The sequence below is a fragment of the Thamnophis elegans genome, chromosome 2 (genome assembly GCF_009769535.1).
Source record: "Thamnophis elegans isolate rThaEle1 chromosome 2, rThaEle1.pri, whole genome shotgun sequence".
NCBI lineage: Eukaryota > Metazoa > Chordata > Lepidosauria > Squamata > Colubridae > Thamnophis > Thamnophis elegans.
In genome coordinates, this window is record NC_045542.1 from 145,473,860 (window position 1) to 145,545,122 (window position 71,263).

At 43.5% G+C, this 71,263-nt stretch overlaps 3 protein-coding genes across 6 annotated transcripts; 2 read left to right on the forward strand and 1 right to left on the reverse strand.

Annotated features, from left to right (window-relative positions):
* Positions 1–9,411: 9,411 nt before the first annotated feature.
* LOC116502845 (zinc finger protein 189-like) lies at positions 9,412–28,903 on the forward strand. Its single transcript, XM_032208800.1, has 5 exons — positions 9,412–9,620; positions 13,440–13,503; positions 16,328–16,409; positions 21,430–21,624; positions 24,717–28,903. The coding sequence occupies exons 2-5, from the start codon at positions 13,480–13,482 to the stop codon at positions 27,566–27,568; spliced, it is 3,153 nt and encodes a 1,050-aa protein (XP_032064691.1). The 5' UTR covers positions 9,412–9,620; positions 13,440–13,479; the 3' UTR covers positions 27,569–28,903.
* An 11,799-nt stretch (positions 28,904–40,702) lies between these two features.
* LOC116502838 (zinc finger protein 160-like) lies at positions 40,703–48,385 on the forward strand. Its single transcript, XM_032208794.1, has 3 exons — positions 40,703–41,126; positions 42,846–43,049; positions 43,844–48,385. Exons 1-3 carry the CDS (start codon positions 40,976–40,978, stop codon positions 47,350–47,352), a joined length of 3,864 nt encoding a protein of 1,287 aa, XP_032064685.1. The 5' UTR covers positions 40,703–40,975; the 3' UTR covers positions 47,353–48,385.
* A 9,616-nt stretch (positions 48,386–58,001) lies between these two features.
* LOC116504379 (zinc finger protein 2-like) lies at positions 58,002–69,588 on the reverse strand. 4 transcript variants are annotated; one of them, XM_032211364.1, is made up of 2 exons: positions 69,367–69,588; positions 58,002–60,548 (listed from the first exon to the last, which is right to left on the reverse strand). In XM_032211364.1, the coding sequence occupies exon 2, from the start codon at positions 60,532–60,534 to the stop codon at positions 58,948–58,950; it is 1,587 nt and encodes a 528-aa protein (XP_032067255.1). In that variant the 5' UTR covers positions 60,535–60,548; positions 69,367–69,588; the 3' UTR covers positions 58,002–58,947. The 4 variants fall into 4 exon arrangements, with proteins under 4 accessions (XP_032067255.1, XP_032067254.1, XP_032067253.1 ...); XM_032211363.1 differs by having other exon boundaries at positions 58,002–60,545; positions 69,340–69,588; XM_032211362.1 differs by having other exon boundaries at positions 69,340–69,588.
* Between the last annotated feature and the right edge of the window lie 1,675 nt (positions 69,589–71,263).

Genomic DNA, 71,263 nt, shown 5'->3' on the forward strand with positions numbered 1-71,263 from the left:
TGCTTTTTCAAGAGGCATCTGGACTTTCTGGCTTTTCTTTGAAGTCGTTTCGCTTCTTATGCGAGAAGCTTCTTCGGCTCTGACTGGATGGTGGGGAATGGAAGGTACCAGTCAGAGCTGAAGAAGCTTCTTGGATGAGAAGCGAAACGTCTTCAAAAGAAAAAAACGGAAAGTCCATTTGCCTCTTGAAAAAGCACCTTTGGGAGAACCATGACCTGGATGACTGAGAATCTCCACAGACAAGGGACTGCCTCCACGCAAAATCTTAAGTACTGCAGTGGGCTGATCTGTGTTGAAGCTGGGCCCTCTTTTGTGTAGACTCTAAACTCTGACCAATCCCAAGCACACATGAAGATCTGCTAACGAAATCCACTTACTTTCCCTGCAAGAATTCTGGGCCCAATAGCATTTATGAAACCATCAAAGAGGTTAGGGCTTGACTTTTTAAAAAAGAAAAGGCTTTTTGCCATTAGCAGATTCTGTAGGGAGCATGATAGGTTACAATGTTGTAATAACTAAATGAATAAATAAACTAATAAAGGTAGACCCTTAAAGCGTCCTTAAGGCTCGAGCCCAGACACATGCAGATAAAAAAGTCAACAATTAGCCCTGTTCACTCCAGGTGGCTTGAGGGAGGCGCAGGTAGAGTAGAGGGCTGACAGCAACCACAACAGCTTATGGGTTCTCTATTCCTGCCTTAGATCAAGAAGCCCACCATAATTTACATTTCATGGAGCAAACTCTAGTTAAAGTTGTCCCTAGCGCCAAACTATTTACTATTGTGCTAAGACGAATTTCATACCGAATAAACAAATGATATAGGTAGATTAAGCTCAAGAGGGCAATAACATCTCTTAAGAACACCTACACGAAAATAGGTAAAGGTAAAGGTTCCCCTCACCCATATATGCTAGTCATTCCTGACTCTAGGGGGCGATGCTCATCTCCGTTTCAAAGCCCAAGAGTCAGCGCTGTCCAAAGACGTCTCCGTGCTCATGTGGCCGGCATGACTAAACACTGAAGGCGCACAAAACGCTGTTACCTTCCTACCAAAGGTGGTTCCTATTTTTCTACTTGCATTTTTTTCGAACTGCTTGGTTGGCAGAAGCTGGGACAAGTAACGGGAGCTCACTCCATTACACGGCGCTAGGGATTCGAACCGCCAAACTGCCGACCTTTCTGATGGACAAGCTCAGCATCTTAGACCCTGCGCCACCAAATCCCGTACAAGAAAATAGTAAGATCCTTATCCAAAGATGCCTCTTCAGATCTGGAGGCAATATTTGCAGCAAGTTCAAAATTCCTTAATCTTGCCTCCTGCTTCCTCCTCCTCCCCCCAACACCACTTCTGAATGTAAGGATTGAACAACAGAGAGTTTCCCCTTCTTAGGCTTGGTCTGGACCTGCTGATGACCCAGGAAGTTTATCTCCTAATATCCTGGTCAAAGGACAGAGAGAGAGAGAGCAGTAATAATAGCCAGAGCCCCCTGGTGGTCACAACTCCCCCTTTGTCCAAGTCTACACATCCTTCTTAACCCTTATAAAGACTCTCCCCTAATTTGAGTAGGGATGCCTTAACCCCAGGGTTGTCCAAACTTGGGAACTTTAAGACTTGTGGACTTCAACTCCCAGAATTCCCCAGCCAGGGTTGAAGTCCACAAGTCTTAAAGTTCCCAAGTTTGGACTTAACCCCAACATAATGCTGGTCCCTGCTTGAGTTTTCAGTGCTGCTGCCAGAAGGAGAAAAATGTCTCTTGACCACGTGTTCTTTGACAATGTCAGAATTTGTGGCAGAAAAGTGGCAGAAAATCTAGGTCTAGGCAGGCTTATTTAAGTCAAAACAAGGCCTTCCCCCCCTCCCATTCCAATTCCTGCATGTTGCACCTTTCCCTGCTTTCACACAATTGAACAAACTGCTTGTGGGCAAAGAGAGCCAGTTTAGCGGTTAAGACATAGGCTACAAACCAGGAGACCATGAATTCAAGCCTGCTGGGTGATTTGGGGCAGGTCACCCCCTTTCAGCCCAACTCACCTCACAGGGTTGTTGTTGTGGGGACAATAAGAGGAAGAAGATCCGTGGGATATGTTCACTTTGTCAAGTTATTTGTAAAAATAATAAAGGCTCAAAGAAACAGTGCAATTTGCACTTGGCCTTCTAAAATTGGCTTCACAGAATAAGTTGGAAGGGACCTTGGAGGTCTTCTAACCCAACCCCCTGCTCAGACAGGAGACCCGATGATGGCTAACGTTTTCATCACTGCATGCCAAAAGTGTGCATGAGCGTGCACACACCCCCATAATGCAATGCATGCACAACCATCACCCTTGCTTACCCCTCCCTACCATGCAGGCACCCCCCACTTGCACACACGCCCCCCCCTGTGCTCCCCCAGTATGCACATGCTTCTCCTGCATTCATCCCACGCCCTTCACACGTGTGGCCGAGCCCCGAACACCAGCTGGCATGCGTGCATTCACGGTGGAGTTGAACTGGGGTGATTGCTGCCCGTGCCCACAGAGAGGGCTCTGCGTGCCACCTATGGCACACATGCCATAGGTTCCCCATCAGGTCCTTATAGCATTTCTGACAAATGATTATCCAAATGTCCAATCTCTTCTTCAAAATCTCCAGTGTTGGAGCACCCACAACTTGTTTGAGTTATTAATTGTTCTGTCAGGAAATTTCTTCTTAGTTCTTAGTTGGTTTACTCCTTGATTCATTTCCATCCATCACTTATTGTCCTGCCTTCAAAAGTTTTGTACAATAAAACTTTTATTACCCGCAGGTGCCTTAGAGAATAGTTTGACTTCCTCTTCTTTGTGGCAGGCCCTCAAATATTGGAAGACTGCTATCATGTCTCCCATGGTCATTCTTTTCCTTGAACTAGACATACCCAGTTCCTGCAGCCATTCTTCATATGTTTTAGCCTCCAGTCCCCTAATCATCTTTGTTGCTCTTCTCTGCACCCTTTCTAGAGTCTCCACATCTTTTTCATATTATGATGACCAAAACTGGACGCAATATTCCAAGTGTTAACCAAAGCATTATAAAGTGGTAGTAACACTTCGTGCGATCTTGATTCTACCCCTCTGTTAATGCAGCCTAGGACTGTGTTGGCTTGCACTGTGCCTGTTCCTTCCTGTCTCCAGCAGCATAGAGAGCTGAGGTGGCGCAGTGGTTAAATGCAGCACTGCAGGCTACTTCAGCTGACTGCAGTTTGGCTGTTCAAATCTCACCAGCTCAGGGTTGACTCAGCCTTCCATCCTTCCGAGGTGGGTAAAATGAGGACCCGGATTGTTGTTGGGGGCAATATGCTGACTCTGTAAACCACTTAGAGAGGGCTGAAAGCCCTATGAAGCGGTATATAAGTCTAACTGCTATTGCTACTGCTATTGCTATCCTTACAGCCTGAATGGGCCACACCAGATTTCTGCAGCCATAGCCTTATGGTTATTATAGTCAACAGCAGAATGTGACTGTAAGAAAATATAAACCAAATCCAACACACACGGACCCAAACCCCCTGTAATTACATCTATGGATTTCTCCTTGTGCCATATTTTTCTTTCCGTGTGGTTTTGGGTATGGTAAATTTTTATTTTATATTATTTTACGTTTCTTGGAAATTGATTAATAAAATCTATCTTGGGTGGGGGGAAGGGGCTCACCTCATGGGCATTTGGAGCACAGGAACTGTCTTACTGTAGTTTGTACCCACCAGAGGAACTGAACCCTTCCCCCACCCCACCCCCCAAGTCAGTTGGGCTATCCCAGATAGTGGCGAATAATAACCATTGAACAGGCCTGTTTAGCATGTGAAGAGCTTCTGTTGTAAAATGCATCTCTCTCCTAAAATCTACTTATGGAGCCCCGAGGAGGTTAGCTGGAGGCCACAAACTTCTCTTCCAAGAAGGAGTGGGGTTGTTGAAATTTTGTCAGTTTCCTGACTGAGAGCCAGTTTTTGCTTTTGTCAAACTTTACCTTCTGCCTTGTTTGTGCTGTTTGTGATGGGATGAATCTACAGATTAATTTACAGTACATGTTTGGCAAAAGAAATCCATTTGGTATTTTTAAAGCTGTGTTTTCTATCTTGCTAAGCTTCAGAAAGTCACTGAATATGTTTCACCCAAGATTAATCCTTTTCATAAAGACTGGCCCTTAGACATTTTTCAAGGTAGGGTGATGGTAGGAACCATTTCAGAGAATATGACAGCAATTCTGAAAGGAGACCAAAGATCCGTATGAATGCTGATTTTGACAAATTCTGGCTTTTCCAGGTTCCTTGGAACTGCAAAATTTTAAGGAACGCACAGGATAGTAGATGATAGAAGTTTAGAAGAACATGAGGAAGGAAATCTACTGATCTAAGAGTTTTGGTTTTAATACCATGTTTCCCTGAAAATAAGAGAGGGTCTTATTTTCTTTGGACCTCCAAAATAAGCGCTTGGCCTTAGTTTTGGGGAGGTCATTATTTTTGAGGTGAAGGAGGCAGTGAAGGTAGTCCACCTCATGGCTGCTGCTGTGTTGCAATATTTTCAGGGAGGGGTTATTTTTGGGAGGGCTTATTTTAGCACATGCACTCAAAAGCCCAATTCGGCTTATTATCCAGGGAGGTCTTATTTTCAGGGAAACAGGGAATACAGATGGCTCAATGGGAAAAGTATGTGGTAAAGAGAGTTGAAATTTACATTATATTATTATCACAATTTTTTAAAATAAAACGATGGGTCAGTGCTACATGACGCCAGAGAATTTATCTAAAATGTATAAAGTCATGGCAATTGTTGAAAATGTCAACAAAATAAAAGGGCATTTTATCATGCCTAGTGGATATCTAAAAAACAGTGGCTGCGTTTATTCATGGCATTACTCAAATATGATTGTATGTGGCAATTCAGCCACTGCCTTAGCATGCCATGGGAACTAGGCTGAACTATCCTATCCAGTCATTCTGGATATTTGTTTGAGAACACAATTGTGTTTTGGAAATATGGGTTTGAAATCTTAGCACTCCGTGTGAATCTAGAACAGCAGCTGCCTCTCATGCATTCAGTGTGTACAATAGCACTTTGTTTCTCTTTGAATAGGAAGTCCATTGGCACATTTTGTAAAAGATCTTGTGGTAACTATTTCACTTACATCAACCCCACATGGATAAAAGTTCCTTTTAAAACTTTGGATCAGTTTCTCCTTCAGCCTTTTCGGAAAAGTAATTTCATGAGATCTGCCTTCTTCCTTGTTGTTTTTGTCAAGTGTTGAGCAGGCAACTCAATCAGAATTCTTATTTCAACTCTCCTGCTCAATGTCAGTTCAAATGTCTTGCAAGAGTTATTCCTCACTTCCCTGCATTTGGGAGTGGCAGAGAAGGGGAGGCAGAGAAAAAGACCTCTTACCAAAAGAATGGCTTCCTTATCAACTCCTGTGTCTTCGCTTTTCAATTCCAAAAAAGCTTTAATCTTCATGAAAACAATAAAGTAACAATTACTGAATTATTATTCTCTCCAGAGAATATTGAATGAAAATATTCAAAAATGGGTGTTAAACACACACAAACTCTCTCTCTCTCTCTCTCTCTCACACACACACACACACACACACACACACACCACACTACACCACACCACACAGCAGCTATATACTGAACACGCAAGCCCAACCTCTGGGAAATGATTTTGTGAAAGATCTGTAACGTATTCCCCAAATTTTGAAAGCGCCCTGTCCATAAAAGGCTGTCTTCCCTGAGTTTGTCCACTTTTTTCACCTCTTCATTATAACAGAATAACAGGGTTGGAAGGGACCTTGGCAGTCTTCTAGAACATCTTCAAGTTGCCAAGGTTGGGAAACCCTGTTCTAGACCAATCTACTGCTCAAGCAGGAAACCCTATACCCGCGATGGGGAACCGAGAAACTGCTCTTCTGATTTCTGGTGCTGCCTCGTGTGCAAAGACCAGCTGCTCTTCCGGGTTCTGACACACACATGCATGTTCTGGTTTCGGCATTCAGTGCCAAAAGGTTTGCCAACACTGCCCTATACCATTTCAGACAACATGGTTGTCCAACGTCTTCTTAAAAACCTCCTGTGCTGGAGCAGCCACATCTGGAGGCACGTTGTTCCACTGATTAATGGTTCTAACTATCTGGAAATTTCTCCTTAGTTCTAGGTTGGTTCTCTCTCCTTCATTGATTTCCATCCATCCATAAGCTGTGTTGGTGGCTTGCACAAGCTCTCCTAAATTCAGCTTTTCTTGGAGGCCGATTGTTCAGCCGCTTCTCAAAAGGAATTCAGAATGTGATGCGACAAAGTGTTACTTGCTGTAACATAGGATAATAAATCTAACATAAATGAAGACAAAGGACTTGTGTGCTTGTGAAGGTAAAAAAAAATACCGTACTTAGATATGCTTTCAATATATAATATCAGGGTTGCCAAAATCTAGAGGACTTTTTTTTTTTGAGGTTTTGCCTTTGAGTCAGTTTTGACTCCTCACTGGGCATGTCCCTGCAGTTTTCTTGGCTAGATGCAGAAGTGATTTGCCCTTGCTATCTTCTTCAGATTGGCCCAAGGTCATCCAGCTGGCTTCGGGCTTAAGGGAGGACTAGAACCCCCAATGCAATAAAACAAAACAGAAAAACTGGAATGCATTGTTTTTTTTTTCTACTAAGGAGTCACTCAGCCCATGTTTCTGGGAAATAGTTTATTTAAGTTCACCTCTTGGTAATATCAAAGGCGCCTGCATGTAGTTTTCTTGCCAACATTATGGAAGTGATTAATTACTGAATGGCTGCCTTCCAGGGTATTACTCACCTTCCAGGTGTAGCCTACAGTCCTGGTTTTTATTGGTGGTTGTCCCATTCAAATGATATTGAATTATTTAAAACAAATCAATAAAGCAAATATAGGCTGTCCTCGATTAATGATCACACACTCAACAACCATTCAACAGGATTGAACCAGCGGCACTTACGGTAAGTCCTCAAAGAGGCTGCCATTCCAGAAGCACCACTGTCCCATGATTTGCTTATCTTACCTGCCAGCTTCCCAAAAGTACAGATAGTCCTCGTCTTACTTGCTAAGCCAGAAATTTGTTAAGTGAGTTTTGCCCCCATTTTACGATCTTTCTTGCCACAGTTGTTAAGTGAATCACTGCAGTTGTTAAACTAGGAACATGGTTATTAAGTGAATCTGGCTTCCCCATGGACTTTGCTTGTCAGAAGGTAGCAAAAGGGGATCCTATGACCCCGGGACACAGCAACCGTCATAAGCGGTTGCAGCTGCCAAGCGTCCGAATGTAAAGCATGTGACCACGGGGATGCTGCAAACGGTCATAAGTGTGAAAAATGATCATAAATCACTTTTTTCAGTGCCGTTGTAACTTGGAACGGTCACTAAGTGAACTATTGTAAGTTGAGGGCTACTTATAAAGCCTTTGGAAAGCCAGTTGGGAAGGTTGCAAATTATTCCTGTTGCTTTTTATTCCAGAGGTGCTCTCCTATAAAATATGAGATCCCAGGTATCTCACACTCCAGGCATAATGCACACAGCACATTCCAATGACTCTATTGAAAACATGCCCCATGGAAGGCTCAAATGTAGACTGCCTATTGCTAGCCATGGTGGCACAGTGGTTAGAGTGCAGTACTGCAGGCTACTGCTGCCGACTGCCTGTAATTTGGCAGTTGACTCAGCCTTCCATCCTTCCCTGGTGGGTAAAATGAGGACCCAGATTGTTGGGGGCAATTATGCTGACTCTGTAAACCGCTTAGAGAGGGCTGTAAAGCACTGTAAAGCGGTATATAAGTCTAAGTGCTATTGCAATGACAATTGCTAAAATTATTTTTCTTTCTTTCTCCCTGAATACATCTCAGTTCTCTTGGAAGTCAAAAATGCAGCAAAGGAGAATTGGCAAAAAGAAAAGGCAAAGTGACACATGTCCCAAAGGTGCTTTATGAAAAAGCAACTGGACTCTGTTTTGTTTGAAGATGTTTCACTTCCTATCCAAGAAGCTTCCTTAGTTCTGGCTGTCAAAACTGAGGAAGCTTCTTGGATGAGAAGCAATATGTCTTCAAGCAAAACAAAGAGAGTGCAGTTAACTTTTCAAAAAGCACCTTTGGGACAACCGTAACCTGGATGACTGAGAATTTCCATAGACGAAGTGACAGGTTATCTAACTTTTGAGTCCAGCAGACCAGTCTGTTTAGGGTTACACCTGAGAAGATCAACCGTAAAGGAAAGAGGAAAGAAATCCAAGCTACAACTAAGAATGAAACACCGATTGACGAGGAAGATGTACAACGTCATCCATGCATTCTCTCGAGTTGATAGTGGATAGTCCTTGACTTACAACAGTTCATTTAGTGACTGGTCAAAGTTACATGAACGTTTTTCACACTTATGACCATTGAAGCATCCCCATGGTCATGTATTCAAAATTCAGACGCTTGGCAACTGACTCATACTTATGACAGTGTGATCATTTTTTTGCGACCTTCTGACAAGCAAAGTCAATGGGAAAGCCAGATCCACTTAACAACTAGGTTACTAGCTTAACAACTGCAATGGTTCACTTAACAACTGTGGCAAGAAAAGTTGTAAAATGGGGGCAAGACTCACTTAACTAATGTTTTACTTAGTAATATGAACTTTGGGGCTCAAATGTGGTTGTATGTTAGCATACTACTTGTACAGGAGTATGACAACTCCCCATTTTGCAGTATAAAGTTAGCTTCCATCAGAGCTGCCCTCCCAAGTCCCAAGCTTAGATGTTGACAGGTTTGCACAAATCTGGGTCAGCCAGATATCCTTCTCTTTCTCTATCAAATCGATGCCCCTAAAACCAAGACAAGGCTGAGAGATAATTCAGCCTCTACTTTCTGCCCATCCTACCTCGCCGGGCCGTTGTGGGGGGTCCAAAGGACGCCAGAGATTCTTGGAAGGCAATATATATACGTGGCATAAATACAATTGCACCCATTCATACATGGATAAATGAGCTTTAATCCGTTCCAATGGAAGCCGCCCTTTATATCTCCATTAATTCTGGCACGCGATGCAATTCCTTTCATTTCACTATATACAAGTAGCTAGTCTTCCTTTCTTTCCTTTCCTTTCCCCCCTTTCCCTTCGTTTGCTTTCCCGCAATGTCTCTTCCCAGGCGAAGGGCCAGAGCCGGACCGCTTCGCCAGCCCTTCGCTTCGCCCCACGCCAAGTTCACCCGGCAGCCACGCCGCAGGTCGGCGCCCGCATGGGCGTGAAAGGCGTGCGAGAGAAGCGGGCGAGGGGCTCGCCTCGTTCCCGGCGTCGGCCAGCAGAGGTCTCTGCCTCTCCCCGGAGGAGGAGCCGCTTGCTAGCGGCTTTCTCCCTCCGCGCGTTGGGGGCTGCGCTTTTAACTTCAGATGCTTCCGACTCCATTGTGGTTTGCGATCCGGCTGCCGCCAGCGCCGCCGCCGCTCCTCCGAGCCGGATAGTCATTTCTCCCTTTTGCAAGGGATGCAAGAGCGGCCGTCTCGTCTTTGTCTTTCCCGGCTGCCCTGAGCTTTGGGCGGCTCGAGCGGGGGGCCCTAGAAGCCCCCGGGGACGGAGCCCGCGGCTGCCTCTCGGTTCATAAGCGGGAGCTTCCAGGTAAAAAAAAAATGAATGGGGCGATGCCGGGAGGGGGGCGCACGAGGAAGGCAGCGGGGGGAAGGACCGAGGGGGAAGTGGCGGCGGCGGCGGCTCCGCAGGATCGTCGAGGGGGCGGTGGGTTTTCCGAGAAAAAGCCTTTGCAAAAGCGGGCGGTGGGATCCATTTCAGCCTGAGCTGCCTAGTCCTCTTCGTTAGCCTCCCCCAAAGGCGGTGCAACTTTTCTTGGGGTCCAAAAATAGACGGCCTTAGAGAGGGTGGGGTTCAACCCAAGGATTCCTGCATGGGGGGTGGTGGTGGATATGCCTCACTCTACCGTCTGGCCCTGGGGTGGGGGTGCTGTGTGGAATGATTGTCCCGGGTATCAATTTAGGCATTTTTACCCCACCCCACCCCAAAAGGAAAATGGGATCGGTTCCTTTCCCTGTTCATTTTTTTTGTTGTTTTATTGCATTGGCTTCGATGGAGGCCTGGGCTCTCCGTTGGAAATCCTATCCCCCGCCTCCCCCGGCATTCAGATCTGTGCAGATGGGTTGTGGTTGCGGATTGGCGGGAGGGGGTGGTGGTGGTGAGGACGGGAATGCTTTGCACACGCTCAGAGGAACTCTCCGGGTTCCTGCCGAGCTCCCATTTGAATTTTAATAGCTTTCTTTGGGATTCAGAGGTGGGGGTGTTGGGGGAGGGGGGGACGTGCCCTTGATGGCTAAAGGGGTTTTTGATTGTTTAATTTTAGGAGTTGCTGTCTGCATCCGCCTACGTTTTTGGACAGTCCTGTTCAGCTCTGCTAATGGGAGTAGAGGAGAAAACAATAAATGAAAGGGGGAAGGGAGGAAAACGGGAGACCTGTAAATAGCCACACTTATCCCCCCCCCCCAAAAAAAAATCGTTATGCATGGCCAAGTCTGCTGATTGCTCAGACCATTTAAAAAAAATCTAACAATTGTGTGAAGCTTTGGAGTCCTTCAGGAGGACTCTTCCTCAGACTTGGGTGGGAATAAAACCATCAGTTTGCTTGCTGAAATCGCAAAGCCTCTATCTGGTTGCAGCCTTGAAAATAGGGGTGTTGGAGGAAATGATAAATATAATTGGATTAGGGCCCGTTTTAGTGCCATGCAGTTTGCCCCAAGGAATGCTGGGAGAGAGAGAATGAATGGCTGCTCCCTTTTAAAGAAAAATCCAGCAAATGTACCTCCATATTGAAGTGAAATCTTAATTGGTCACTGTAGACAAGGCTTACTTTTGATCTAAATAAAATACCTGTTATTCTTACTGTGCAGCTTGCCTGCAAGGATTTAAGGGCATGCATTGGATTAAGAAGGGTAGTTGCAACAGTCCTGTGAGGTAGCTGCTCACAGTGTTCAATCCAAGGTTATGACCTGCTAAATTAGCTTCTACCTGCGGCCAACATTTCCCTGGGCCCTCTGAATGAAAGCAATTTCCTCAGAGGATGTCAATTTCTTCCAAAAAGAGATAGTTATGAGGACCAGCTGCCTTTGTGGCTCCAGTAATGAGGGGAAAAAAGGGTGTTCTTTTTCCCTACCCATTCCTGTTTCCTAATTTACTGAGCATCCAGATTAACTCAAAAGCTTACCCGTTATCCTAAATTATTTTAGCTGGCCTTAAACATGATTTTTGTTGATTTTTTCCCCCTGAATGGACCAACACAGCTTCCCATGCTTTTCATTTACAGATACAGGTAATCCTCGATTTACAACAGTTAATTTGGTGACCCAATGTGGGAAAAAAAGTGATCTGTGCCTGTTTTTCACACTTAATGACCATTGCAGCAACCCCATGGTCATGTGATCTAAATTTGGATGATTGGCAACTGCTTCATATTTATGATGGTTGCAATGTCCTGGGATCATGTGATCAGTTTTTTGCTACCTTGAGAAGCAAAGTCAACCTGGAAGCCATATTAACAACTGAGTTATTGACTTAACAACTGCAATGATTCACTTAACAAATCTGGCAAGAAAATTCATAGAATGGGGCAAAGCTCACTTAATGACTGCCTCGCTTAGCAACATAAATTTTGGATTTAATTCTGGTTGTAAGTCAAGGATTACCTGTATAGATTTTCCCCATTAATAAGGCTGCCCCTGGATCATAGGAAGAACCACAAGACCCATCATCATCAAACAGTCTATGCAGGCTTAATTAAACCAGGTTTAATGGTAGAGGTGGCCTTTGAGCAGAATTTTAAAGAGGAATGAGTGTGAACTCAGCCTGGCGTATCTTTATTTTATATATAAAATTTGGAGATGGCCCATCTCACTGAGTTAAGTGTAGAGCACTGGTTCTCAACCTTCCCAATGCCGTGACCCTTTAATACAGTTCCTCATGTTGTGGTGACCCCCAACCATAAAATTGGTGTCTCCTAAGACCATCGAAAATACGTGTTTTCCGATGGTCTTAGGCGACCCCTGTGAAAGGGTCGTTCGACCCCCAAAGGGGTCCCGACCCACAGGTTGAGAACCACTGGCGTAGAGGTAGGCTTCGACCTATGACCACAATTGAGCCCATTATTTCTGTTGTTAAGCAAAGTGAGTGAGTTTTGTCCCATTTTGCAAATCTTTTTTCCCACCAATGTAAAGCAAATCATTGCAGTTGTTTAATGAATGATGTGGTCATTAAGTGAATCTCACTTTTCCCCATTGACTTTGCTTGTTGGAACTGAGCTGGGAAGGTTACAAATAGTGATTACATGACCTTGGGATAGTACAAACTGTCATAAATACATGTCAGTTGCCAAGGGAATTTTGAACATGTGATCATGGAGATGCTGCAATGACGGTACAGTGTTTCTTTTGATCCCTGAAATAAGCACTTGGCCTTATTTTCGGGGAGGTCTTATTATTTTTGAGGTACAGGAGGGGTGAGTGTGGTCACCTCATGGCTGCTGCTATGTTGCAATAGATATAGATTTTCGGGAGAGGGCTTATTTTCAAGGAAACAGGGTATGTAAAAACCAATCATAAGTCACTGTTTTCATTGCTGTTGTAACTTCAGATGGTCACTAAACAAATAGTTCTAAGTCGAGGACTATTGGTATTTTCATGTCTGTTTCACAGATTTTCTTATTTTTCTAATAGAAGAGAATATCAGTAGCTTGGAGTTGAACTCTGGCATCCTTGCCACTCTTGGAGCTTGGTGGTTTTCTTATAGATGTTTCATTACCCAACTAGGTAACATCATCAGTGCTTGAAGGGAATAGGGTTTGGTCTGAGTACAGAGTAACTTACCCTTCCAGTTTCATTTTTGCGCCTCATTTTTTCTTGCAGGGCTTGCATTGGTGGGATAGTGAGAGTTGTAGTCCAAAATAGGTGGAGGTCACAATATAACCAGATTATTGTCCTTTTGAGGAAGAAAGGTGAAGAAACTGATTTTCCTGAGGGGATTTAGATGTAGATTTAGAGTGGTGTGGTGGCCTAGAAGTGGAGCTCTCTCCTCACAATCAGGAGGCTGTGAGTTTGATCCTAGGTAGAGGCAAATATTTCTCTCTCTGGGCACATTGAGAATATATCTGCTGACTATAACTCCACATTAGTGACAGGAAGGGCATCCAGCCAGTAAACACTCAGCTTTGTTCAGTTGCCCAGACTTCACTCCACAAGGGATTATGGAGTCGTTAAAAGGAATTGATGAGTCAAATATAAATTTAGGAGTCTAGAGCAACATAATGCCTCTCTCATTCTCTTACCTAAATTTTCTTAATTTACAAGGAGGATAAGGACTGGTGTAAAGTTGCGGGAGGGAGTTCGGTGTCTAGAAGGCAATTTTTATGAAAGCTCTGCACTATTTCTTCCCAACATTCAGATATTTTTCCTGTGAAGACAACCAGCTACTTCAGAAGGAAATGGCCCAGGCACATTCTGCGCAGGTAAATCCGTGACAAATGTAGACAGACAGAACTTTTATTTTTGTCACTGACCAATAAAAATACAGTCAATAAAATGAACAACAAAAAAACTATTCCCTAACAACAACAACTATTACCAAACATTTTGGTGCATGTAGCAAATTGTGCTACTTTTAGAGAAATAAATTTATCTTGATTATTTAACACAAGGGTCACCAACCTTTCAGACCTCAGGGACCACTACATTCATAATTTTTAACCCTAGTATGGACCACTAATATAAATTAGTAATGGGATGTGGTCCTTCAGGCACTTAGTTTGCAAACTCTGTCTTTCGAGGAGCCCAGCTGAACTTTTGCGCACCGCTCACTGAAGTGCCTGGACTCCCAGGAAGGGAGGGAAGGGATGGAGCTACTAAACAGGCAGCCAAGCTAAGTGCCTGAAGGACCTCATCCCATCAGCGAGCGGAAATAATTGCTTCGGTGGGCCGGAGTTTGAGGATCCCTGATATAGTGCAATATAAAAAATTAAAATATTTTTCTGCGGACCACCAAAATTTTCTCACAGACCACCAGTTGGTGGCTGCTGCTTTAATACAAAGTGCAAATAAAAGCTATCAGAGAGCCCCAAAAATTCAAATAAAGGAGGGGCAATCGAATAGTGGTGAATTTCCCTGTAGAACTTGCAGTACAGAAGAACATAAGACTGTTATTTATTAAATTTGTATACCACCCATCTCACTATTAAAGTGACCCCGGGTGGCTTAGAATGATAGCAAACCAGTTTGATCTACTGGTTAAGGCACCAGGTTAGAAATTGGAGATCATGAGTTCAAGTCCCACCTTAGCCATGAAAGCCAGCTGGGTGACTCTGGGCCAGTCACATTTTCAGCCCAACTCAGCCCACAGGGTGGTTACTGTGGGGAAAATAGGAGGAGGAAGGTGTGTTGGATGTGTTCAGTGCCTTGAATTATTTGTAAAAATAAAAGGATAGTGAATGAATAAATAAATAAATTACATAATATAAAGTGGTTATCTTTTTTTCTATGGAGATCATATCACTGGGACTGTAGTAGATACAATATGGGGTTTTCCTGTATTTCTCTTCATTAAATCAAGCTGAAGATAGGGCTCTTCTAAGTTTGGGGGTTGTGATATGATATAAATATGAGGCTGGTTTAGACATTAAGATCTGATTATTTACAATTATATTGTGAGCAGAAGTAGCAATTTCTATTTGACCTTCTATATCTAAGTGTTCTGACCTAGGCTTAATAGAATCACGAACCAGACTCCTTGTCCCACAAAAAACTCTTTTTTATTTGGTTAATGTGAATTCCTAGCATTCACATCCAGACAAGTCCCGGCAATAAGTCTTTCAAGGTTTAATTGGAACAGCAGAACTTATCAATCCTTGGATAGTTGCCAGGCCGAGAGTTTCTGGTCGCAACACTGTAAAATGAAATACCTGGCAAAGAGTCTCTGTGAGGCACAAACTCAGATAAGCAAATCTTCACAATAACGAACAAACTAATTGTTTCCTGCAAACACCACTCCACATTTGCTCCTATTTATTCCCTATGGGAGGGGGCATTCAACGTCCACTTGTACCTTTACTACCGAGTCGACCAGTGGTGGGTTTCAAATTTTTTTAAAACCTCTTCTGTAGGTGTGGCTTGCTTTGTGGGAATGGCTTGCTGACCATGTGACTAGATGGGAGTGGCTTGCCAGCCATGTGACCAGGTGGGAGTGGCTTGGCAATCATGTGACTGGGTGGGCGTGGCCAACTTGTAAAATGTGGTGAAACTCACTTAACAACGCTCTTGCTTAGCAATCAAAATGTTGCTCAGAAACTCTGGCATTTGAAGCACACAAGTCTTAAAGCTGTCAAGTTACAAGATCCTTGCACCCCTAACCCTTTAGAAAAGAAACCCCCAGGAGTGTTCAAACTTGACAGCTTTAAGACTTGTGGACTTTAACTCCCAGAATTCCTCCTTCAGTCATGTTGGCTCAGGAATGCTGGCATTGAAGTGTGCAAGTCTTAAAGCTGTCAAGTTATAAGACCCTTGCACCCCTAACTCTTTAGAAAAAAAACCACAGGGGTGTTCAAACTTGGCAGCTTTAAGACTTGTGGACTTCAAATCCCAGAATTCCTCCTCTCGCTCTTCATCTTGATGATGCACGGATGGGCAGGGGGAGGGAGCTGGAACTGGTTCTAAACGGCACTGTAGATTTGTGGAATCTCTTCTATAGAAGAGGTTAGAACTGGCAGGAACCCACCCCTGGAGTTGACCCCTGTTCCTTAATTGTTCCCTTCTTCTGACAGCTCTGTGCATGCGTGCATTGGGAACAGGCTCCAACTGTTCTCCTGCCCCACTGATCTCCGAGTCCAAAAGTAGCTGATAAATGTCGGACAACCCTGGCCCTGTATCTCCCTGACGCAGAGTACCCATCAGAGCCTTTCCCAGTCTCCATCACTGGCCCATGTTCCTCCCCAACCTCCTCACTGTCTGAGTCTGCCACCAGCTCTGCTGGCCGCTGGTGGGCCACAACACTAAGATCCTTTATCTTAGTGGTGATTTAACTTGATCTAAGATTAAAATGGCGTCACTGGAGAAACATAGATGCTCATTTTTTTTTATTGCTGGTTTCTCAGGAAGATTAGTAGTTGCCTTTCAATATTCTATTAGATGGGTCAATTTGCTAGGGTTGTGATGTATTTTCAACTAATAGGTGAAGATATATGGAGTGGCGTTGGGTGAATGGCTAGAGGGAAGATGACCTTCCCTTGAAGCAGCTCTAGACCTTTACAAATGATGATATTTTTTCCCCTTTCATTTATTTAGATCCAGCAGGATCTCTTAGGCTCTGATCAAGAAAGACTCTACAGAGAAGTGATGCAAGAAAGTTATAACACCATCTTCAGAGGTGAGATGGCTTCTTACCTGTTCTTTTTGTTGTTTGTAGCACCATAAACATACAAAGTGGCTTTGTCCTGATTTGAATACCTTAGAGCAGTGATGGCTAACCTTTTTGTCCTCACATGCCAAAAGCGTGCATGCGACAGTGTGTACGAGTGGTCACATTCATAATGCAATGTGCGACAACACCCCTCTGTGTGCGCCCCACCCCCTGCATATGTGTACGCAACCCCCCTTCCCCAGCACATTTGCGAGCACCCCCCCCCCGTACCCTGTTTGGGGCCTAGAAGCCTCCTGGGACCAGAAATGGGCTGGGGGGGGGCACCACACACACACAGGGCCGTTTTGGGTCTAGCAGGCATCCCTTAAACCTCCTGGGACCAAAACCGGGCCACCCCCCCACGCATGCACTCGCATTTCCCGCATGCATGGTAGAGTCCTGAAAATCAGCTGGCTGACAGGAGACCCGCGTGCATGCGCAATGGAGCTGAGCTGAGTGACGACTCGCATGGCTACACAAAGGGCTCCACTTTCCACCTGTGGCATGCGTGCCATAGGTTCTCCATCACGGCCTTAAAGGTTGTACATGAGACCATCAGAATTAAATTTAATTGGGGAATGTGTTTACCTCCTTAAATAATTTGACCCCCCCCCCCCAAAAAAAAACCTTTATGAGCTAAGAGTTAGAAATAGGTAATAGTCATTGGGTAGATTCAAATATTGAGATAAATCACATTTATTTATTAAACTATAACTGAACTGCTGTTATCACTAAGCCTAAGGCACTGTATTTAGTTGCCAGGTTAGCATAAAATGCCAAGGCCAAAATAAAATACATTTTAAGAAATTATTTTGACTTGATCGTTGTGAAATCCAATTACTTTGTCTTCCCAAGAAATGTGTTTATCTGTTTGAAAAATGTACACTGAAAGCCCATGCACCAAAGACATATTCCTTGTGTGTCCAATCACACTTGGCTAATAAAAAATTCTATTCTATTCTAATTTCAGATTTAGGAACTTAATCTAAATGGATTTTTTTTAGCTGCTCCCTCCATGTTATATTATTTTTTAAAGTTATAAACATAACATCTTATGAGAGAGAATTGCCCCATCTATGACTGAATTGCTTTGATGAACAAGTAAACATTTATAATGCTTATGTATTTTTTTAAAAAAAATCTCATTGTTTTAAATTGATTAAATCCAAGCAGTTTAATCTTAATGGCATCCATATAGCTAATGCTGAATTTGTGTACAACATTTGCACATATCTTAGCAGAAGTCAGTGGGATGTCTTTTTCAGTAATACATGTAAGGCTACATACAGGTAGTCCAGTCCTTGGCATGTGACTGTAATGCAGCCTGATTATAGATTTGACAGTCATAAAACAAGTCACCCATGTGACTGCCTTGATTTTACAACCTTTTTGTGGTGGTTGTTAAGTAAACCAATTGTTTGCTATGGACAGTTTTGCCAAAACCCAGAAGTAAATGCCAGTTTTAAATTTAAAAAAATGTCATGAAACACGGTCACATGACTGTAAGAGGCTGCAAAATGACTGATTGCCAAGTGCCCAAAATCTGGTAATGTGGCCCTGATTCTTAGCTGTTGCAATTTTGGAACCGGGTTGTAAAAGTACCTCCGGAGAAGTCCGTGGTATCTTCAAACAATTGCTAAGCTATTTGTCATAAACCGAGGACCGCCTGTAGTTAATATTCCTATGTAATAATAAATAGTCTTGCAGAACAATTGGTCCCCTAAAACGATCTGCATTTATTGATAAAGCAATATTGTATGATGACACAATTAAAATGATACCAAGATAAGCATGAGATCTACCACCTTGGATTCTACTGAAATTGAAAAAAGAATTCAATTAAGAATAATTGAAATTTATTTGATAAAAGCAGCAAAAAAAAAAGCATGATAAAGTAGTTTTAGGACTGAAAGTCATTAAAAAGACTGCTAGTATTTAAAAGCATACAAATATGGATAACATTTTGAGTTCATTTTAGATTAATCTCAAAGATTCTTGGCAAATCATGCAGTATGCTACTGCTATATACCAACATTTTTAAATTATCAGTAGTTAAATACCGTATTTTTTGGAGTATAACATGCTCCTTTCCCCCCAAAAAAGAGGGTAAAAATCTGGGTGCGTCTTACACACTGAATACAGCATTTTTGGCCTCCCGAAACCCCGCCCCACGCATCCCATTTTTTTGCAAAAATGGACATGCAGACGGTTTGGGAGGTCTACAGAGTGCTCCTGGGGGCTGGGGAGGGCAAAAACTTTTTTTTTAATTTACCTCTTTAAAATCTTGGTGCGTCTTATACCGGTGTGTCTTATGGTTCGAAAAATATGGTACATTCTAGCCAAGTTAGTTGTATAATTGCCTGGAATGTGTAATGCAACTCAGTGAATACAGATAAAACTTGACTTAACACTTTGTGTAGTGACTAAAGTAACGTATGACCATTTTCACACTGACTATCGCAGCATCCCCATGGTCACATGGTCAAAATTCAGATGCTTGGCAACTGGCATGTATTTATGACGGTTGCACTGTCCGAAGTCACGTAATCACCTTTGGTGACCTTCTGACAAGCAACGTCAATGGGGAAGGCAGATTCACAATAACAACCATGTTACTAACTTAACAACTGCAGTGATTCACTTAACAACTTTGGAACAAAGGTTGTAAAATGGGGTAAAACTCAATTAAATGTTTTAGCTCAGCCACAAATATTGGGCTCAATTGTTGCCGTAAGGCGAGAACTACCGTATATACTCGAGTATAGGCCGACCCGAATATAAGCCGAGGCACCTAATTTTACCACAAAAAAACTGGAAAAGTTATTGACTCGAGTATAAGCCTAGGGTGGGAAATGCAGCAGCTACCGGTAAATTTCAAAAATAAAAATAGATACCAATAATGTTTTTGAATATTTATTTCAAAGAAAAACAGTAAACTAGCGGTGTATTCAATGAAATACTTCACTCACCTCATGATGCTGATGTCCCGCTGTGATGATGATGTCCCGTGCAGCCGCGGGAGCGATGTCCCGCCTCCTATGACACACGGCACAGTGATTCCTATCATTGGATCACTGTACCAGAGGAGGTGGGACATCGCTATGTGGCTGCTTGCCATAACAAGGAGGAGGTGGGACATCGTTGCAGAGCGGCAGGAGGGGGAGGAAGGGGAATCGTAAGACAGCCCTGCATTACATTAGAACGTGAGGAGGGGGGATGGTGCGGTGCGCACTGCGCGGCAAACTGACACAGAGGGAGGGGAAACTCACAGGGGCACTGGGCCATTCACGAGTGTCACCCAGCGGCATGGCCCCGCCCCTTTTTCTCCTCCATTTCGGGCAAAATTTTCACTGACTCGAGTATAAGCCGAGGCGGCTTTTTTCAGCCCAAAAAGTGGGCTGAAAAACTAGGCTTATACTCGAGTATATACAGTACCTATATTTTTTTTGGGGGGGGGGGATTGGCATTCCAATATAATCAAGGGCCTTCTGTCAATTGGTGAAGTTTTGAGAATATGCAATTATTTGCATATAAGAAAATAATAGAAAGGGAAAATTTACATTCTTAAACTTGTTTTCTGGGTAGCAACATTTATCAGAGTCTTTCTTTTTGATGTACCATATTTTTTGGAGTATAAGACACTCCAAAGTATAAGGCGTGCTTAGCTTTTGGGGAGGAAAACAAGGGGAAAAAATCTGCCTCTGCCTCCCAGCTATTTGCCTCTTTGCAGTAAACAGCCTGTTTCAGTTTCAGCAGAACCTGATTAAAACAAGCAGCTGATTGTCAGTTGGTCGGCTGTTTCAGGCTGTAGGGATTGACATAGCCTATTGCAGCCTCCATGCGCTCCATTTTCGGCCTCTGCATCCAGTTTTCAGCCCCATTTTCCGCCTGTTCTGGGCAGCGGGAATCAGAATGGGTAGAAAATGGGATGCACGGAGGCCGAAAATGGGGGCGCAGATGCCAAAAATGGGGTGCACAGAGGCGGCAATAGGCAATGGCAATCCCTACAGCCTGAAACAGCTGATGGTTGGGAGGCCAATCCAACCAACAATCAGCTGCTTGTGCAAATCAGGCTGTGCTGAAGCTGAAACAGGCTGTTTGCTGCAAGGAGGCAAATTGCTGGGAGGCAAAGGGTTGGGGCCAGCGGGTGGGCAGGGCTTCATTCAGTGTATAAGATGCACCCAAATTTTCACCCTCTTTTAGAGTGTGTCTTATACTCCAAAAATATGGCATATACACCTGCATGATTGTACAGTATACCTTTCAGGATTTGTCCTCTTCCACGTTGGCCAGAGAAAAATAGAAGCATTTGCCCCAAGTCCTAGAAAAGCTACCATGGATTGGTAGGAGACTGAGCCAGTGCATTGGGGGAAGTGCAGGGATGTGGGAGAGCCAGGTTCAAGTTTTTATTTTTCCTTGGAAGTTCACTGACATAGTGACACTTTCTCAAGCTAGGATTGTTGTAAAGATGAAAATGAGGTGCTGTGCTGTGTATATTGCCTTGAACTCTTTAGAGGTGGAGAAAAGGTGAGGTGCAAAGCAAAGGTAAAAGTTTCCCTATCAGTCACCTCCGTTTCTTGACTGGGGGAGTCTGCGTTGTCTGAAGACATTTTCTGTTGTCATGTGGCCAGCATGGCTATATGCCAAAGACACGCACAACGCTGTTACAGTCTCACCAAAGTGATACCTATTTATATCCTCGCATTTACATGCTTTTGAACTGCTAGATGGGCAGGAGCTGGAGAGAGGAACAGGAGCACACCCCATTGTGTGGTGCTCGGGTTTCAAACTCAGACTGTCAGCCTTCCGGCTGACAAACTCAGTGTCTTAACTGTTGGGCCATCGTGCCCCGTGATATGAAGCAAATAATGATGCCATCTTTTCTTCTTGCTTGCATGAAAGTCCCTGTTTGTTTATAACTTTTCTGCAGCAGAATATATACTTTGCTCACCTGCTTCTTTGCTCTTTCTCTCTCTCTTGATTCCAGCTTCTCCTCTTCAGCTTCAAAAATCTGAACTCCTGGCACATCTGAAACGAGGACAAGAAGGTCTTCAGAGCTCCAGCAATAGTGCTGATCAAAAGCTGGTTAAAGAAGCCCTGAAGAAATGGCCAGAAGCAGGAAACTGGTGGAATTCTTACCGGAGTCCCGTGAGCGTGCCCACTTCAGATTCATCGAGTTCAGGTCAGGTTGTCTCTAAAACTTGGCATCCTCATGTGGTCACCTTTACAGCTTCAGACACATTCTGTTCTGAGAAATGGCTTCATCTATAGACGCGGTGGCTAAGATGCTGAGCTTGTTGATCAGAAAGGTGGGCAGTTCGGCGGTTTGAATCCCTAGCACCATGTAATGGAGTGAACTCCGGTTACTTGTCCCAGCTTCTGCCAACCTAGCTGTTCAAAAGCATATATACATGCAAGTACAAAAATAGGAACCACCTTTGGTGGGAAGGTAACAGCGTTCTGTGCGCCTTCAGCGTTTAGTCATGTAAGCCACATGACCACAGAGACGTCTTCGATCAGCGCTGGCTCTTCAGCTTTGAAACGGAGATGAGCACCGCCCCCTAGAGTCAGGAATGACTAGCACATTAGTGTGAGGGGAACCTTTGCCTTTATAGATCCCTACCTAGAACAGGAAGGTGGCGATAGATACTGCAGAAAGGTTGGTCCTTGACTTCCGACCACAATTGAACTGAAGATTTCCATTGTTAAGCAAGACAGTTAAGAGCTTTGCCCCATTTTACGACCTTTCTCGCCACCGTTGTTACACGAATCACTGCAGTTGTTAGGTTAATAATGTTATTAAGTGAATCTGGCTTTCCCATTGACTTTGCTTGTCAGGAAATCACAAAATGAACATTGGGAAATCCTGCAATAGTCATGAATGTGAAAAATGGTCATAAGTCACTTTTCAATGCTGTTGTTACTTTGAATGATCACTGAATGAATGGTTGTAATTCGAGGTTATTTGTACAGCGGCTAAGGTAATGGCCTAGAAACTAGAAGACGGTAAGTTCTGGTCATGCCTTGGCGATGAAAAATGGCGAAGTGACTTTGGGGCAGACACACTCTCTCAGCCCAACCCACCTCACAGGGTTGTTGTGGGTAAAAGAGGCGGAGGAAAGAATGTTAGAAATATTCACTGCCTTGAATTATTTATAAAAATAATAAAGACTGGATTAAAATGTAATAAATATTACTTAACTTTAGGAACTAAGATCCAGTTCATTTGTTTTCTCTCTTGGTTTTGGGAAACTAGACATCTTTTAAATCAGTCTAAAACTGCATGTCTTTAAGCATTAGTATCGATATGGCTGAGTAACCTGGCTCTTATAAGACAAGAAAAATTCTTATAGCATGAATCTTAATTTTGTCTAGCTCGGGGTGTCAAACTCAATTTCATTGAGGGCTGTGGTGGGCATGGCCAGCTCGATGTCACTCATGTCGGGATGTGCCTATAGTGGCTCGAGCACTCTGCCAGCAAAAAGAGACTCCCGGACTCCGTTTTCGGCTGTGACTGCCTCCTGCAACCATCTGCCAGTGAAAATGGACCTCGGGAGGGCCACAGCTCCGTTTTTGCTGGCAGAGGCACTGCAGGCCGGTCCTTCACTGTTTCCACGGTGGCCCTGTGGGCCAGATCTAAGCACCCCATGGGCCAGATCCGTCCCCTGAGTCTTGTATTTGATACCCCTGGTCTAGCTGGCTCGTTTTTTTTTCTAAATTCAAAGCCTGATTTCATTTTATAATCTGCAATGTGTCCCAGTCCACGGTTTTGTTGGTGTGGTGAAATCTGCAGAATGGTGTGTGGTGGTGCTTGAAGTTAAAAGAGGCTGGTTAGCTTGGTATCCCTGCAGGGAAGGAATAAAAGAGGAATCCCTTATTTGGTTGTTCCCAACAGCTTGCAGGTAGCCTGACGAGATCCTTGTACAGGTACAGGTAGTTTTTAACTTACAGCAGTTTGTTTAGTGACCATTCAAAGTTACAGCAGCACTGAAAAAGTAACCTATGACCATTTTTCACACAGCATTCTCAGGGTCCCGTGATCAAAATTTGGACCTTTGGCAACCGGATGTACTTACGACGGTTGCAGTGTCCCAGAGGCATGTGACCACCTTTTGTGACTTTCTGACAAGTGAAGCCAATGCGGAAGCAAAATTCACTTTACAACCATGTTACTAACTTAAAGACTGCAGTGATAGCTTTACAACTGTGGCAAGAAAGGTGGCAAAGGGAGGCAAAACTCATTTAACGACATGAGATTTTGGGCCCGGTTGTGGTTGCAAACCGAGGATTACCTGTAAATAGGGAAGTAGCAGTAAAATAATTGATCACCTCGCTGTGTCGTTCTGGTTCCTTGCACTTAGCATTAATCTCGTCAGACTAACCGCCCTCTCTTGGGAACAGACAGATAAGGCCTTCAAAACTTTTGCAAGGGTGGGGAAAGTGTCAGGATTCTGTCACTTCCTCCCCTGCAGGGATTCCAATAGTATTAGTACTTATTGTAGACTTATATACTGCTTCACAGTGCTTTACAGCTCTCTCTAAGCGGTTTACAGAGTCATCCTACTGCTCCCAAACAATCTGGGTCCTCATTTTATTGATCTCAGAAAGATAGAGTGCTGAGTCAGCCTTGAGCTGGTGAGAATCAAACTGCTGGCAGTCAGCAGAGTTAGACGGCAATACTGCATTGTAACCACCGTGCCACCAAGCTAGCCAACCTATTGGCGTATTTTTTGGAGTACAAGACACCTTCTCCCCCCCCCCCTCAAAAAAAGAGAGTGAAAATCTGGGTGCGTCTTTTACACTGAATACCGCATTTTTGGCTTACTGAACACCCCCCCCCTTTTTACAAAAATGGACATGCAGAGGGTTTGGGAGGCTTGCAAAGTGCTCCTGGGGGCTGTGGAGGGCAAAAATGAGCAAAACACGAGCCGTTTTTTGGCTCCCAAAGCCTCCCAAAGGTCTTTTGCAAAAAATGGCCCGTTTTTGTGAAAAACAAGCCGTTTTTTTGCTCATTTTTGCCTCCTCCCCAGCCCCCAGGCTCTGCATGCCCCCACTTTTTTTGTAAAAAACGAGACGTGCAGAGGGTTTGGGGGGCCTGCAGAGTGCAAAAACTTTTTTTTTTTAAAAATGACCTCTTCAAAATCATCATCTTATACTCCTGTGCATCTTATAGTCCGAAAAATACGGTAATTCCACTCTTCACCCTAAATGGAGATTAGATGGCATTTCTACTGCCTGTCTCGAAACCGCCTTTTCTGTTTTTTCTCCCAGCAGATGATGACGTTGCCAGCGAGAAGGAAGAGGAGGAGAGCGTTCCGTGGGAGAACCAGCGGACTACGAAACCTCGTGCTGCTTTGCTAGGCCAATGGGAGAGTGTCCCGCGGCAGGGAAAAGCTTGCAAGATCCAGCACGGCCGCCTGCAGGACTCCCGCCCCAGAGTTAACCGTGCTGATGGGAAAAAGAAAGGCCTTGCTGGCGGCAGCAATAGCCGGCAAGGAATGGATACCGAAGAGAGCCAGAACGAATGCACCGTATGTGGGAAAATCTTTGGCAGGAGATCATCCCTCATCAGGCATTTCAAAGTCCACAGCGGAGACAAACCTTTTAGATGCTCCATCTGCGGCAAGTGCTTCCTCGCGAAAACCAGCCTGGTTTTACACAAGGAGAGTATGCATAAAAAACGACCCCGTTCGGGAAAGAAACGCTGGGAATGTTGTGAGTGTGGGCAGATCTTTGCCACGAAAGCTTTTCTGACGGAGCATCAGCAGATGCACAGCAGCGAAAAGAAGCATCCGTGCCCTGCCTGCGAGGAAAGCTTCGCGGAAACCAGGCACCTTGTGAAGCATCTTATGACCACTCACTCTGGGGACCATGTCTTCCAGTGCCCCGTCTGTGGAAAAGGCTTTATGAAGGAGAAGGAGCTTGTGAAGCACCAAGTAAAGAACCACGGCGAGAGCCACTGGTTCCCCAGTCTGGGCAGCGAAAACAGCTGCAAGGAAAAAACGCCCCCGATCAAACACAAGGGGTCTTATCTGAGCCCCGAAATTCTTCCCGGTGCGGCGTACGAAGCAAGAAACGGTGGGGTGGAACGTCCCCTGACCTGCGGCCACTGTGGGAAGTCTTACAAGCAAGAGAAGGCTTTCCTTAATCACCAGAGTGTGTGCGTGAGGCCGCGACCGAGCGGTGAAGGAAAAGTCCTCAAGGAAGACGGCCCACTCACTAAAAACCAGATCACCCACGTGGAAATGAAAGATAACACTTGCTTCGACTGTGGGAAACCCGTGTGCAAAAGTTCGCTGCTGGCCTCTCAGCCCAAGGCAGACCCGGAAAAGAAGCTTCAGGTGTGCCCCGAATGTGGGGAAAGTTTTAGAGACAGCCACAGTTTTGAGAACCACTTGAAAAGCCACCAAAAGTCACCCTCTTCTCAAAACGACTCAGCTTGGGAGGGCCTTGGGGGGAAAACACTGCCCATGCCGGAGAAGAAAAGCCGCTACCAGTGCCGAGGCTGCAGGCGAGACTACTCGACTCATTATAATCTCAGGAGGCACCAACGGATCCACCTGGAATGCCGGTACAGGAGGAACGGCCGCAAGGGGAAGGACGCCGCCTACAGCTGGTTCTTCCTGGACTTCCCGAAAGCCCGTAGCAGAGAGCAGACCCTTCAGCACAAGTGCACCTTCTGCGGGAAAGCCTTCAAAACGAAAAGCACCCTCGGTCGACACCACCAAATCCACATCAAAGGCAAGCCTTACAAGTGCACCATCTGCGGGAAAGCGTTCGTCTACCGCTACACCCTCGCCCACCATCAGGAGATCCACCTGGAAGACCAGCTCTACCAGCACAAGTGCTCCATCTGCACGAAGGCCTTCAGGACCCCGTCGGCCCTCCGCCGGCATCAGCAGCTGCACAAGGAAGGCAAGCCCTACATCTGCAACATCTGCGGGAAAGCTTTCGCCTACCGGTACAACCTCACCCACCATCGGGAAATCCACGTCGAAGGGCAGATCTATAAGTGCTCTTTCTGCTGGAAGGCCTTCCGAACCAGTTACTCCCTCAGCAGGCACAAGCGCATCCACACCGAGACCAGGTCCTACCAGTGCCCTACTTGCAGGAAAGCCTTTGGAACGAAATACTCCCTTTGGAGGCATCAGGAGATGCACGTGAAAGAGGAACCGGATAGCTTGCTTGGCGGAAATGAGGCCGGGGACAGCTCTGTCAAAGATCAAGCTAGTGGTAGCAATGACGGCACGGATAAACAGTTTACCCATCCGGTCCACTCTCCAGGCCAGGGAGTCCATAAGGAACGGCAACCCCCGGAAGGCTCTGAGAACACGAGCAGCTCGCTCCTCCCCGATCATCAAAGCACGCGTGTAGAGGAAAATGCTATTAAACCATCGGACAGTCAAACTTTCAGGAGCGTTGGAGTGGGGGCTAAAGGTCAAGACAAGCCTATAAAAGGAGAGCCCCAGCCGTGGACCAACGGCCCGTTGTACACAGGACAGGGAATCCAAACGGCGGAAGATCTCCCAGGGTCCTCTGAAAATGGGGACATCTCCTTAGGCCCCGTGGGAAACCATGCCGTTAAAGAGCCCGCTGATTGGTGCTTCCTAGGTAAATTGCCCGGGGTTGGCCAACAAGGGATGGTCCCGCAGGAAAAAAAATACAGCTGCCCTAATTGTGGGAAGTCCTTTAGAGATAAATATTCCCTTACAAGACACGAGAAAGTCCACTTCCCCGAGAGGCCTTATCCGTGTCCAAAGTGTGAGAAGAGTTTCCGCAGTACTAAAGACCTGGAGAAGCATCAGGTGACCCATTCGGATCGGAGGCCCCATCAGTGTGGTGAATGTGGGAAATACTTGAAGACAAAGTACACGCTCGATAAGCATCAGAAGACCCACAAAGGGGAAAAGCCATTCTGCTGCTCTTATTGTGGCCGAAGGGTGACCACAAGCACAATTCTTCGGTACCACCAGAGAACCCACACCGGGGAGAGGCCGTATAAATGTGCCGTGTGCGATAAAAGTTACATCAGCAAGTGGTCCCTTAAAAAACATTTGGAGTTGCATTACAAAACAAGTCCGCCAAACGACCTTCAGGAAGCATCTCAGCTTGACCACAAAAGCTAAGGCGACTTGGTCACTTGTGGGTGAAGAAGTGGGACACCGTTTTAATCCATAAGGTTTGGAGGTCTTTTGGAACTGGTCTGGGTTGAAACATCCGCCTTTAAAATTCCCAGGTTCTTTCTTATACCCAGTGACTAGCTACCTCAGAAAATAGATTTTTGAATGTACTTTACCTTTTCCAATCTCGAATCGTTCTGATAACTTTGCTCCAAAAATGAACATCCATGTCATATGGAGAGCCTGTAATAAGAAGGCTCCCTTTATTTTGAATGAGCGGACCTGACTGAAAACTTGGATGCTTGGAAAAAATCGATTAAGAGCATTGATGAAGCTACAGTTTGGAGGGATGAGTGATGGCGAGGTGTCTTTCATTTCCTAACATTGTTTTCACATTGTAAAAAGCCAATTTTGTGTTAAAAATAATTCCTCTTCTGCAGCGTACGTAGTAGCGTACGTATATAAAGTGGGGGGGAGAGACACAGAACAATTATTTTAAGAAGTGTGGGTGAGAAGGTTATATAGTCTTGTTTTTCATAATGAAAATACTGCTGGTTTGTGCAGTGAATGAAAAACGTGCTTTTCCAATGCACTTTGCATTGCCAAGAAGACATTCAAGGGTCAAATATATTCTAAATCTTGCCAATGTTAGGAATTCGCATTTTGGGATCTGTAATAAATAATACAAAACAGTTTTCTGTACGTTTTAGAACATGTTTTAAATTGAAAGCCATTGTTTTGCCATTGGCAAAAGTAATTCAGAAGTTCATTGACACTCTCCCTGTCTTGCCTCCTAGTACCACTGCCATGTTACACTGTGTATAGGGAAGAAGGAATCTCAAGTTATTGGAGCTGCAAAGACAATTCAGGCCTGGGATATGCCCTCTTGGTTGCAAGTAGAAATTTTACAGACAAAACATGAAAAGTTAACTTTCTCAGTCAATGTCCCAACCATTATCAGTTATGCTTGCTTGAGATGATAGGTGCTGTGAAGTTTCTGGAGCCACAAGACGTGGAAAGTCATAGTGTTATTCCAAATACCAAAATGCAAAATCAGAATTCTCTCTCTCTCTTTTTTTTTTTAATAATGTGGAAATTCCCAGTGGTAACGGTGAATAATAAATGCTGAAGTATAAAGTCAGAAAAGTTGGGTTTTAAAAAAAATAATAATATGTAAGAACCCTAAAATAATTGATTGTATGAAGTCTGTTTTAAACTAAAACTTTTGTCAGTCGGGAATCTTGCATGGACATTTTATGACTAGCTGTTTTATTGGGAGAATTGCAATTTGCTACAGGTTATCAAGTAAAGCGTGAGTTGCATCGTTTCCAGTGTCAGTTCATTATAAAATGTTTGTTCTCTGCAGCCATTTTATGGATTTTGTTTTGGGTGATATGGATAATTAGAGTCAGTAGTCTGGGTTTCATTGAAGTGTTACCATATTTATTCACATCAGCAGAATCTTTTCCGTATGCTGTCACTAAGAGCCGAAAATGCCTGTGATTTGTTTTCACTGGCAATCCAGCGCCAACTGCATTTCTAGCTGAAATAATGGAGGAATTAAGGGGCCTTGACTTGCAACAATTCATTTACTGACCGTTCAAAAATACAACAGCACTGTAAAAAGTGACGTATGCACACTTACCACCATTGCAGCATCCCTGTGGACACATGATTTACATTCAGACGCTTGGCAGTTGGTTCATATTTATGACGGTTGCCGTGTCTGTGTGTGATGTGATCGCCTTTTAGAAACTTCTGTCAAGGAAAGTCAATGGGAAAGCCAGATTCACTTAACAACAGTATTACTACAGTGATTCACTTAACAAATGTGGCAAGAAAAAATAGTAAAATGGGGCAAAACTCACTTAACAAATTTCTCACTTAATAATATCAATTGTGGGCTCAATTGTGCTCATAAGTTGAGGACTACCTGTACGGTATTGCAGTGTTTCTTGACTTTTAAGATGTGTGGACTTTTAACTCCCAGAATTCCCCAACCAGTCCACTGGCTGGGGAATTCTGGGAGTTGAAATTGACGCATCTTAAAAGTTGCCAGGATTGAGAAATACAACTGTATTGCTTTGTCTTTCTGAGCCAAGCCAGGGCGGTTTACACTGAGTTTTCTTCAGAGGTGTAAGTGTATCAACACCTGGGCAGTTTGAATGTAGCTTATACCTTCAGACTTTCAAACGTGGCAACTTTAGGATATGTGGGCTTCAACTGACCCAGCATTCCCTAGCTAGCATGGGTTTCATGACATGACCCAAGTCATGTCAATGAGGTTTGGGCGGAAATAAGATTCTGATTTTCTCTACAACATAAAGTTGAGTTTGGTTTGTGTGGAGGAGCATGTGCCCTGTTATGGGATTCAGTGTTGTCGTATGGCACCTGGATTTCATCTGTTTTGGGTAAGCATTAACTAGGGAATAAAACCCATGCTGTCTGAAGCCAGGAAATCTCACCTTGTTTTTGCAGATTTTGGTCATCCTAATTTCATTAGCATGATGAGTTGAGGATTCTATTTGGAAATAGCATCTGAAGGACACCATGCTGGGAAGGATAACATTTGAATGGTCCTCTTTCCATTTTGCATTGGAAAATCCTGCACGAGTCCAGGAAATTATCCTCAGATAAACTCATAAGATAGTTTTTGTCCATAGTTCTGTCCTTCTTGAGCCTTAAAATCCCCTCAATTTTCTTTGCCACCCTGTTACACGAGACAACAAACTCCACATTTTTGACAGAGGACTGAACCAGCCCTCTTAATAGAGGGAGAGGGATAAAACATCACTTATCTCCAATCTACAACACTGTCCTTTCAACAGTTCCAAGAAGGCAATAGAATAGAATAGAGAATAAAATAGAATAAAAATAAAATAGAATTCTTTATTGGCCAAGTGTGATTGGACACACAAGGAATTTGTCTTTGGCGCATAAGCTCTCTGTACATAAAAAGACAAGATACATTCATCAAGAATCATAAGCTACAACACTTAAAGATACTCATAGGGTACAAATAAGCAATCAGGAAACAATATCAATGTAAATCGTAAGGATACAAGTGACAAAGTTACAGTTCTGCAGTCATAAGTGAGGAGATGGGTGATGGGAACGATGAGAAGACATAGTAATAGTAATGCAGCCTTAGTGAATAGTTTGACAGTGGTGAGTGAATTATTTGTTTAGCAGAGTGATGGCATTCGGGGAAAAACTCCTTATGTCTAGTCTTGGTGTGCAGTGCTCTATAGCATCATTTTGAGGGTAGAAGTTGAAACAATTTATGTCCAGGATGCGAGGGGTCTAAATATTTTCACAGCCCTCTTTTTGACTCTTCCTCAATGGAAGGCAGGTTGGCAGTAATTGTTTTTTTTCTGCAGTTCTAATTATCCTCTGAAGTCTCTGTCTTCACCCATTTGCACCACTCGGGTGACCCTGAAGACACTAAGATTAACCTCTTGGCTCACTAAAAGGATACAAATGACTAGCTGTCTGTAAGGAGTGTAAGTCCTTCCATTCCCCACCATCCAGTGAGAGATGAAGAAGCTTCTTGGATGAGAAGGGAAAGGAAAACCAGAAAGTCCATTTGCCTCTTGAAAAAATACCTTTGGGACCTGCTACCCGAGATTTACCCTTTTCTCACTGATGTGCTATGAGGTCTACAAGTAGTCAACTTAACAGCCATTCATTTAATGAGTTTGAAGTTACAATGGCATTGAAAAAAGTGGCTGATAACCAATTTCCACACTTCCTACCATTGAAATATCCCCAAGGTCACATAATCAAAACTTCAGGTTCTTGGCAACTGGCATTTATGACAGTTACATTGTCCCAGAGTCATGTGATCACCATTTGTAACCATCCCAGCTGGCTTCCAACCAGCAAATCGATGGAGGAAGCCAAATTCGCTTAACAACCATATGATTCACTTAACAACCCCAGTGATTTCTTTTAACAACTGACAAAAACCATAAAATGGGGCAACACTCACTTGATTGCCTTGCTTGAGAATAAAAATGTTGGCATCAATTGTGGTTGTAAATCGAGGATTGCCTGTATTCTGAAATCTCAGTCATGATCCAAGCCATGTTGGTTGCCAATCTGGGAAATGTCATTTCAAACTACCTGCAGGATCTTGGGGAAACCTATTTCAAAGCTTTTAAGAGATAGGGACAAACCTGACAGCCACGGGGCTGTAGTTAGTGAATAAAAGTGTGGTTTTATTAGGAAGCATTTTTCCTTTTTATTTATTTATTATGCTAAGCCTATTTTAAGGTTTATCCGGAACTCTTTATATCAGTTACAAAGTGATAACACGATATTTTAACCAGTTAAACTGGTGTTTCCCAATCTTAGCCATTTTAAGAAGTATAGACTTCAAGTTAATCTCCAGGCTTATAGTTCTGGGGGATTTCAATCTGCCATCGCTCGGTGAACGCTCTGATGGGGCACAGGAGTTCATGGCTTCCATGACAGCCATGGGCTTGACCCAAGTAATTCGGGGCCCAACCCACGCAGCGGGTCACATGCTCGACCTCGTATTCCTCTCGGAGCAGTGGATGTGTGATCTTGGTCTGAGGGGTAATGAGATCCTACCCCTGTCGTGGTCAGACCACTGCCTACTGAGGCTTGACTTCCGGAGGCCAAACCCCCACCGTAGGGAGGAGGAACCGACCAGATGGTTCCGCCCCAGGCGACTTATGGACCCGTTGAGGTTCCAGACGGAGCTTGGGGTTATTCCTGATACTCTCGCCCACAGTTCGGTGGAGACTCTGGCTGCCGCCTGGTACTCGGCGGCGTCGGAGTCTCTCGACCGGATTGCGCCACTACGGCCCCTCCGGGTCAGTGGATCCCGGAGACCTCCCTGGTTTACCGAGGAGCTCCGGGAGAAGAAACGCCGGAGGAGGTGCCTAGAGCACCAGTGGAGGTCCGATAGGTCCGAGGCGAACCGAGCACTCTTAACTACCTGCACCAAGGACTATGTCCGAGCACTAAGAACTGCAAAAAGATCATATATTTCAGCCTTGGTTGCGTCCGCCGAGTCACGCCCAGCCACCCTGTTTAGGATAACCCGCTCCCTCCTCAATAGGAGGGATGCGGGAGACCCCTTGCAGGGTAGGGCTGAGGATTATGCTCAATTCTTGGCGGACAAAGTAGCTCGGTTTCGATCGGACTTGGACTCCACCGCAGTAGATCCAGCTGAGACACAGGAGGATCACTTGCCACACCAGTTCTGGGTTGAGTTCCAGGACGTTGCCTCTGGGGATGTGGACAGGGCCATTCGAGCTGTAAGTGCCTCCACTTGTATTCTGGACCCGTGTCCCTCCTGGCTGGTTGCCAACAGCAGGGAGGTGACACATGGCTGGATCCAGGCGGTTGTCACCGCCTCCCTTCGGGAGGGGCACTTCCCCGCCGTACTTAAAACGGCGGTGGTGAGACCCCTCCTGAAGAAACCATCGTTAGATCCAGCCATTTTAAACAACTTTTGTCCTGTCTCCAACCTTCCCTTTATCGGGAAGGTTGTTGAGAAGGTGGTGGCCTTTCAGCTCCAACGGGCCTTGGAGGAAGCTAGCTATCTTGACCCCTTCCAGTCCGGCTTCAGACCTGGTTACAGCACAGAAACCGCTTTGGTCGCATTGACCGATGATCTCTGGAGGGCCAGAGATGGAGGCTATGCGTCCATCCTGGTTCTCCTTGACCTCTCAGCGGCTTTCGATACCATCGACCATGGTATCCTTCTGCGACGACTGCGGGAGGTGGGAGTGGGAGGCACTGTTTTGCGGTGGTTCTCCTCCTACCTCTCGGACAGGTCGCAGTCGGTGTTGGTCGGGGGGCAGAGATCGTCCCTGAGGCCACTAACGTGTGGGGTGCCACAGGGTTCGGTCTTATCCCCCCTACTATTTAACATATACATGAAACCGCTGGGCGAGATCATTCGGAGGCACGGGATAAAATACCACCAATATGCGGACGATACGCAATTGTATCTGTCCGCCCCGTGCCAACTCAATGAAGCGGTGGACGTGATGAACCGGGGTCTGGAGGCCGTTAAGAACTGGATGAGTGCTAACAAACTGGTACTCAACCCGGACAAGACCGAGTGGCTGTTGTGCTTCCCCCCCAATAATTTGGCTAATATACCAACGCTTAGGCTGGGGGGTCAAATTTTATACCCCTCAGATAGGGTCCGCAACTTAGGAGTCCTCCTGGACCCACAGCTGACTTTTGATCACCAGCTGTCAGCTGTGACCAGGGGGGCATTTGCCCAGGTTCGCCTGGTCCGCCAGTTGCGGCCCTACCTAGACCGGGGGGCTCTCACAACAGTCACTCGAGCCCTTGTGATCTCTAGACTGGAATACTGCAATGGGCTCTACATGGGGTTGCCCTTGAAGTGCATCCGGCGACTGCAGCTAGTCCAGAATGCAGCCGCGCGAGTGATAGTGGGCGCACCGCGGTTCGCCCACGTTACACCTGTCCTCCGCGAGCTGCACTGGCTACCTGTTGGTCTCCGGGTGCGCTTCAGGGTACTGATGACCACCTTTAAAGCACTCCATGGTAGTGGATCTGAGTACTTGAGAGACCGCCTTCTGCCGATTACTTCCCTAAATCGACCAATTAGATCGCACAGACTGGGCCTCCTCCGAATCCCATCTGCCAGTCAATGCCGACTGGCGACCACACGGAGGAGAGCCTTTTCTGTTGCTGCTCCGACCCTGTGGAACGAGCTCCCCATGGAGATCCGTACCCTCACCACTATCCAGACCTTCCGCGCAGCCCTCAAGATCTGGCTCTCCCAGCAGGCCTGGGGATAGGCTTCCAATTCACCCGCCCGAGTGTTTGATTGTTGAATGAAAGTTGTGTTTTACTATCTTTTCTTTGTTCACATATTGTTTTGTTTTTGACCTTGCACCCCCCCCCCTGTGGTTGTAAGCCGCCCTGAGTCCCCTCAGGGAAAAGGGCGGCATATAAATCCCAATAAACCTAAACCTAAACCTAAACCTACTGGGCAAACAACATTGCAAAAAGTTGTAGGGAGTGCCCCAGAAGAGAGGTCCTCAATCCCCGGTCCATGGCATGCCAGAAACCGGGCTAGACAAATAAGCGAAGCCCATCCACAGGATGCAGACAGCATACAAAATCACACTCTCTCTGGTCCATAGAAAAAACTCTCCATGCAACCAGTCCCTGGTGCCCAAAAAGTAGTGGACATTGCTCTGATGAATGCCTGGATGCAGGCTATTGCTTGTCCATGTCAGTACAAAAATGAAAAACTGGAATGGAGACACTACAACAAAGCAGTAAATATGCTTTGGAGGAGTCAGGTGTTCATGAAGTTTCCTTTTTTCTCTTGCTCCAAGAACAGATAGACTCCTGCCTTCAATATTGTCTATCCATACATCCACTTTGCTACTTGCTCTACTACAGCAAATATTGTAATCTGAATTAAAATGAAAGAACAACCGCCCCCACCAGAAATGGGATGTGGTAAGGAGACAGGGTCATTTAAGTTTTCCACAAAACGTTCGACCTTTTAAAGGAAAAAAAAAACCAGTTCCAGCACAATGAGTTTTGTTGGATTACCTGCTTCTTCATCTAACTCTTAAAATACAAGAAAACCCATTAAGGATGGGACAGGGTTCTTTGATATCAGTCTTTTTCTACAGGATATTGCAGGATACCCCATGAATATTCCAACTAAGAGCATTTTGATTTGGGTTTTGGAGGTCAGCTTTTAAAAATCATAATATCAAACAGGAAGAAAGTGGGACGAGTTTAATGACCCTTGCACAGAAACTGGAATACAAGGACCAGAGCTAATAGGAGAAACCCTCTTTTAATTAATCACAGAGAAGCCACAATAATATGCACATCATATTAGAAAAACTATTTGGAAAATGATCCTGTGCAACAGGATCTATGCTGGATTGCACTTGAAGACTATCTGAAAATTTCAAAAACTTGAAGGGAAAATTGACTAATTGGGTTTGTCATGCTGGGTTAAAATTTGACTGGCTCGCTTGTGCTTGGATTGGACCAATGCAACAGGCAGTTGTGTTAATTCAGCAAGACTACATTCACTTAACTAAAAATTAGCTGGCAAACTGCCTGAAATGATTCTAGCCTTGCAATCAGTAGGTAAACGGAGCTTCCCTGGTGCCCTTTCAGAAACTTCCTAATTCTAGGAAATTAATAGAAATGAAGCAACCTAATAAAATCTCAGGAGCTACTTGTACATGCCAATATTATGTACAGGTGGTCCTTGACTTACGACCACAACTGAGCCTCAAATGTATGTTGTTATGTAAGACATTTGTTAAGTGAGTTTTGCCCCATTTAGGACCTTTCTTGCCACAGTTCTTAAGTGAATCACTGCAGTCAGTAAGTTAGTAACACGGTTGTTAAGTAAATCGGGCTTCCCTATTGATTTTGTTTGTCAAAACTTCCAACAGCGATCACATGACTGGGACACAGCAATGGTTGTAAGTATGAACCAGTTGCCAAGCGTCTGAATTTTGATCACATGATCATGGGGATGCTACAAAGTCATAAGTGATAAAAATGGTCCTAAGTCATTTTTTTCGGTGCCCCCTCGACACTGCAACCGTCATAAATATGAAACTGTCAAGCATCTGAATGCAAACCACGTGTCCATGGGGATGCTGCAATGGTTGTAAGTGTGCATAAGTCCATTTTTTTCCAGTGCCGTTGTAACTTGGAACCGTCACTAAATGAACTGTTGTAAGTTGAGGACTACCTGTATTACTAGAAGTACCAAGTTCTTTTTCTCGGCTTTTTGAATCCAGATTACTAGCCGGGAACAGAATAGACAGGGCCAAGAAAAGGGAGCCATGCCCACCTATCTAGAAAATGATTTTCAGGTGGGGCAAAAGACAGGAATTTTGTCAGCCATGAACTGATAAACTGGGGTGGGGGGACTTCACCAGACATGTTTCTTATTCCCAAGGGACATGTGAGATTTTAATGGGCCACCACAATAGGAGACATCTGACAAATTGGGGAGGAATCGAGAGCAAGAAAGGAGAGAAGGAAAAGGTTACCGGTAGATCTTCACAGGGCTGGGATATTCCACACCTGTTGCTTTTCCAACTGCCCCCACGTCGGGCACGCAGGAAGCCAAGGGGGCCATCTTGGCTCGCCGCCAGAGGGCTCCGGCTCCAGGTTTCCCTCCGCCGCCCGAGGCTATTGGACGGTCAGCTGCCGGCTGGCCCAGACGAGGGCTGCGCGGGCCGAGAATAGGGGCATGAGGCTGCCTGGAGACGGGACAAGCTCTCCCAGAGAAAGGCGGGACGGAGAGAAAGGCTCCCTGCCCGTTTTGGGGAACGGCGCCAGACCGGCTCCTTGATTTGGCGCCTTCGAGGTCCCAGGTGAGTGAAGCCATTGAGCGGCCCTAAGGCGGGGGGAACCTCCCCTACGAAGCTGCAGCGGAGCCCTTCTCCAAAGCCGGGAAAGAAAGGGGGCTTGAGGAAGTGGGATGGGGTGAGGGGATATTTTTTTGGACGCCACCGCTGCTTGGAGGGGTTGCGTTGGGAAAGCACCGGGAGTGGGTTGGACGGCAGCGGAGGAGCTCGTCTTTCGCGTCGTGAAGGCTTTCTAGAGGAGCCACAATGCGCGCAACGGCCTCGTGGCAGTCAAAATTCGGGTTTTAATTTTTTTAAAAAAATGTTTCTTTTTTTGCTGCCGTTCCCTTTCCCGCCCGGATTGTAGCCCTGAATAGGAAAACTTTAATCCCAACAGGAGACCCAGTTTAGTGTAGTGGTAAAGCCTCAGGTAGAAACCGGGAGACAAGTCAGCTGGGTGAGGCTGGGCCAGTCCCTCTCTCCCAGCCCTTGGAAGGTGGGAATGGCAAACCACTTCTGAAAAAAGTTTGCCAAACAAACTCTGATCCTCAGATAAACTCATGCTAGTTTTTGTCCATAGTTCTGTCCTTCTTGAGCCTTAAAATCCCCTCAATTTTCTTTGCTACCCTGTTACACGAGACAACAAACTCCACATTTTTGACAGAGGACTGAACCAGCCCTCCGATCTTTTCTTGAAAATCTCCAGGGATGGAGCACCCACAAGGGAACTGAACCAAGAGTTCATAGAATGTGTTGCTTTTGGGCCCGACCTATTAAATCCACAATTGGGGTTGGGCTAGAAGACCTCCAAGGCCCCTTCTTGCCCTGTGATCCTGTGACTTCTGTAGGTCTCTGAGAATCTTATATAGTCTCTGAGAATCGGACACGAGGACTTAGATTTAGAATAACTTTATTGTGGCTTTGAATGTACAATAGACAGCATATGTTAAAATGAACACCCGTGGAGCCTGTGATGTTTGGCAAATAATGCATGGGTTAGCAGAGAATAGCTAGAGAAAGAAAAAATTCTGAATGTTTTCCTTCTTACGTTCAACAGGCTTTAAAATATATGACTGGTTGGCTTCAGGATCAGCCCAAATTCGTGGAGGAAAGATGGCTGTTGCAGATGTGGCTCTAGTAAGAGATGCTGAGATGGGGAAGAAAGAGCTTATGGGGTGGGAGGGAAAATGGGTTTGAACTGAGAGTTGAGCTCTTCAGAGGTTCAATTGGGCTACCAGTGAAAATCTTGACAAAAGGGTTCATGCAAAATAGTTATTTGTGTATATTAAAGGTTAAGCGGCTTGGTTACGTTCATTTTGGCAAGTTTTAGGCTTTGTGTTCCTCTGTTTCCAAGTAGTATGAGCTGCGTCTATCCTAGTGTGATAATTCCTAAAACCACATACTGAAGATTATCTTCTTTCCTTGAAAGACGAAGGTGCTAAAACAAAACCATTATTTGTATTTGTTGCAGGTATTTGGATCCTTTCTAATAATGTCTGGATTCTCTGCATATGCTAAGCCATATTATATATGCCTTCTTTTTGTTGCAAATTGTGTAAATTGGCCCTTGTGACTACTGTGACATAGTTAAATTATAGTCAAGCTATTTGTGGCTTATTCAGACAACTCTGGTGCAGAAAATCTTGTTTAATCTGCTCCATGGAAATAGTCAAGAATTAATATTCTTTGCAGAGTTTTGCACATGTATTTATTATGTAGTAAAGCTTGGGGAAAACCTTTCTTAGCCAGTGGTGATTTATTGATCCACCCTAGCTAAAGATATTTTAGTGCAAATTCTGTTGAGCAAGCCATAAACACTTAGAAAATTAGTTCTATCTGCTTACCTATCATTTTAAATTATTGTGTAGGAATTACATAATAATATTTCTCCCCTTTCTAGTTTCTACCTCTATTCTAATTTTTAATAGAACAAATCTTATATTACGATATATAATATATTTTTATTTTTTGGTGTGGAAATCCATTGAGAGGTCCTATTTTTAAAGATTTGCACAAACACATCTAGTGCACAAAGTACTGTGCAGCTGCCTTGGACATTTTAAAAGCATTTTAAAAAGATAAAATATGTATCATGATTAGCACATATGTGCGAGAGGAACCTTTACTTTTACCTTATTTTGAAATTAATCATAATTACGGCAATGTTACATAGCATAATTTCTTGTTTACACCTTAAAGAAGAATATAAATAATTTGCAATCTGGATTACAACATTGCCACATCTATACAGTCTTTAAATTAGATGCTCCTTGATATTGGGCCAGAATCCAGTAGGTTGTAGCTTTTCATATTTAGATATAACTCTGGAATCTCCCTTTTAGATTTCCGCCTATTATGCACTCCTTAGCAGGCAGCATTTAAGAGTCTGTGCATAAAAATGGGGGAGGATTATCAGCAAGATTTGCTTCCTGGGTGATTTCCTTTAAGCCCCAGGATATGTTAAGATTGCTGCTATTGCTCTGGAAGTCATTTAAATCACTCTTTTTTTTTCCCTTACAGATTGCCAGGTGCAGTCTATGCAAGGTGGCCTTATTTCCATTCTCTCCAAAGGAGAACAAAGGATTTTCTAAACATGCTTAATTGAATTGATACCAATAAAAGAATATTTGCAACTCAGGGTTGAAATGGGGAGTCTTTGGTGCTATTTTGGTTGTTTTCTTGCAGATGTTTCATCTCCCAAACTAGGTAACATCAGCAGTGCTAGGACTAGCACTGGTGATGTTTATTAGATGCTGTCTAATTTGGGTGAATGAAATGTCTGCAAGAAAACAGCCAAGCTCAGAGAGCACCAAGGACACTGTTCTTGAATTGAGTTCTTTGTGTTCAGGGAGGTTTACTCACAATTAAAAATAGCTAGGATTTTATCCTTAATGTATTTATAGTTCAGATGGGCAGGTGTCAAGCTTAGTACCTACCTGATCTTAAACACACACAATAAACCAGGAGGAAATTGCCATATTGCAATGCCCCAACGTTTCACCTCATATTTATTTGCAGCAACATTCCCAAAATGCCCCATAGGAACTGAATAGAGAATTGTTGAAGAGAATTCAGACCTTCTGATGAAGAGGTCCAAATAGAATAGAATAGAATTCTTTGCATAAAAAGATAAGATACATTCGTCAAGAATCATAAGGTACAACACTTAATGACAGTCATAGGGTACAAGTAAGCAATCATTTTGTGAGAAAAAAATATTTCAAGACCCATTCTGGGTGTGCCTATCGCATCCTCTCAAAATCACAAACTGGTTCCCATCCCCAAAAGTTTGCTTAGCCTTCCTTAAGTCATATGATGCTTTTTCCATTGGCCATTGCCTTTAATTACATAAATACATACAGTACATGCTTATTTCATTCTACAAATTCATGTTGATATGGTAATTTATTGGTGAATATAAAACTAATGAGAGCCAGTTTCATCTAATGGTTAAGGCACCACACTAGAGACCAGGAGACTCCCAAGTTTCTAGTCCTGCTTTAGGCATGAAAGTGTGGCCGGTGGATTTTGGGCAAATCATACTCTCAGTCCAACCTACCTCACAGGGTTGTCGCTGAGGAGGAAATACTAGGGAGAAGGAATATTAAATATCCCAAAGGGGCTTTTTTAAAAGGCAACTGGACTTTCTGGTTTTTCTTTGAAGACATTTCACTTGGGAATGGTGGGGAATGGAAGGATCCAGTCAGTAAGAGCTGAAGAAGCTTCTTGGATGAGAAGTGAAATGTCTTCAAAGAAAAACCAGGAAATCCAGTTGCCTCTTGGAAAGGAAGCACCTTTGGGGACAACCATGACGTGGATGACTTGAGAATCCCAATAGAGTATTAAGTATGGTCTCTACTTACAGTTAGTTATAAAAATAAAGGCAGCATGTATAAAAGGCTTATAATAGTGTGCGGTCCCCCTCATACCTTGGTTTATGTTCTGGGATGAAGCTTATTCAAACAAACCATGATTTAGAACTCTCCCCCCCCCCACACTGCTAGTGAGATGCACCAGCCTTCTGGTGACCAACATTTACAGTTTCCTAAAAAATATGATGTTCCTCATTCGGTCCAAGGTTCCAGAAGCCTTTATGGAGGTGACTGTGTGTTCAAGTGATGTGCAGCGCACACATTTGGGTCGCCGACAGAAAACCATCTACAAGAATAGTGTGCAGGGGAACCACTGGACTGCGCCCTCTATAGGTAAGGTCTACGGAATGATAAATGCATACGCAACTAATTCCCACAACACTGTCATATTACCTACTAAGACTGTATTACTATTATTCTTCTCACCCTTCCTAATACCTATCTGTTCCCACTTATGACTATAACCATCTTGCTTGTATCTTTAAATTTTATATTGTTTTATTTGTTTCATAGTGTGATTTGATTGTTTATTAGTAACCTGTGACTATCACTAATCTTATGATTTTTGATGAATATATTCTATTTTATTTTTCTTTATGAACACTGAGAGCCTATGCACCAAAGACAAATTACTTATGTGTCCAATTACACTTGGCCAATAAAGAATTCTATTCTATTCCATTCCATTCCATTCTAAATAGATGTGGTTGAAACCAATGAACCATCAGCACAGGCTGTGTTCTTCTCCATGTCCTAATGGAAAACTTTAAATGGTTATCATTTTCAAAGCTGGGGAGTCCTTGACTTAGTGACCGTTTGAAGTTACAACATCATTGAAAAAAAGTGACTTATGAGAGTTTTTCACACTTGGGACTGTTGCAGCATCCTCATGGCCATGTGATCAAAATTCAGACGCTTGACAACTGACTCATATTTATGTCGGTTGCAGTGTCAAATGGAGATATGGGAAGCTGACATATACTAAACTATCCTCAGTCCAGCTAGCCCACGTAATCTGTTCTACCAGATATCAGCAGTTCTCAAGGATTTCAGTTGGGAGTAGGGGTAAATATATATATCTGGAGAGGCCAGGTATTGTACCTGGGATCATACAGGTAGTCTTTGACATGACCACAATTGAGCCCAAAATGTCTGTTGTTAGCGAGACATTTGTTAAGTGAATTGTATCCCATTTTACAACTGTTCTTGCCACAGTTTTTAAGTGAATCACCATAGTGGTCAAGTTAGTAACAGGACTGTTAAGTTAATCTGACTTTCTCATTAACTTTGCTAGTCAGAAGGTCACAAAAGGGGACCCCGATATTCTGCAACAGTCATAAATACATGTAAGTTTCCAAGCCTCTGAATTTTCATCACGTGACTACTGGAATGTTGCAATTCCCATCAGTGTGAAAAGCCGTCAAAAGCCGTTTTTTCGGTAACCACGAATGCTCACTGAATGAATGGTTGTAAGTAGGGGTGGGCTGCTGGGGGTTCAGTAGAACCTCTAAGATTCTGTGCAGTTCAGAGAACCCCCAAATCTTCCTACTCCTGGCTGACCCTGACCCTCCCAGGAGTCCCCATGCAGCCTGTTTTGCAGTGCAGGGTGCCCATGGAGGCTTGGGGAGGGCGAAAAACGGGCCTGCCAGAAGTTTGGGAAGGCTGGAAACAATCCCATGTCCAGCTTCCAGAGGGTTTCCGGATCCTGGGGAGGCCGTTTTTGCCCTCCCGGAGGCTTGAAGAAAACCATCGAAGCCCTGGGAGGGCAAAAACGCCACCCCCCTCTGCCGTGGCGCAGGAGACCAACTAGGCCACGCCCACCATGGCCACACCCACCCAGCAACCGGGCAGAGAACCCCTTGCTAAAATTTTTGAAGCCCACCCTTGGTTGTAAGTCAAGGCCTACATCTGTACCAATCTTCCACATGATGTGTTGGAGATTAAGTCTCATGCCAAAAGTCATTCATCGAGTACATGAATCACAGCTTGGTCCCTCTTGCTGTGTTGCATCAGCTCTCAGCTAACCCATCTGCTGTTTTTAATCTCCTGCAGGCCGAGTTCATTGCCACCCGCCCGAGCTGCTCTCCCGCTTGGATCGTGGAGAGGAGGCCTGGGTCCCACCAATCCAGAGCTCTGATGAAAGTGCAGATGAAGGCCCAATTAAGCCAACGCTGAAGCAGTTACCGGCGGGAGGGACCCGGTGGGCTCGATACCGGAGTCCTGTGACATACCCCAGTTCAGAGTCTGCAAACTCAGGTTAGAACTGCTGCTGAAGGCCTCTGGCTTAAAGGGCTATGGTAGTTCTAAGATACCTTGAACATCTTGCCATTTTAAGAAGCGCAATTCAACTGTAGCATTGGGATTGGAGCCAGCTCATTGTCTGGGTTCACATATTATGCTAAGTCACAATGACACTTGGTTTGCTGTTTTGGCTTGGTGGGATGCGTTAAACCAGCTATTGTGGTTTGTGGTTTGCCATATCAGGACTGTGGTTGACCTTGGGTGTGTGTGGGGGCAACTGGGTGGGTGTGGCCAGCTTGACACCACTTCTGAAACTTCTGGCATGTTTCCTCTCCGTATTGGGAAGACCAGGCCAAAGCCAGGCTGGCACGATCTTTCCTCTTTGCATTGGGTAGATCAGGATGGCCGCATGGGCAGAATCCAATCACATGGGCAGGATCTGCCCACATCGCGGGCCTTGAGTTTGTCACCCCTGGTGTAGACTGTAATAGTTCGGGGAATGCTATTCCAGGGGGCAGGAGTAGCAACAGAAGAGGCACACTTCTGAAATTCCATAATATATTTCTAGGGGCTGGGGGTGATCCTGAGTGTATCAACCCTGTTGGACCTTATGGGATGGTAAAAGACAATTGGAGAGATGTGCCCCCTCCCAAAAAAAAAACAACCACAACAGGTCTTAATGTAAAGATAACCGTCAACACCCTAAATTGCATCTAAATGCCAAATGGCACTAGTGCAACTTGTGCACTAACCATCTAATCCCCCTGCACTGTCACTTTCTCCCCCCTCCTTTTTTTTTTTGGCTGTAGATAACGATCAAGAAAGTGAAGAAGAGAAGTCCCATCGTGGAAGCTATCTTCATCGTGGAGGTTTTCGACCGACGATCCTTCGCCGAAACTTATTTAATAATCCCAAGGGGAGTGGATCACAGAGTCTGAAGCCCAGAGAGGCCTATAAACATGGGTCTCAGTTGAAGAAGCCTTCCCAAAGTCAGCCGGGAAAGACAAAGGCAGAAATGGGCAACGCCAACGAGAGCTCACAGGCCAAAGAAAGGGCTGCAGGAAGGGACCATCCTGTCCTGTGCTCTGATTGTGGACTGATCTTCAAGTCCAAAATATCTCTCGCCAATCACCAGAGGATACATACTATGCCGAAGCCCTATAAATGCCCTGACTGCGAAGAAAGGTTTTCATCCAAAAAAGTCCTTGACCGCCACCAGAGGGACCACAGAGCAGAAGCGGGCAAGAGACCTCCTTGCAGCGTTGTGAAGCCTCAAAACCTGAAGCTCTATGAATGTTTCTCCTGCAAGAAATCTTTTGAGCTCAAAGAGCAATTCCTCCTCCATCAAAAGAGCCACACAACCCAGCAGTCCTACAAGGGTCGTGAACGCGGGCAAATCTTTGTTCAGAAGGAACTTCTTGACAAACATAAAAATTGCCACACAACACCCAAAAACAACCGAAAGAAGAATAAGAAGGAAGAAAAGATAGAAAGTACGCCTGAAACTGAACACAAGAAAGACAGTACAGCCCCTGTCCCTGGGAGCACAAGATCACTGAACATTGGCCTCACTAGACAGCAGCAAGACCAGGTCAATCTCCATAAATGTCAGTTTTGCGGGAAATGTCTAAGGTTCAAAAGTTTGCTTGTGGACCATGAGAGAATGCACAGGGAACCAAGGCCATATAAATGTTCCCAGTGTAGTAAAAGCTTCCTTGTTAAGTCTATTCTAATGACACACATGACGACCCATATGAAACAGGCGTCCAGGAAACATCCAAAGAAAGTTAAAAGCTTGGCTATGAAAAGCGCCTTGGATGATTCGGAAAACTCTCACAAAAGAGGAAATTCCTCTAAACGCCCAGGTTCCAGAAAAATCATCACTCGTAGCTCCTACCACATTTGGCACCCAAGAAAATGGGGAGAGAAAGGACTCCATCAGTGTCAATATTGTGGGAAATATTTAAGTACAAGAATCATCCTTGCTAATCATGAGAAACTCCACACAGGTGAGAGACCCTATAAATGCCACGAATGTCCAGAAAGTTTCATTCGAAAACACCACCTTTTTCGACATCTAGCGATTCACCTCAGAGAACTCTCCAATGACGATGCCAAAAGTTTGAGTGTGAAAAGTTACCACACTATGAGGATCAAAAGTCACCACTATGGACAGAAGGCTCCTGAAGATCTTCTCCCTGCAAGTGATGTCACTCGTCGCTCAGGACTTGCCAAGCACCCCAAAATCACCACTCAAGAAAATTATGTATGTCAGCATTGTGGAAAATGCATGAGAACCAAAAGCGCCTTTGTCAACCATGGGAAAGTCCATAGGAGAAAGGAACAGCCATATCCCCACTTGGAACATGAGGAAAACACCTCCCAGGAAGAACCTCTGGCTTCCCACCAAGAAACCCACACTGTGGGGAAACACTCTCTGAGCTCAGACCCCATAGGCAAATTGGTCACAAAAAATCCCCCCACTTCCTCCCACAAAAGGAAACAGCACCACCTCTGTCAAAAATGTGGGAAAACCTTTGATGATAACAATTCCTTCACCAGGCATCAACGGATCCACTCTGGGCAAAAGCCTTTCAGATGTGCTGCTTGTGGGAAATCCTTCGGTCAGATGTGGCATCTGAGGAGACACGAGAAGACCCACCTGAAAGGAAAATTCCCCAAACAGTCCGTTGTAAGGGAAGAGGACATTCAAGAAAACAACCACCTGGACCGAAAGCTCTTCAAATGCGCTCTGTGTGGAAAAGGCTTCTTTCAGCCGTGGCATCTGAAAAGACACAAGCGGATTCACCTGAATGAAGAATGCCGAAAACTATCTGCAGTCATGGAAGTCACACGGGCCGTATCTAATTTCCCAAGTAGCACAGTGTCTACGGAGGAAGGAAGGGGAGATCCTGTTGGAAAAGCATTGTTGCAGCTACCACTTCACACAAATGAGGTTATCGGCTTGCCACATGCCCAGGGAGAAGAAAGAGACTCGCTGGTGCCCTTAGAAGAAAGATCAGACACAGGAGCTCCAGAAAAGCACATGACGATGCCAGTGCAATTATCTAGAAAATTCAACGAAAATATCTTGCTGGCCTATGGGGAAGTCAGCCAGGCAGAGAAATCGGTGAGGAAACCCAGAAGAAAGGACACAGTCTCTATCCATCAGCCCAGGACCTGCTCCAAAAATGCTCATTCCCAAAGTCGTAAGAAGGAGAAAAACCACGATGGCTGCCAATTGGGACCAGGGGCTTCCTCCATAAGAAAATCTAAGAGAGAAACACAGCTAGTGGGGAAAAGATCCAAACGTTGCTTTTGTCAAGGAGAAGAACGAGAAATGGTCCCTCTGAACGCATCCAACCCCCCCAAGAAAGTAAAATATTGTGATGGTCCTGAAAGGGACCCCTGTATGAGTGTTTCCCCCAGTTTGTTTCAAAGTGCATCCAAGCCAAAGGATCTTTGCCTTGAACTGCCCTGCCAGAAAACATTCTCCAGAGAAGCCCAAATGAAAGTGACCAAAAATGTTGTGCAAAGGAACACAGTCGTCTCTGTGGCACAGGAGAGGGAATCCCTTGAGGCCAATTCTGGCTCTCAGAGCTGTGAGAAAGAAAAATACAAGCCATCCAACGTCAGGGATCCGGCAGGGACCCGGCCTCTGCCACATTTGTCCGAAAGCGAGACCCAACAGGATCATGACCGATTCTGCCCTCTAAATGCGTCCTCAGATGCTACCGTCCAGAATTTGGGGAGAGCCCCCTTGGCTGAGCAGCTGGGAGAGACCCCAAATCCACTAAACATACAGAGGAGAATAAAGGCTAGACGCAGTGTTGAACTGAAAGCAGCGATATTGAGAAAGCTCCAGATCTCGTTTTCTAAGGGAAAAACCTTCTGTGATCAGCAGATGAAACACGTCTGCACTCGGTGCAAGAAATCCTTCCGTAGTCGGACTAATCTCTTGGTTCATGAGAAGAACCACACTGAGAACAGACCGTTCCCCTGCATCCACTGCAAGAAAAGTTTTTTTACTATGACCGCCCTTAAGATCCACATGCGAATCCACACAGGGGAGAAGCCTTACAAGTGCTCTGAATGCGACTTTTGCTGCAACGTGTTGTGTAATCTCAAAAGGCACAAGGCCACCCACAGCCAGGAAAGGCTCCAGCCTTGCATGCATTGTGTGGAAAACTTCTGGCTGAATCCTGAACATATGGCCCATTTAAAATTTAGTGGCAAGAAGGCGGCTTATGCCTGCCCTGATTGTGAACCAGCGTCTATGCACAGGAACCTTCTAAAGCGGAAGAGAAAGAAGTTCTGACGTGATTCAGAAGCTGAATCTTATTGCGAGAAAATGAGAGACCATGTGATTTTTCCGACCTTCCAGCATTGTATCGCTTTACACTCAAAATCGGGGACATATTCGAGCACTCTCTCTTGGCTCCCCCCACCCTCCCGAAGCATTAGATGAGGCCCTAGCAAACACATTTATTCTAGAGTGTCTTACCTCTTTGCTTTTATCTCAATAATATTCTTTTTAAGTTGGGTCAGAAGATCATTTGTATAACCCCTTCTTCCATTCCTCCAAGAGTCTGGGTGAAACTGCCAAAAAGATGCTACTTTGGTGGAGAAAATAGAGATTTTTTTTTAAATCAGAAAGATGATCAAAATATTGTCCTTGGAACTTGAGGTGATGGAAGAGAGGAGAGTGACCTAATTTGTATTCCGTGTATTTTTAAATTACCTCTAACATGCATGGACATCAATCTAGGTTTGTGGTTTTCCTGTAAGGTGATATGTGCCATTGATTATTTTTTTCTGCAGGTTCTCTGTTTAGGACCAGCCAGACAGAATGTTGCATTTTGAGAGGGAGGCCGAAGGCATGTATAATATGAACGAAGATATTGGAATGTGATCTCATTAGGTTCTATTTTGGCCATAATATTTTGAGCCTGTCTTGCAACTTTTAACTTTAACTCAGGGAGGGTGGTTGTGAATTAGAATTGCTGTCTTTGAATTCAAGACCCAAACCAAATTGACTCAAATGTTCTGAAAATTCAATAGATCGAGTTATCAATGGGTCTCCTTGTAGATAATGTCTATAGAAGTTATTGTTTGAGATACTGTACATTCTAATTTTTGCTCATTTTTACTATGCTGATCTTACCTCATTGTCCACCCCTTCTCTGAATTCCTATTTTTCAATGTAAAGTACCAGCCACAACACTGATTGTTTATCTTTGATTAATCACGTTTAATTCAAAGTTGGTTCTAGTCACCTTGGGCTCACAGCCTCGAATCTCTTTTATCAACTTCTGAATCTTATATCTTGCTTATACAGTGTGTGTGTATACACCGACACTATTTTTTTAAAAAAATAAAATATTTTTTAAATACATATTTTATGTCTAATCATCCTGTATTTTTCTTTCCTCTAAAAAATAGCAGATTCTTTCTGATAGAATGTAATTTGTGGTGAAATTATTTTTATATAATAAGTGCATATTGTAAACAGCCAAGTGTTTCAGCCCAAATTTCTTTATTTATCAAATTTATAGGCCACCCTTTTCGTAGGTGACTGAGTTTTATCTCCTGGGTTCTTCTGTCATTTTTCCTTTTGCAGTGAAAAGTTCACAACATGGGTGTTAGGAGATGACTCAGTTGCTAGAAAATTACTACTATTGGATTTGTAGACTTCTTTCAGAGTTGTGAAGAAGTGCAAAGTGCAAAGCAAAGAATTTATTATGGCTTCTCTTGCAGCTCTATTGATTTTTCTTCTTTTCAGCCATTTGACTGAGTTTAGAATATAGAATATAGACTCACTGGAGAAGAGCCTAATGCTGAGAAAGACTGAGGGCAAGAGAAGAAAGGGAGGACAGAGAATGAGGTGGCTGGATGGAGTCACTGAAGCAGTAGGCATGAGCTTAAATGGACTCCAGAGGATGGTAAAGGACAGGAAGGCCTGGAGGAACATTGTCCATAAGGTCCCGATGGGTCAGACAGCACTTCGCAACTAACAACAACAAGAATATAGAATAACAGAGATGGAAGGTGCCTTGGAGATCTTCTAGTCCAACCCTTTGCTTGAAAGAAGAATATACCATTCTAGACAAATGGCTGTCCAATCTCTTCTTAAAAACCTCTGGTGATGGAGCACCTACAAATTCTGAGGAGGACACGATCAATTGTTAGATGCTTTAGATTGTGGGTAAGACAGGTTCTCTTTCTTTTTTGTCACAAACAAAACAATGCTTAAAGGCAGTAGATCTTTCCGGACTATATCAGAGCCGAGGTGGCGCAGTGGTTAGGGTGCAGTACTGCAGGCCACTTCAGCTGGCTGTTATCTGCAGTTCGGCGGTTCTAATCTCACCGGCTCAGGGTTGACTCAGCCTTCCATCCTTCCGAGGTGGGTGAAATGAGGACCCAGACTGTGGGGGCGATATGCTGACTCTGTAAACCGCTTAGAGAGGGCTGAAAGCCCTATGAAGCGGTATATAAGTCTAACTGCTATTGCTATTGCTATTGCTATCATGGCAAACACACAAACACAGTGATGGAAGTTGATCACTCGGAGATGTGATAGAATTTGTATTCTCCAAATTCTAGGTTGGCTCTCTTCATATATCAAACAAAAGGTGCTACCTTGCAGACATAATAGTTTGTGCTTTGTGTTAAGCCATAAACAGTAGTTTGCCAACCACAATGACAGGGTTTAAAGAATATAGGCTTAATGTTATGAGCAACAAACTAGTTAAGTGTAAATTATTAGCAGCAGTGTAGGGTTTGGCTTTTCTCCATATACAGTATATTCATATGCAGGCTTTGGAATTTGCTTTATAAATGAGACCCGCTTGAATTTGGCTTGAGTTAGTGCAATAGGTGAATCTGATCAAAGTTTGATTAAAGGGCCACTTTAATTTCTATAAGTGTATTCCATCAGACTATCTCATGGTTTGGATTAAGGAATCCTTTGATTTACAGTTAAGGAATTATGGTGATCATTTGGTAAGCAGGCTGTAGGCTTTTAAGATACACCAAACATTTGATCTGGTAGAAATCAGAATCAGATTTGGAAGGGAAGTAAGGAATCATCACAGCCAACCTCTTAGCCTGGCTAGGGAATTCTGGGAGTTGGAGTCCACGTATTTATTTTAAAAATAATTTTTATTAAAGAGTTTTTCAACAGAATAAAAGCACACTTCCAGAAGTGATCAGAAATATAAGAATAGTCCGCTGCTCTTTTCTAATTGTCCATTGATCCCAGCAAAAAAGATTCTGGTTTCAGTTAAAATATTAATTTTTAAAAAAGATTTGCATAATTCTGTTTGAACCCAACATTTTCAGACTTTTAAACACATCCACCAATCCATCAGGAATAATAAAATGATCCTTCATGTTGTCCACATTTCCAGTGTAAATTTGAAGTATGTTTATACATTATAGACAATTTTTCTGGAGTCAAAAACCAACAATACCTCAATCTCTTCAGTTTTAATATGAATTTCAATACTTTTTTAACCATATATTTCCCCACTGTTCCAGCAATATGGTATCATTTTATCCAAACATGGTATCATTTTATCATACTCAATCACTTGTTCCATTTCAAATTTCAATAAAGTTTGATAGTTTAGCAATTATGTGTTCATCATTTGTACATAATTCAAGTCCAGATTCTGTCTTCTGCTCAATTGCAAATGTTCTACTACTATGCCTACTATAAATCTTTCTCTTAATTGAAGTCCAGGTGTCTAAAAGCGGTGGAGGTTGAGAAACACTAAGTTGGACCCAACAGTCTAAGTATTATTGTATTTTTAATTTAATTTATTCACCACCTATCTTGCGGTCCTGCAACTTTGGGTGGTAGACAATATGTCTGCATCTCATTGCCTCCTAGTCAATCAACTGCATCTTACTTCAAGATTATTCATTTCCCCTTTTCCATATTTGTTTACTAAATTTCATGTAGGTGGCTCCTAACATATTGTCTTGTGCAGACTGAAAAATAAATTCTTATCAAGAGGATGAGTTCCTTATTATTAGAAGATAGGATTTATAGAGGAGTATTTCATAGATCCTTGTGCAGGCATTCATGTAGGCTTCATAAAGTGAGCAATTAACTAATGAGATAATGGCAATTTCTTCCCATTGTTCCTCAGAATCACCGAGACAGTATCCAGCCTTCCTCAGTCTGGTTTAATGCTCCCAATTTGCTTCCAAAAAGCCATTGCTGCAGGGAGCAATCTCAGAGTTGGATGCAGTTACTTTAAAGAGCTGCAGATAGAAGGTTGATTTCCACTGCTGTTGCTGGTGCTAGGGTTTCGAAGCACCATTTCAAAGAGAGCTGCATAGTCCACGTGTAAAGATCCAATACACCTGGTTGGTTTCAGATTGGAAAATGGCTATTCTATCCCCATTGTCATCCAGCTGCTAAGCCCCTCTCTTTGTTCTTTCCTCCAGCTGCAAATTACTGTAGACTTTGTTCATTTTCCCATTATTTTAATCTTCAACATAAGCAGTTCCCCCAAGCATAAATTCCACCACCACCACAATCTCTTACAACTGTCCCTGATTATCAGGCTGCTCGATTCATTAACTTCTTTATTATCGGCAATTAGCACATTGAAGCATCAGAGGGCACGTACATTAATAAAATGAAACCTGCACTAATGCAATCCACTTCATTTCCAAATTAAACATGACATTGATATTACGTGTTTTCTACATTGGGAAAGTAGAAAAATGGGCTGGATATCACTAAATACAAACAGGACAATTTTTAAAAAAAACGACAGTTCTATACAGTATAGTCACTATTAAATTTTAAAATACAATAGATGAAGTTTGGATAAGTTGTCATGGTGTCATATGATAACTATGAAGATTGTTCTTGAAGGCTTTGTAAGAGAAAGCTGTATGATTCTATGATAGCCCAAAATCAGAAGGCGTTTGGGAGCTGTTTTCAGACTTAACTAGAGTTATGAAAGGGTATAAATTTTTGTGGGGTGAAGAAACAATTGTGGCCTGAAGTTTATGCCTCTTGGTAACAGTCTGAAAAGGTGCTTCCAGATTCCATATAGAAGAAGAGTCCTCCGCTCCTCTGCTCACAACAGAAAGAAACATTACGACAGGGATGGTAGGCACGTTGGTGCGCTTATGCACGCCCCTTACAGACCTCTTAGGAATGGGGTGAGGTTGACAGTAGGCAGTCTAAGGTTAAAGTTATGGGGGTTTGGGGAAGAAACCAGGGAGAGTCAGGTAGTGCATTCCAGGCATTGACCACTCAGTTGCTGAAGTCGTATTTTCTGCAGCTTGTATCTATTGTGTGCTTGTGTTGTGGTTGAAGTTGAAGTAGGCATTGACAGGACATTGTAGCGGATAATTTTATGTACTATGCTTAGGTCAGGCCGAAGGCAGCGTAGTTCTAAATTGTCTAAGCCCGAAATTTCAGGTCTGGTGGTATCAGGTATTTTATTTGTATCCATTTCATGTATCCAAAATCATGTGTGTGTGTCTGTGTCTGTGTGTGTATCTATATCTATCTATCTATCTATCTATCTATCTATCTATCTATCTATCTATCTATCTATCTATCTATCTATCTATCTATCTATCTATCTATCTACCTACCTACCTACCTACCTACCTACCTACCTACCTACCTACCTACCTACCTACCTACCTACCTATCTAGTATGTGTGTGTGTATATGTTTATACATATACATGCTTGACGAAATAAAATAAAAATAAAAGGTTGTCACACATATTTTAAACAGATACCAGATTTTATCAATTCATGTTTGTTTACAAGTTTCACATTTCCTTCCTTCCTTCCTTCCTTCCCCATCTGCAGATACTGCCACTTTTCTTTTGTCTTTCTGTTTAAGAAAGAAACAACTTTGTTTCTAATCCAGTGTTTCTCAATCTCAGCATTTTTTTCAAGAAGGGGATTCCAACTCTTAGAATTCCCCAGTCAGCATCTATGGTTAATATCCATAGATTGCTCAGTCCATTATTCTGAATGAATGCATGATGCACTGAAATACCAACTAATCCCATGGGCTGATTTATTTATTCTTTTATTTACTTACATTTATTTCCCACCTCTATTATACAAAGAATAACTCGAGGCAGCCAACAAATTCAACACACCTTCCTCCCCTTATTTTCCCAACAGCAGCAACTATGTGAAGTGAATTGGGCTGAGAGACAGTCACCCAAATGGCTTTCATGGCTAAAATAGGACTTGAAGTCAATATTTTCTGCTTTCTAGTCTGATGCCTTAATCAGTAGCCCAAATGGGCTCTGATTTGCACCATACTCAAAGGTAAAATGTGGTGGGCTACTTTGGTGTAGGGTTCATGCAAACAGCCATTGAATATTAAAATCCACAGATCAAGTTCTAAGCCTTAATGTGACTGGCTCCCCTTGTCTGAATACAGCCCCATCCTGATTTATATAGAGTATGGTAGAATGTACAAATGCTATTGTATTAGTCTATTCAGAACTTAATATAGTAGTTATCTTAAAAAAAAAACAATAGTAAAAAAATGCAGCAGTTTTCTTTCCCTGAAGATTTGTTATTTGAATTCAGAGATTTAAAAAAAAACATTTGATTTTAAGTTGCAACATGCAAAATAACATAGGTTTTTAAAAAGGTAATCAAAACTCTCTCTGTTATCTCTCTCTCTCTCTCTCTCTCTCTCTTCAATTCATTTCCTCAAATGTGTTGTAGAGCAAGCCAGAACAAGCATTAAAATCAGAAATTGTTTTGAATAGACATAAGACCATTTGAGTATTTAGTACACCTTTACTTTTTAAAAATTTTCATTTTGATATTTAAAAAAAAACATCTTCCAATCTTTTTGGCAGCATTATAAAAAAAACCTGAAAACTCCTTCCAAAGTTCATTTTTCAAATTTACTAATTGCTTTTATCTTTCTGGGAACCTTCAAGAACTCTATTCCTTTTGGCCCTTCCTGGTTGTGTTGTATTGTGGTATTGTATTTCAGATTGTGGTGCTCATTGTATTTCAGACTGTATTGCTGAAAATGCCTTCAGCTCCCTTTGTCATTCAAGTAAGTCTTGCAGACTAGATGGTCCAGAATGGCTTTCCTTGAGTTTTTGCTTGGGGCTTTGACAAAGCCCATTTCCTAAGTCATTCTTGTCATTGGGGGACTACTTAATCCCAGGCCCTACATAGCAGGCAAATTCCTTAGTCATCAGAACAGTTTAGAGAAGAATAAAAGGAGTTGTTGAAATTTGACCCCCAGAGACAAATCTCCACAGGGGGCTGTTATTGCTTTGAATAAATCATTAGCTTTAATTTGGTCAGTAAGTAGATCAGATGGTTAATTAAACAGATCTCCTTCAAGTCAAAATCAGCTGCAATTTTCTTAGCCATAAGACTTGGGTTTTTCCCCAGAATGTTTTTCCCACAACAGCCCACTCTGGTCTATTGCTGTGAAGTTTCCCTGGTTGAATCTCATTTAACTATCATCTCAACCAGTCTTGATTAGATTTGTAGCCTAGACTATGTCAGCAGATGCTGCCACCTGTTGCAGCCTCTCTGGATTACAGGGTATGAATTATGCTTCAGAAAACTCACCCAACCCAACCTTCTCCATGTAGAAACTTGGCTTAAGTTGTCAGCCAATGAAACGGTTTAAGGTTTCCATCAGAGATATCTGTGGAGTCCTTGGTGTTCTCTAAGCTTAGTGGTTTTCTTGCAGATGTTTCATTACCAAACTAGTTAACATCATGAGTGGTAGTAAAACCACTAAGCTCAGAGAACACCAAGGCCCCCACAGATCAACCCTAAGCTACAAATATTGTATCAGTAGATACATGTTTACTTCATCAACTCTTCACCCACACAAATACAAGTGCAGTTTTTCTGTCCAAATTATTAGGATTGAAGTCCATTGGGTTGATAGTAGGGTTATCTGCCATCAAGTCAGTATCATCACTGAAACATGGTGGCGCAGTAGTTAGAAAGCAGTACTGGAGGCTAACTCACTTCTCACTTCAGCAGTTCGATCCTGACTGGATCAAGGTTGACTCAGCCTACCATCCTTCTGAAGTGGGTAAAATGAGGACCCAGATTGTTGGGGGCAATATGCTGACTTTGTAAACTGCTTAGAGAGGGCTGTAAAAGTGGTATATAAGTATAAGTATGCTATTGGTATTGCTATCTTTTAGCAATCACAGAACCAATCTATCCCAGTCTTGCCATTCATATCTTCTAACAATCCACCTACCATGTGGCTGGGCATCCTCTTCTCCTCTTTTATACGATGTTTCCCAGGATTATGGATTTCCAAGTCCCCAAGGGGGATGACAGAAAATCTTCAAGTCACACGGGACTCCTTGTGACTGCATACAATTTTATCGTTGTTGGTTTTTTTGTTTTTTTTGCTCCCGACTTCTTTCAGGGTAGTTTTGCTTTCTTACAATTGCAATCTAGTCTATAGTTCTGATTTTCCAGATAATCCCCCATATACAGTATGCTTAGTTAGGATCAGGAAGGTGTCCATAGAAACAAAAATCCTTATAAATCCTTAACTGCTAAGGCAGCCTTGATGGACTTCAGATGTATTTTGCAAGGGCTTGTCAAAAGTCAGCATGATGGTCATGACCTTGCCATTGAAGCCCTGCTCTTTTTTATATGTTAATATCTGTAAAAATAAAAAAGGTTTCAGTTGCATTACTATGGCCAGAGTCATTTTTTGCTCTCCACTCAACTTACTGCCTCCTAGAGGTATTGGAACGCTTGGGTCTCAAAACACTGGAACTTAGCAAGTTGTGAAAAACCTTTCTCCTGGTGTCATTTATTTACAAACACAAGAAATTCAAAAAAGGAACCTCCAACTTCTAACCCTTATTATTTTATGCTCTAAACGTGCCTCTGCTGAGAGTTGGGCAGTAACTAACAACATGAAATCTAACTTGAAACAATTAAGCTTCTTTTATTCAAGAAAGATCACAGAGGGTTCAAATCAATCTCTTGAACAGAGATATGAGATTCAAAATTTTATTAATATTGGGGAGACGAATCACTATTTTTACGAGGTTGTGTTATTTCCCCTCAGTTCTTCATAAGTACTTTGGAACTACTATATATAGAGGCTTCATTATTTTTGGATCACCTAAAGACTTTAGCTCTGTGTGGCGATTTCAATGGCAAGGACATTTCTTCCATCAGTAGATTGCAATTTCCTTCAGACCTTGTTCCATTTTTAGAAACAGGAGGAAAACACAGGCAATGCTCCAGTACTGGCTCAGGAGAGCAAACCTGAAACTTAGCAACACCTGTAGCTTCTGAGTCCCAGGTGAAGGAAGTGGGCAGAGCCAACTAGATACACTCATGAATATCATCCCTTTGATATATCATGGTTCCTTTCATGATATGCTTGCAAAGGGCCTCATGTCAATGCAGAGCATTGCTGGACAGCCTGGAGAAGAACTTGTGCTACCTATATGATCTCTTCCCCTTGATAGTCTGCTTCCTCCCCAAAACATGACACTGTGCCTGGTCTTGAAAAGATGCAGATCACCATGAATTGATGAGAGCAGTAAATGCATCTATATTTATCAACACATTGCAACCCACTTTGGGGAGGAAACCCCCGAGGTTGATATAGCAGGAGTTGGTATATTCCAAAGATTCTCTGCCTAGTGTTGTGGCCTGCAGGCGGCCAGCAGAGTCATGAGGAGGTTGGAGAGGAACATGGGCCAGTCCTGGGGGTTGAGGAAAGCTCAGATGAGGGCTCTGTGTCGGAGGCAGAAGAATAGCTGGAGCCTGTTCCCAGTGTGTGCATGTTGCCAGAAGACAAGAACAACTAAGACAGCAGGGACAACTTGAGAGTAAAGCCACACCTTGGGAGGTGTTTGGCCCTTCCCATAGGAAACAAAAGAGGAGTGAACGGGGAGGGGGGTTTGCAGGAAACAATTCGCTCCTTTGGTTGTTTCAAGAGTGGAAAGTTCTGTTTGTGACTATACGAGACTGTGTGCAAAGTGTTGCCTTGTCCTGCATTTAGAAACTAGTTATCTGACAGCTCTCCCAGCAAGATAAGATTCGTGTTGATAAATATTCCTCTGAGACTGTTTGCCAAGCCTTGCTGACTGAATGAAAGGAATTCACAGTTGTGTAAATAAAAGAGGTTTTGCCGGGACCAAGACTCTGCTTCATGTTTTTTAAGGAAGCCTAGGTCAGAACACCTAGTTGGCTTGCCTTGACTGATGAAGCTGCTTGGATGAGCAGCGAAGCATCTCAAACTAACAACAAAATTTAATCCAGTTGTATGGCTGGTTGAGGAATTCTGGGAGTTGAAGTCCACAAGTCTTAAAGTTGCCACGTTTGGAGAGCCTGGTCTATGGCAGTATTCCTCAACTCCAACAAGATGTGTGGACTTCCACTCCCAAAATTCTTCTCCCGAGAAACATTGGTCTGCGGTAGTCAAAAATCACACCAAGCCTGAAAGCATCTTTTCCGACTCACAGATTTCATTAAAAGGCAGTTTTCTGTTTGTTTCTGTTTTAATCACTTCAAGCTTCTGATAAAGTGACACAGGGCTCATTCTGCCTTTCAGTCCAATGTGATAAGTCAAACAAGGTGCCTCAGACTCTGTCTGGAGTTTCCAAAGTTTAGGTGTTAGGTATTCCCTCCCCCACTTAATATGGGAATTAAATTATATGGTGAAATAATAATATGTATAAAAGGCAGGGCAAACCTTTTTGGACAAGATTTATATTCTCTTATTTTATAAGCATGCATAATTTCTCTATTTCTGTGTGTGTGTGTGGGGGAATAAGAGTAATGGAGCCAGGATATAGGTTTAAAATGAGCAAGAGGCCCCTGGACTCTGTTGCCTTTCTTAAAAACTTGCAAACCTTAAGGCTGCACTAGTGATAGTCCACTAGCTCAGATGACAACAGGAAAATCTGGAGAATAGGAAAACAAAACAGAAACTGTATCATCATATTCCTGTATTTATTTCTTCAAAATATTTATATTCTGCCTAGATCTTAGACATTTTTTACAGGACATCTAATTTGTGCATCAAATAATAGCCTTTAGGTATGTCTTCTGTTTCTATATTTTACTCATTTCTCTTAAAAGTTCATCCATTACCCCCCCAAAAAAGAAGTGATAAAACAAGACAGAGGCTTCCTGTAAGGGGGGGAAATCCCCATCCTTACTACAGAGTCAGAACTAAAGAAGCTTCTTGGATGAGAAGTGAAATGTCTTCCAGGAAAAACAAAGTCCAGTTGCCTTTTGCAAAAAGCAACTTTGGGATAACCATGACCTGGATGGTTGATAATTTCCACAGACATCCTTACCACAAACAAAAATGATTTCAGATGAATTTCCAAGCTCCCACACATCACCTACAACTAGATATTTTGCTACAGGCTGGACTATTCCCTTTCCCCCTGTGAAGATTTGCATCATACATATGTTCTTTGAGCCCAGTACTATGGCACACAGCTTCAGTTCTATTCAGCAGTTAGAGAAATTTGTGTGAGTGGGTCCATCCAGAAGTGTGCTGATTGCCCACCTCCCCCTCTTTGCTGGCTCTGCCTCCTTACAAGGGCTTGGATACTGGCACCATCTGTAGCAGACTGCAAGGAACCACAATGATTTATCTTCTGGAGATGTGGAGGTGGTATATGGGCGTGACAGGACAGTTCCTGGAATATGAATAACAAGGCAGGAAAAGGGTCTTGGCACAAAGACTGTCCACAAGAAAACCAAGTTTTTTTTGTTTTGTTTCCTACCATAAAAATCCACTTCGCGTCGTCAAACTCTAAGATCAGAAGTACCCCAATGCATGGAGATTTAAGAAGACAAGAGTGGGATCTTAGCGAAGTTCTCTCCGGAGAACAGGAATTCCAGACTAGGATTAAATCCTTCAGCAATCTGCTCCAGAATAGATCAGTTGAGTTGGGACAGGCTCTGGGGTAGTGTCTGTTTCCTCATCTCCCCAGAAATAGGTGATTAAGTTGTCGGAATCCAGAATGGTGGCAGGCACAGTGTTCGCTTTAACTGGGTTAAAGGGGACCCCAGGGTGGGCTTTGTGGTGGTGCCTGGCCAGGTGACTCCGTTGAACGTAGCCCTTCTCACAGTGGGAGCACATGTAGGGCCTCTCTGCCTGGTGGAGCATCTGGTGCCGGGTCAGCGTGGACTTGACGGCAAAGCTCTTCCCACAGATTTCACAGTGGTAGGGCTTGTCCACCAGGTGGATTCTCTCATGCCGGTAAAGCTTGGACATAGAACAGAAACCTTCCCCACAGACCATGCACTTATAAGGCCTTTCCACCCCATGTGTTCGCATGTGCCTATTCAGGCTCCCACCATGAGTAAATGGCTCCCCACAAATGGGGCACACGAAGGACTTCTCCTCCACCATAAGAGGCATCGGGTAAGTAAAGGGAGCCGGGACCGGGTACGAGAAACCGTCCTCCCACAAGTCATTTTTTAAAAGGCCTTCCTCTCTGTGGCTCCTCTGGTGCCGGGTGACACTTGTGCTACGGGTGAAGCTTTGCCCACAGTCTGGACATTTGTAGGGTTTCTCTCCCGTGTGGGTCATCTGATGGGTAAGAAGATTCAGATTCAAGCTGAAACTCCGCCCGCAATAGAGGCACGAGTACGGCTTCTCCCCTGTGTGGGTCCGCCAGTGTCGGGTCAGGGTTGACTTCCGGTTGAAAACCCGGCCGCATTCGGTACAGGGGTACAGTCTTCCTTCGGAGTAGAACTGCTGCTGGAAAGATGCTTCAAAGACGTCTCCAAGATTGTCCATGGACGCATCCCAAATTTCTTTTGGATAGTCACCTTGACAAAGCGCTGGTTTAAATGGGCTTTCCCAGGCCGGACAGTCCTCCGTTCCCTGGGAAAGGCTTTTTTCCTCAGGATCATCGAAAATGGTAAAATGGAGCTCTACCTGCTGATCAGAGCTCTCCGGCTGGAGGACGGACCTTTTAGCCTCGGCTTCTGGTCTGTCCTCAGCTGGGAGAGATTCCTTCACACTGGATGGCTGACCGGCTTTCTCACTCCACTGAACAGACCTATCCCACTGCCGTTCTGGGTAGCTCACTTCCCGTGACTCATCCCGTCCCATCTCACTTGCACAGAGTTTACCTTCAGAAATGCCCCCTTCGGATTCCTCCAGGATTGTAAAATGAAGCTCGACTTGTTGTTCAGAACCAGGTTTAGGGTACATTTCCACTCTTCTCTCCTGGGTCCTGCTGTCAGGTTCTGGGTGCCTCTGTAGCCTCTGTATTTCCGGCGAGGACCGGGATCGATCAGAATAAAGTAATTCATCATCTAGATCAGGCTGAGAGGAGCTCTCAGGTCGTAGCTCTGCGTCAATCCCACATGGCCAGAGTTTCCCCTGAGAAATGCCCCCTTCGGATTCTTCCAATATGGTGAAATGCAGTTCAACTTGAGGTTCAGAGCCCTCCTCCTTCTCTTGCAAAGTCTTCCCTTTGGTGTCCTTCATTGTTCCATCACCTGCTGAGAAAAAAAAAAAGAGTCCAGATATGTCAGCCCTTTTGAGGTAGCCCAGACCGGGAAACCAAAGTTAGAAATGATAATACAGTTAAGTCCTTGACTTATCTTTTTTTCCATTTTCAACATTCTCTCTCTCTCTTTAAAATAATGTTATTGGTTTATAATATAAATACAAACAAAAAAGTACAAAAGCAAATAGTAGGAAAAATAGGGAAGGGAGAAGAGTGGAAAAGAAGGAGAAAAAAAAGAAAGAAAAGGCACTGAATTACAACTCTTTTTGGTGCAATAGAATAGGGTAGTAACATCAAACCACAACGTTTTACTTTTACATAATAGTTTAAATAAGCCTGCTCTACAATAACAAATCTATCGAATCAGTAAAACCCAAAATCAAAGTTTCATTTTTTTCTACCTCAAGCACAACGTTCAGAAGTGGTTTCCAGGTAGAAACAAAAATATATGTTGCTTTTTTCCTTGATCAAAGCAGTCAATCTAGCCATCTCTGCTAACTCCATCAACACCAGCAAGTTAGTCCTTGATTTATGACCATTTTTGGGACCAAAATGTTTGATGATAAGGGAGTAGCCCCTACATTTAGGACATATTTGCTATGGTTGTTAAGGAAATCACTGCAGTTGTTAAGTGAACCATGTGGTTGTTAAGGGAATCTGCCTTCCTCCACTGGCTGTCATATATTGGGGATGGGGGTGGGGAGAAAGGATCCTTTATAACTAAAGCCAGATATCAGAGAATAGCCTGGAGCCTGCATTTATTCCAAATGCCTATTGTCACCTAAGCAATGAGAGGCCTTTTCTAAATCTGTTCATGCTCCATTCCTTTTCCGCTCTTCCACTCAAAGATCTCATTTTCATTAGCATCCAATTGTCTTTTCTTCCCCCTATGTCTGTCTGTCTGTCTGTCTATACTGTAAATACTGTGTGTGTGTGTATGTATGTATGTATGTACACACACACACACACATACTTACACATATACCGTATTTTTTGGAGTATAAGATGCACCAGAGTATAAGACACACCAAGATTTTGAAGAGGCAAATTTAAAAAAAGGTAGATAGATAGAGGGATAGAGAGGGAGAGAAAGAGAGAGAAATACAGTAGGTAGGTAGGGAGAGAGAGAGTAGGTAGGTAGGTAGATAAATGAATACAGAGAGAGAGAGAGAAATAGAGAGAGAAATACAGTAGGTAGGTAGGGAGAGTGTGTGTACATAGGTAGGTAGAGGGATAGAGAGAGAGAAATAAAGATAGAGAGAAATACAGTAGCTAGGTAGGCGTTTCTGCTGGCACACACTTGATATAATTCTCATCAATCAGTTAAAGCGCTTTCCAAAAGGAAAAAAAAGTGTTTGCACTCTTGCAAACCTCACAAAAATGGCCCATTTTTCACGAAAATGGGCCTGGTTCCCTCCCCCCGCCAAAAGGCATGAATAGTCTTGGGAGGGGGCTTGCAGAGTGCTCCTGGTAGGGGGGCAAAAATGAGCAAAAAACATCCAGTTTTCGTGAAATTGGGCCGTTTTTGTCAAAACAAATTACATGCATAGCCTTATGGAGGCTTATAGAATGCTGCTGGAGGCTGGGGGATAAAATGGCCAGTTTTTTGCTCATTTCTTCCCTCCCAGCCCCCAGCAGCTCTCTGAAAGCCTCCATAAGGGTATGCACAGCCATTTTGGTGAAGGGGCAGGGCTTCAGGAGGCAAACAAATGCTGTATTTGGTGTATAAGATCCACCCAGATTTTCAGCCACTTTTTGAGGAAAAAAGGTGTGTCTTATACTCTGAAAAATAGAGTACATACATATACATACAAATATACATACATACATACCGAATTATCCTAAAAATACGAGTTCCAGGTATAGTTATAAAAGAAGAGACAGACATTGGGATCTCCGTAACTTAAAATATATTAACACTTAGCTTTTTTTACAGCTGCCAAAAAAGCCAACACAGTTCTAGGCTGCATAAACAGAGGGATAGAATCAAGATCACGTGAAGTGTTAATACCACTTTATAATGCCTTGGTAAGGCCATGCTTGGGATACAGCGTTCAGTTTTGGTTGCCATGATGTAGAAAAGATGTGGAGACTCTAGAAAGAGTGCAGAGAACAGCAACAAAGAGGATTAGGGGACTGGAGACTAAAACACATGAAGAATGGTTGCAGGAACTGGGTATGTCTAGTTTAATGAAAAGAAGGACTAGGGGAGACATGATAGCAGTCTTCCAATATCTCAGGGGCTGCCACAAAGAAGAGGGAGTCAAACTATTCTCCAAGGCACCTGAGGGCAGAACCAGAAGCAATGGGTGGAAACTAATCAAGGAGAGAAGCAACTTAGAACTGAGGAGAAATTTCCTGACAGTTAGAACAATTAATCAGAGGAACAGCTTGCCTCCAGAAGTTGTGAATGCCCCAACACTGGAAGTCTTTAAGAAGATGTTGGATAATCATTTGTCTGAAAAGGTATAGGGTTTCCTGCCTAGGCAGGGGGCTGGACTAGAAGACCTCCAAGGTCCCTTCCAACTCTGCTATTATATTGTATTGTACATTCTGACAATGTTAGCAGAGGCTAACGAAAGCTAAGTGGGTAACATATTTTAAGTTCCGGAGATTGCAATGTCTCGTGTGGGTGCATGTGCACGCACATGTCTGTCTGTCTGTCTTTCTATTTATCTATCTCTTCTGGATTTCAAGGTCTTTAGCTATTCACACACACACCCTTTTTAAAAATAAGTAGTTGTTCCTAATTTTATTGAACACAGGGCATAAACTTTCTAAGTGTTTCTTGGAAAATGCCCTTTGGCTCCTCCACTGTATACGTTACATATCTACATTTGAACAGCTGCATTTATGACACACAGGAAATGAATACAAATGAAGCTGAATTATCGTGTTTTCTATAAGCTATATCCTAGATCTTGAAGTGACCACTCAAATTAAAAAATAAGGTATTTTAAAACACACACACACACAAGAAATCTAAGGCTACACCTTTATTTATTTATATATCCCACTTTTTATTACAAATAGTTCACATACCCAATACTCCTTCCTTCTCCTATTTTCTCCACAACAACAAAATCTGTGAGTTGAGTTGGGCTGAGAGAGGGATCAGCTCAAAGCCTCCCAGCTAGAACTCTGAGTCTCCCATTTTGTAGCCAGATGCCTTAGCCCAGGGGTGCCCAAACGTAGGAACTTTAAGACTTGTGGACTTCAACTCCCAGAATTCCCCAGCCACCATGGCTGGGGGTTTCTGGGAGTTGAAGTCCACAAGTCTTAAAGTTTCCAAGTTTGGACACCCCTGCCTTAATCACTAGACCAAACTGAACATACCAGATAATAATACTGTTAAGAACAGATACTACACTTCATCTTAGTCAAAATTGTGTAATTTATCTAGCTGCTCATTTCATTCAAGAACTCTTGAGTGGAGAATGAGACTAAGACACATCGCCCCCTTCACCATTAATAGTAGCAGAACTCATCTACCCGCTTGAGCAAAATGCCTGAGGAAACTCCAGGTCTTCATTTTGTTCATACATAACCTTGGAGTAGCAACATGCCTCTGAAGAAAATGGCCAAAGCAATCCTGCCTTCTCTCCACCCTTTGCTTATTTTTTTATTTTAGATTTTTAAAATCCCGCCTTTATTATTTTTTTGTCAATAAGTCAAGACAGCGAACATACCTAATACTCCTGCCTCCTCCTATTTTCTCCACAATAACCCTGAAGTGGGCCTAGAATTCACAGTCTTCTGGCTCTTAGCCTGGTGCCTGAACCACTAGGCCAAACTGATTCTCTTATGCCACTTGAGTAAGCATATATATATAGTGCCACTGCAAGGATGGCAACAGCTATTCCTTCCTTACAAGGATATAAAAGCTCTAGTCATCACGGTGATTTATAGCCTGATACTTCAAGAATTTAGGAAAATCCCTTTCAGGCCTCCTAGAATGATGGCTACTCTTTTATCTTCCACTAGCAAATTCTACAGCTCTCTGTTCTGAGTCTTCCATCATGTAAATTCACAGAACGATTTCAGCTTCTAATATTGTGAGAGAGAAAAAGACCCCTTTTTTATACTGTGTGATTTTTTTTTTTAACATATAGACATTATTTCCTTCATGTATGCATTGGGGGGGGGAGGGATAAGATAGCCACAGGAATGTGGAACATGGTGGCAATGTAGACAATTAAGCATTGAGCAGAAATGGAAGGGAATGTCTCTTCTATTTTGTAACAGAATTTGGTGGAGCAGAATGAAAAACAAAAAATGGTAAATTAAACACAGACACAAGAAAGTGTTTCTTTGTTTAACATGTTAACATGTAATTTGCTTCCATAAGGTGTAGCATTAGCTATCAAATGAGATGATATTACCAATAAAGGATAATATTTGTAGCTCAGGGTGGAACTGTGGGGTCTTTGGGTTTCTCTGAGATTGGTTGTTTTCTTATAGACATTTCATTATCCAAACTAGGTAACATCATCAGTGCTAGTGCCAAAGAGCACCAAGGACCCCTTCTCAAGATGATATTAGCTACGGGAATTTGAAATCTCAATGTCAAATAGGGAATACCCACTGCAGAAAATGGAAAACATTTTCAAGTAGAGGGGATTGGAAATGAGAATGTTGGATAAAATGAGTTTAATTTGTAGTTTAGTTTAATCTATTTCTGCCAGTCAGAAATGGTCTGCACTCGGGCAGTTTGAACCCGACTCCATGAGACATGGCGAGCTTCGGTTGCTCAATCCCTAGTTCCTGCCCAGCCAGCAATTTGAAAGTATGCAATATTGCAAGTAGATAAATGGGTACCACTTTGGTGGGAAAAACCTTGCTGCGGTTATGTTTGGGGAGAGCAGAAGCCAGCGTTAGACTTGGCCAGGCAAGGCAAGGTGAGATTGGAGGATGAGCATGGAAGAATCAGCAACCTGAGTGCCACTGTCTCATTGATGTAAAACTAGATCACCCCCCTTTAGTGCGCCAAGGATAGGTGCACAAACAGAATGAACTAGCAATCTAGGCTGTCAGGACTGCATTGTGCGTCTAGCATGTGTAGATTTCTCCGACATTGTAGGTCATATGCTGAATAAATAAATATGGATGATGGAAACTAAAACAAAATGGCCCTTTTGAGTCTGCCATTCTTGGTGCAATAGCTTCCTTCACAGACTGATGTAATCTATCCTTGAACAAAAGCAAAGATACCAATTTTTAACCTTACCACAGGCATGTATCCATCTCAAGTTTGATAAATGGATTTGCTTTGGAGGCAGCATGCATATACTAACATGCATAGATACTCCCTTCTACAAGAGCTTGACTGATGTTTTGCCAAATTCAATCTACTGTGGCAACAGCTTTCAAGCAAGGTTCAACTAAAGCATCCAGAATCAATGCCCAACACCCAGGATTTCAATTAGGAATGAAGGCAGGGATTTTGATATAAACAATCAGGAAGAGGTCAGGAAAAAGGGTGAGCAGACCTCAGTGATAGAGCACATCTTTGTGCATGCAAAATTCCAAGATTGCCTTTAAGAGGACCAGAACTTCAACTTCCATTAACTTTAGTCTGCAATATTTGGTGAAGGTTGCATTATACAAGGTTGCTCATTGTGGGCAACCAGAAACTGGTAAATACACAACTTTTATTCTGCCTCTGCTGCTGACAGACAGTTAGGAGATAGGTCAGCCACCTTAAACCAGATGGAAAAGTACTGTATTTTTCAGAGTATAAGACGCACATTCCCCCCCAAAAAAGGATGAAAATCTGGGTGCATCTTATACAGCACTTTTGGCCTCCCAAAACCTCGCCCCTTTGCAAAAATGGCCATGCATAGCCTTTAGGAGGCTTATAGAATGCTCCTGGGGGCTGGGGAGGGCAAAAATGGGCCACTTTTTTGCTCATTTTTCCCCTCCCAGCCCCCAGCAGCACTCTATAAGCCTCCTAAAAGGCTATGCATGCCATTTTTTTTTGAGAAAAAACGGGCCCATTTTTGGATTGTCTTTTGCTCGTTTTTGGGTCTCCCCAGCCCCCAGGAGCACTCCACAAGCCTCCTAAAGGCTATGCATGCCCTTTTTTGACAAAACAAAAAACAAAACAGGCCCATTTTCACAAAAAAACAGGCCTTTTTTGGGAGGTCTGCAGAGTGCAAAAACATTTTAGTTTGTCTCTTCAAAATCTTGGTGCGTCTTATACTCCGGTGCGTCTTATACTCCGAAAAATATGGTAACCTTATATTAGGTCATTACAGGTAGTCTGACTTGCTACAACAATTGAGTCGAAAAGTTCTGCTGCTAAGTAAGGGTTGTTAAGTGAGTTTTGCTCCATTTTACATCCTTTATTGCCACATTTGTTAAGTAAATCACTGCAGTTATTAAGTGAATCGTGTGATCATTAAGCGAATCTGGCTTCCCCCATTGACTTTACTTGTTGAAATCTGGTTGGAAAAAGTTACAAATGGTGATCACATCATTTCCGGACAATGCAACTATCATAAATACATGCCAGTTGCTAAGCTTTTGATCATGTGACCATTGGCAATGGTTGTAAGTGTGAAAACTGGTTATAAGTCATTTTTCTTAGCGCCATTATAACTTCAAACCATCACTAAACAAATGGTTGTAAGTCGAAGACTGCCTGTATTGGTACCTTGCTATCAGACTTAATGGGTTAAACAAAAATCAAGAATATTCTCAATAGGAAATACAGTGAATCAAGGTCCATGTTTTAATTCACATTACAGAATTTACAAAAGTGGGACAGAAATCAATCTATCTTCAGTCAAAAGCTGGGCTTTAATTTTTCCAACCCATTCTCTTTAGAGTGCTTTCATGGACCATGCTATATAAAAGCAATACCACAATATTTGGGGCTACATTTTCTTATGCTGACTTATAATATTTAAAATGGCATAGATGTAACAAAATGCCTCTGTGCACCCCAGCCTAAAATTTAACTCTCAAATTTATAATCTTAATCCCATAGTACCATTGGCGAGGCACGCAGTTTTGGATAGAACCCATTTCTTTTATTAGCAATACATCTGATTCCACAACTGTGGTCCATCTCATGCCAGCCTCAAAATCCCACCCACCAATTCAAAACCTGAATGCCTCATCCTGCATTAAAAACATGTTAATTAAGCAACAATATCTCAAATAGCATAACACCAACATGCTAATGATCTAGTTTACATAACCGCACATGACTTTATACATCTTCCAGGCATTGAGGGGGATGGGTGGAGGTTAATTAAACCAGAAGGAGCCAGACAATTTCTCCCCCTCCCCAGGTCAACATTTATAAGAGCCTTCCAGGTGTGTTAGGTCACAATTTCCAGTTTGCTCATTATGACATTGGCTGAAGATATCTGGAAGTGACCCAATTGGAAAACAGGGCACTAAACTTGGGAAAGCATTAACTTTTAATGTTTTCTCCCCATTACCCAGGGACGTTTTTTTCTTTCTTGCAAAGAAGAAACAGAATCAGGTATCTGCAAAAAAGAGTGTGCATATCTCAGAGAACTCAGTTCTTTTAAGACCATGCACACATATACACAAATTGATTTTTAAAAACCCATAATAACCTCGGCCATCTTGCAAGATGAAATATCTAAGTAGCTGTTTTAAGTTTCACTTGTCTGTGAAATATGTCTTATTTTATACTCTTTATGTGATAAAAGAAACTCCAGCTCTCCTCACAAATCTACTTTAGCATCATCACTACTGCCTTCCTATGCATAATAGCAAGAAAATTCAGGCATCCCTTAAAAACGAGCTAATACGCTTGACCAAGAAACAGACAGGAACTTCATACTGCTAAATGTATCAAATGAACCTCTTTTCCTAGTTTGGACAATGCTGTTTTCCAACCAATAAAGTTAAAGTTAATACAACTGTTCCCATGTTTTCTAGTTGCAGCTTCAAGATCATTAATTGATCTAATTAAATGCACTGTGCAAAACAGCACCATAGTCCTCTGCAGTTGCTGTTCACTGCTATCTATTTTTCTTCCCCAGGGATTTGGGGTGGTGGAAAATATGAGGTTATCCCTCTCCAATGTGATGCCCCTAGAGATTTGAGGCTTCATGCAAGATCCATTTCTGAGAGATTCAAAGTCTGGGATGCCAAGCTGGGGCAAGGGGTGGGAAGGAGCAGAGGGGGGTGGGCACCTGATACAGGTGGGGCAGAGCTTTAAAAATTCCCCCAACTTTTGCACAGCTATGGGTAAGCTTTCCTTTCCTTACACAGCGTTTCTTCAGCTATGATCCCCGGAGGCTTGCAAACAGCAGAAATTCCTTCCATGCTGACAACATCGCTTTGTAAGGAGTGGAAATCTGGGTAACAATTCTAGGCTTGTTCTTTGCTTGGGTCCATTACTTTTTTTTTTTTAAGAGAAGCCCCAGGCTCTTTTCTCCCAACCAGAAATTTGGAAGAGGGAGGCGGCGCTTCTGACTCTTTGGGGGGGGGGGCGGCACCATAAACGGGGACGGGCGAGAAAAACCCCACTTTCTGCACGGCCAAAGCAGCCGAAGCAGTTCCCACGCGAGACGGCGCAGGGCAGATCGCGCGCCCGACAGTGCCCTCCGCGAATCGCCCGCTGCGGGCCCCGTGAATCTTCCTCCCGCGGGCCGGGCTAGTGGCCTGTACGGCCACCCCACCTTCTCCCTGCATCCTCCTAGGGCATCTGGCTCGGCCACGACGAGGGAGGCGGCCGAATGGCCGCAGAGCCTGGGCGGAGCCCCCGTGGATGGTTTTGGCCGGAGGGGAGTTCCCACCTCGGTGGAGCAAAGAGAGACACAGACCGACAGAGAGAAGAGCAAAGCGGAGGCTGGAGGACCGAGATGGCTCCACTGATCGCCAGCGCCGCGCGGTGCCGGTCGTGGATCGGGAAAAAGGAGGCTCAGCTGCTCCTGCGGCTCTCCGGGCGAACTGACTCCCGCTGATCCGGATGCAGCAAGCGCCCGAGACAGGAAACTCATCCCGGCCAGACGCTGGGCGGAGAGACGAAGAGAAAGCGCAGGCCCTCGTGCTCGGTGGAAGTCGCCGGAGCCCTCTGGTGGCAGCGGAGCACGGCCTGAGTAGGTGGGCGGGAGAGACGGGATGGGAGATGGGGGGGGGGGACACACATACAGCAGTCCGCTTTTCGGCGGAAATCGACAGGAGGCGTGCACACACGTGCACGCACACGCACACCGCTCGCTTTATGCCAAGGGTTGCTCCCGGGTCAACATCCAGAGCATTGGTTGCGAAACGCGCGGCTCCTGATCGTTTGAACGCTTTATCTTCCAAGCGAATCGACCTTGGACGGTTTTTCCTTCGAGGAACGTCTTGCAAGACCCTCCCCAAAATAGAGGATGAAACCTAGTTTAGGATCATGATTGTAACCATATAGTCTCCACAGTAGTGGAGTTAAGTAGTTAAGGACCACAAGATGAGGGACTTTTGCAGGGGCACCTTGTGTTTAGGATTGCAATGTCAGACAAGGGGGTTACTATTCCTATCTTCAGGTTGGTACTAAAAATTTTCCACCCCGTTTTTCCTGCAAATGTTTCTGAATAACCCCTGAGGTAGGCTAGACCAGTGGTCACCACTGATGGTCCGTGGATCACTGGCGGTCCGTGAGAAAATGTATTTCCATTGGTTATATTGCACTAAATACTATTTATCTTTTTTAAAACTCATATTAGTGGTCCGTGGGATTTAAAATTATGAATTTAGTGGTCCCTGAGGTCCAAAAGGTTGGTGACCCCTTGGCTAGACAGAGGTGGGATTTTGACTTAGTCTACTGCATAAGCCTGTATACATGAAGATCCAAGCCATTTCTTGTCTGAAATATTTGAGGTACTATTGTAGTTATGATAGCATTTTTGGACTTCTAATTTGTATAAAAATGAAGCATGCAGCATAGGTAGGATTTACTTTCACAGCAGAGATGTTGGCAATCCATTAAAAAAAAGTCTGTGTGAATAACAATATATCTGCCTGGTGTTTAAAAGGTTGGAATGTAGATGTCAAGAAAAATGTCATAGGAAGATTGCACAAAAATTGCAAAGAAATTTTGCTTAACAAGTCCATTGTTACATGACATGTGTGCTGCAAACAAGACATCTGGAAAAGGATTTTGCATTAGACATTTAAACCTAGCCAGACAAGACACTTCTTCACGCACCTGAAAGTCCAAACAATTGAAACATTTTAAACAAAAGAACTTAACACCTGGAAAATGAGTAGGCGGCCATGAACTTGGAGTGAACATTTTTCTGCCCCACTTAAAAGGATCTAAGTCCAATGCAAAGGTGGCCCTTAGGTATATGGCATTGTAATCAATGCCAAAATGCTATCTGGCACCCATGTCTCCGCTTTTACTGTGGAAATGCTGTCACAGGAAGAGATTGAGAGAGCCCAGGTCTACCGTGCTTAACCTGGTGAGTGAAACACATGTTGTGATTATTAACAAAGCAACCCAAATGAACTATGACAGAAGGGGAAATAATATAAGGTGAGTGGTATTGATTGATAATTGCTATTAGAAAAAACAGGAAGCTCCTGTCCGTATTGTATTGTGTAAATGTGGTGTACGTCTAAGTTTTGTGTGTGTGTGTATTTTACGTTTGTAAATAAAATTAAAAAAAAAAAACCCAAAGCAAACAAATTCATGAACATTGCTTTTCAACAGCTAAATTCAAATTCACAACTCTT

What these genes read in the sequence shown, in the direction of transcription:
- LOC116502845 (XM_032208800.1), top strand. Translation starts at nt 13,480, where the DNA reads ATGGCCCAGGCACATTCTGCGCAG. An exon ending in CCCAGGCACATTCTGCGCAG is followed by an intron (nt 13,504 to 16,327) that starts GTAAATCCGTGA and finishes TCATTTATTTAG; the next exon opens with ATCCAGCAGGATCTCTTAGG. An exon ending in TTCAGATTCATCGAGTTCAG is followed by an intron (nt 21,625 to 24,716) that starts GTCAGGTTGTCT and finishes TTCTCCCAGCAG; the next exon opens with ATGATGACGTTGCCAGCGAG.
- LOC116502838 (XM_032208794.1), top strand. Translation starts at nt 40,976, where the DNA reads ATGATGTTCCTCATTCGGTCCAAGGTTCCAGAAGCCTTTATGGAGGTG. An exon ending in CTGGACTGCGCCCTCTATAG is followed by an intron (nt 41,127 to 42,845) that starts GTAAGGTCTACG and finishes AATCTCCTGCAG; the next exon opens with GCCGAGTTCATTGCCACCCG. An exon ending in TTCAGAGTCTGCAAACTCAG is followed by an intron (nt 43,050 to 43,843) that starts GTTAGAACTGCT and finishes TTTTGGCTGTAG; the next exon opens with ATAACGATCAAGAAAGTGAA.
- LOC116504379 (XM_032211364.1), bottom strand. Translation starts at nt 60,534, where the DNA reads ATGAAGGACACCAAAGGGAAGACTTTGCAAGAGAAGGAGGAGGGCTCT.